This window comes from Erigeron canadensis, chromosome 8, assembly GCF_010389155.1.
Source record: "Erigeron canadensis isolate Cc75 chromosome 8, C_canadensis_v1, whole genome shotgun sequence".
Classification (NCBI taxonomy): domain Eukaryota; kingdom Viridiplantae; phylum Streptophyta; class Magnoliopsida; order Asterales; family Asteraceae; genus Erigeron; species Erigeron canadensis.
Window position 1 is genome coordinate 11,835,247 of NC_057768.1, and position 72,089 is coordinate 11,907,335.

The 72,089-nt window shown below is 35.1% G+C and overlaps 5 protein-coding genes across 7 annotated transcripts; 2 read left to right on the forward strand and 3 right to left on the reverse strand.

Moving 5' to 3' along the window:
* Positions 1–6,465: 6,465 nt before the first annotated feature.
* LOC122578591 lies at positions 6,466–7,265 on the reverse strand. Its single transcript, XM_043750576.1, has one exon. The coding sequence runs from the start codon at positions 7,190–7,192 to the stop codon at positions 6,656–6,658; it is 537 nt and encodes a 178-aa protein (XP_043606511.1). The 5' UTR covers positions 7,193–7,265; the 3' UTR covers positions 6,466–6,655.
* A 17,889-nt stretch (positions 7,266–25,154) lies between these two features.
* LOC122579791 (probable metal-nicotianamine transporter YSL7) lies at positions 25,155–31,464 on the forward strand. Its single transcript, XM_043752027.1, has 6 exons — positions 25,155–25,640; positions 28,825–28,988; positions 29,109–29,206; positions 29,282–29,416; positions 29,532–29,721; positions 30,243–31,464. Exons 1-6 carry the CDS (start codon positions 25,244–25,246, stop codon positions 31,347–31,349), a joined length of 2,091 nt encoding a protein of 696 aa, XP_043607962.1. The 5' UTR covers positions 25,155–25,243; the 3' UTR covers positions 31,350–31,464.
* An 18,570-nt stretch (positions 31,465–50,034) lies between these two features.
* Positions 50,035–51,105, forward strand: LOC122610263. Its single transcript, XM_043783257.1, has 4 exons — positions 50,035–50,119; positions 50,225–50,475; positions 50,567–50,908; positions 50,980–51,105. The coding sequence occupies exons 1-4, from the start codon at positions 50,035–50,037 to the stop codon at positions 51,103–51,105; spliced, it is 804 nt and encodes a 267-aa protein (XP_043639192.1).
* Positions 51,106–54,860: 3,755 nt separating this feature from the next.
* LOC122610264 lies at positions 54,861–57,178 on the reverse strand. The gene is made up of 3 exons (XM_043783258.1): positions 57,019–57,178; positions 54,943–55,234; positions 54,861–54,886 (listed from the first exon to the last, which is right to left on the reverse strand). Exons 1-3 carry the CDS (start codon positions 57,166–57,168, stop codon positions 54,861–54,863), a joined length of 468 nt encoding a protein of 155 aa, XP_043639193.1. The 5' UTR covers positions 57,169–57,178.
* Positions 57,179–59,410: 2,232 nt separating this feature from the next.
* LOC122579021 (general transcription and DNA repair factor IIH subunit TFB4) lies at positions 59,411–64,148 on the reverse strand. 3 transcript variants are annotated; one of them, XR_006320585.1, is made up of 13 exons: positions 64,011–64,148; positions 61,686–61,791; positions 61,500–61,594; positions 61,145–61,391; positions 61,010–61,056; positions 60,893–60,930; positions 60,773–60,818; positions 60,642–60,695; positions 60,494–60,562; positions 60,315–60,391; positions 60,135–60,230; positions 59,894–60,055; positions 59,411–59,755 (listed from the first exon to the last, which is right to left on the reverse strand). XR_006320585.1 is itself a non-coding variant. In XM_043751102.1 (12 exons), the coding sequence occupies exons 2-12, from the start codon at positions 61,714–61,716 to the stop codon at positions 59,986–59,988; spliced, it is 870 nt and encodes a 289-aa protein (XP_043607037.1). In that variant the 5' UTR covers positions 61,717–61,748; positions 64,011–64,148; the 3' UTR covers positions 59,762–59,985. The 3 variants fall into 3 exon arrangements, 2 of the variants coding, with proteins under 2 accessions (XP_043607037.1, XP_043607036.1); XM_043751102.1 differs by lacking the exon at positions 59,411–59,755 and having other exon boundaries at positions 59,762–60,055; positions 61,686–61,748; XM_043751101.1 differs by lacking the exon at positions 59,411–59,755 and having other exon boundaries at positions 59,762–60,055.
* Between the last annotated feature and the right edge of the window lie 7,941 nt (positions 64,149–72,089).

Sequence of the window (72,089 nt, forward strand, 5' to 3'; positions counted from 1 at the left end):
GCTCTCTTTGGCAAAAATTGACACTACACTTTACAAATTGTCATGATTTGACAAGAGTAGGCAAGTTTTTGGCTTGACAAGTGGCGGACTTCTATTGACAAAAAATAACAAGTCAAAACTTACCAATTTGCATGGTTGCAAATATCGGCCATATTGGTCGATATATCGGATATCGACCTTCAAATGATACGAAATATGGGTTATCGGCTAAACTTATTGTTTTGGTCAAATGTCGGTCAATATCGGTCAAAAAAAGTTTGAATTTCTTTTTAAAAAAAATAAATAAATAACAGATTAAAATAAAAAAAATAGGGTTTCTGACTTTAAGATTAAAAGGTATAAAATTTGTTTCGTAACATAGCAATTAAGATTGAAAGGTATGTAAACTTATGTAAAATTGTATATATTGTTAGTATATATATATAGGGTAGAGATCCTGGAAGAGGGTGTCTTAAGGAAAGAAGGGAAATAAGGTCCTATAGGCCAATTAGAACGCGACATGTGTCAACATGAAAAAAATGCGCGGTGGCATTTTGGTAAATAAATCAAACTTTTTTGAAGCTTGGTTAACCTGGGTTCTAGGTCAGCTTGGGTTCTGATCAGCTTGATAGGTCAGCTTGGTTTGGTCAGCTTGGGTTCTGGGTTAGCTTGGGTTCTAGGTTAGCTTGGTTGGTTAGCTTGGTCTGGGTCAGCTTGGGATCTGATCAGCTTAGTTGGTCAGCATGATCAGATTGGGGTCAGGTTCAGATTGGGTCAGGTTGGGGTTAGATTGGGTTAGCTTGGGGTTGGGTCAGCTTGGGGTCAGGTTGGGTCAGCTTGGGTTGGGTCAGCTTGACACAATTTACACAAATGTAGATTATGGGTTTTGGGTCAGCTTGGGGTTGGGTTGGGTCAGCTTGGGGTCTGGTTCACGTTGGGTCTGTTTGGGTCAGCTTGGTTAGCTTGGGTTGGGTCAGCTTGACACAATCTACACAAATGTAGATTAATCTACACTAATGTAGATTATGAGTTTTGGGTCAGCTTGGGGTTGGATTGGGTCAGCTTGGGGTCTGGGTCAGCTTGGTAATCTTGGATTGGGTCACCTTGACACAATCTACACAAAATGTAGATTATAGGTTTGGGTCAGCTTGGGGTTGGGTTGGGTCAGCTTGGGGTTTGCGTCAGGTTGGGTCATGTTGGTTAGCTTGACACAAAACTACACATAATCTACACAAATGTAGATCCCAAGCTGACCCAGATTCCAGGCTGACCAAGCTGACCCATAACCCAGGCTGACCAATCTGACCCAACCAAGCTGATCAGAACCCAAGTTGATCCAGAACATAAGCTGACCAACCAAGCTGACCTAGAACCCAGGCGGACAAACCAAGCTGACCTAGAATCCAGGTTGACCAAGCTGACCCAACCAAGTTGATCATAACCCAAGCTGACTCAGACCCAAGCTGACCCAGAACCAGGCTGACAAAAGTTTGATTTATTTATAAAAATACCACCACGTTTTTTTTTAAAAAAAATCCACATGTCAGCAACGATATACAAGACTTTTTTGTAAAAACGCTAAGACTTTCCAGCAACGAGCCCACAGAAAAATCATGTGTAAGTTAACTTACACATGATTTTCTGGTGGGCCCGTCGCCGGAAAGTCTTAGTGTTTTTATAAAAAAGTTTTGTATATCGTAGTAGATGATGATGGTGTATAAAAATCTATGGTCCTAGTTGGTCCTAAAATAAGAGGTGGTCTCAAAATATCTCACTCATATATATATATATTAGATAAATTCTATTTTACAAATTAGGGTATCCGATATATCTGATATATCGCATATTGAAACCTCACAATAGAGATGCAAAGTCATTTGGATATTTAAAATATAATGATAATCGAAATTAGAAATGTTCCCAGCATTGAACTAGAAATCCACGAGCAAAATTGACTTAGTGACTGTCTGACAAGAGGATTTTAGATGTTTTTTGGAGGCTAGAAGATTGGGCTTAAAAAAAACTCCTATAATATAAACTCGTTCTTTGAGTACCAATAACCATTACTGGAACTACAACGGAAGGGAGGTCCAGATATATGTACGAGTGATCGTCGTAAACCTAACAATAATAAATAAATAATAATAAACCTAATAATAAACATAGATATAGATATACTCTTTGTTGGTGGAACTAACTTGAATTTTTTGAAATGTACTTTTAACTTTGTTAGCAATGAATTAATGAAACTTTGAATTCGTCAAAATCGCCAAAAGCGATTAAAATTGCCTAAAGCTCTTGAAAAGGTTAATAGTTATCTAATATTAGTCATTTGTTGTAATTTTGCACCGACGCAAGGCTGGTTATGGTACCCTCATTGCCAATAACGATATCTTAAGACCAACCTATATCATTCTTTTAGCACACTAGCACAGATATCATCATCAAATACAAACCCGGCCAGATTTTCCCCTCTTTTACAGTTTTGCCTCTCTTTCACGTTATAAAGTGAGAGCCACTTTAATGAAAAATATATCTTCGCACAAACTGTTCCAGGGTATAAGGTATTGTCTATCCGTTTCGAAGCCCTGTCATATATAATAGTTTAGCAGTCTTTACCTCTTCAGATTTAAGATTCAGAATTACCAACAATAATGTAACACCACATTTTTTGAGACCCAATCACAATTTGACATGCCATTCTTTCTTCCACGATGCAAACACATCACCCTATCTCTCCAACCCCCTACACTACCACTACCAATCACCTTCACCGTTATAAGCTCCAGCATTGGACACCACTTCCAACCATCAGCTATCACCAAACTAAAGGACTTGTGACAACAACTCACTTGTCATTCAATTTAAAATAGAGACTTGGAGAGTTGGAGATAACTATGAAACTATTAATTAAATTAAATATATGATTTTGTTGTATTGCTTATGTGAGTTACGAAAATTGTTTACAGAAGTCCATGATGGTCTACTACCTTCAGATACCGAATGCCTATTTTAGCCAAAGCCTCCAATACAAGATTCTTTAGGTATTTGATTCGAAGTCATCCCCACACAATGGCAATATAAAACGAAACTAATCAACTGACAAGAAAAAGCACGAACTCTGTTGTTGACTATAAAAAAGAAAGTAAAAACATTGCTCTTCCAAGATATAAAGTTCTAGAAGATCAATCACCTTATGAAACAAGGAACTAGTTGGGTACCGAAGAAACAAAAAATAACCACAGTAGAAGATGTATGTTTGGTAAAAATATAATACCATACCAGACAATAGCTTTTCTTTCAGATATGAATCATAATTATCAACACATTATTTTGCATGCAAGTCCTATTCTCTTTTTGGTGTACTGTACCGTAGATTGTACCAAATAGTAAATTTTGCATCTAAGTTTCACAAACAATGGTACACAAACAACACACTGGCTTTGTTTCACATTAATTAATCAAATAATGGGTTGGTTTGACACATGTTTGTAGGACACATCCCTCAAACTGACCCCCTGCTTCAATCTATAGAAGTACTTGATAAATTCAAGGATTAACACTGCCAAGGTTTCTCTTGTTATATGATAATGGTCTTTAGCAAATTAAGACTTTTATAAACTGTTACTACTTAGAAGTATGTAGAGTTATGTTTTTTGATAAATGAGAAAAGGAATTTGATGCACCGAAAAATGAATGAAAAAACACTTCTAGACCTGAGAATGTAGAACAATGGAAGGCATTGACCATAATCACATAAAGAACAGATCACATGAACAGAGAAAAGAGAGGAGAAAGAAATAGAAGAAACATACTCCATTATGTAGGATATGCCTGAAGGACCTTCAGTGTTCAGTGAGAGCCAAGGCTCATATAACCAACCTAGTATTTACATGATATACTTATATGTAATATTGTACGATAGAAATATCCTTTTCTCCTACAAAAGATCATATGCGATGAGCATACTTCAAATTACGCAAGTATATAATAACTGAATATTTGATACTTTATGGAGTAATGAAAAGATGTTCCCATCATCAGATTAGGAACCTACAGTCATAAGTAACATAACGATGCTTTCGATACCAACAACATCTCTCCTTCTAACTCAAATCTAACAGCATCACATGCGATCTTTTTTTTTTTTGAACAGCCATCACATGCGATCTAATCTTAAATCCATTGAGCTCTTTCACACAATAACGTTAATAATGTTAACACTTAACAGCTGTTAAATATTCAGAAATAGATCTTTTCCCAAAACCTGCACAACGTCATCAGCAGTCCAAATCCATTTCTAAATCCTACGTGTTGGAAAATATAGCCAGTCTCTAATAACCCATAGAGAACTGTATGCATAACATATATGAGTACCATAGTTGCCAAAGGCGAAGGTGCACTCAAAGCGCAATGACCTTAGATGTGGCCTAAGAGAGAGGCGCAATAAAAGCACGGGCCCGAGAGAAAAAAACGCACTTGAGTAAGAAAACCAAATGTCATTCAAATTACTAAATACCAATCAAAAACCAATAAATCATTCAACCAAATATCTCAAAAAAACTGTTCATAAGTTGAAAAGAAAAACTTCAAACCAAATTATTCATAATCGAAAAAAATTCAGTTAATGAAGGTAGTTTATGTTGAAGAAAATAATAAAATAGAAGAATAGAAAACTTGCATACACTACTAAGAAAACGATTAGAAACCCCCATAGAGAAACCTTCTTCACATAGAGGATAGAAACAGGTTTCTATAGCCTTAAAAAGATTAGAAATCCCTTATGGAACAGGTTTTAACATAGAAACCTCCCTCATACAAAACCGGATCAAAAACAGGTTTCTATATCCCTTAAAACAGGTTTCCTTTCTTTTATAGGATCCTATATTCCTTAAAACCAGTTACCTGATGAGTACACTTGATCCCCAAAACACTAATCACAGAAACTCAGCACATTTAAGTTTACACCAAAAACTTAAAAGAGCTACAAATGCAAACAGTACTATATGACATGACCCAATCAAATATAAATGATCTTAGCCGTTCTAAAACAAATATTAAAAAAAGAATAAATAAATAAATAAAAATAAATAAATAAATATAAACAATCTTAAAATATAGTTTTGGTGAAATCACCTCCTCTTTTCATATAGTTTGACCCAACATTCAACAGAAATCTTAGATTTACATGCATACCACTCAGTGATACTAAATGCCTACATTAGTCAAGCGAAAACAAGTTGCTGTTAGTATTGCTTAAAGTAAACTAGTACCATCATGATAAGCCAGATGAAAGAACATTCAAACTCTTATTGGCCAAAAGACATAGAAATATTCCTCTTCATACCAAGAGATAAGGTTCTAAAGACATCACTACACAAAAGAAAACTAGTGCCGTCCTAATACGCTGGATGAAACAGTATATAAAATTAACTGTTATTGACCGAAAGACGTAAGGACATTCCTCTTCTGCCTAAGAGATAAGGTTCTAAAAGAGCTATAGCTAGAAAGATGAGATTCAACACACAACTACGGTACCTAACCTATGTAATGACAAAATACAAGAAAAATTTTTAACTTAAGAAAAAGGATCATTAATATCAAGTAATTATTTCATATGCATGCCCTGCTTCTCGTTTTGGTGTGCTGCAATCTGTAATAAATAGTATGACTAGCATCTAGATTCCCAAACAACTGCACACAAATAACATATTGGCACAGGAACTAACCAAGTCAATGAGATCATTCGACCCAGGTGATGTATTCCCTACCCTATGATAATGTTAAGATGAAACAGATAGTCCGAAGCTAGCTAAGATGGTAGAAAAATTGATAAAAAAATTTTCATTATAAAAGAGAGGAACAGTGGATGGAAAACGAGCCTAGCAAGAGCATCAGGTATGCATAAACCTACAAGAACTATTTTATTGAAATAAAAAAATAAGAGAGGGGAACACAGAAGAAAACAACGAGCATCAAAAGTGTGTCAGGTATGCACACCCTAGATGACACACTAACAACACATCCCTTTTCCCATTCGACCACAAACAAACCACTTCTACTGTTGTTATCCAGCATCCCCACCCCGAAAGACACAGGATACTCTCATTTCATTTCATTATGAATGTGAGGAAGGAGGAAAAAGAAAACAGAAATGACTCGTCTCCCACCCTGATCGAATTTAGGATGAAACTCAACCCTAAACATGGTGACAACAAACATGAACCTTTGGGATGAAGTTTAAAGAGTGACATCAGCCCGAGCAAACATCTGGTGCTCTAACTCCATTTAATAAACCTAAACATATCATTATACATTTATAAAGGAACCCCACGATATGCATATTGACACAAACGGGAAATCAATTCAATATGGCTAACTTCATATTCAAATTGCATCATAATCAATCAAACAACCCCCAAAGAAATACAAATCAGTTATACTAATCAAAAGGAAGAGATAATAACATACTATACGACGCTTCCATATAAAAACTTCCTCTTATATAGAGCAATTCTTAAAATCCAAACACAACAATCAGTAAATGTAGAAACAGATTATAAAGTTCCTTCAGTACATACATAGATACACATATATTATAGATAAACCTATAGAGTAGTAACCAGAAATCAGAAATGGACAGACATACATTTGTTGTTTAAACCCGACAAGAGAGTTATTTCATGGCATCAACTTCATCAGCAGTAGGTGGAACTTCCTTAACAGGAACAGCAACATAAGCCTCCCCACCATCATACGTCACCTTCTTGTTGCTGACGTCATCTTCATCATCATCAGAACAATCAGAGACATAATCATCGTCATCAGCTCTGTTGGAGATCAAAGACCAGATCAAGTACATAGTAGCGGCGGTAAGCGCACCGCAGCCGACGCCGAACAACAAGGCGCCGACGATGCTCATGATATCCATGGTACGGTCACGAATTGAAGACGATGGAACGACATCGTTTTGGAAAGATGGGTGGTTGTGGTGGTGGATTGGGACGGAGGTGGTACGGTGGATTTCGGTGATGAAGAAAGTCAAACGGTGTGGGGAATTGGAATTAGGGTTTTGGAGATTAGGGATGTTGTTCGAAGAAAAAGAGGTGATGAAGAAAATGGTTTTACAAGGTCTGGCGGTGGCGGAGATGGCAAAGATTGAGAAAACAACAAGGAGGAAGAGGGCGGTGACGGAGGAAGAAGAAGATGCCATTTGGGTGGCGTTTGTTTGTGATTATTGGAATGAATGAATGAAGGAAAAAAAAAGGGGGGGATTTGGTATTTGGAGAAAATAACGGGGTTTACTTTTAGGAAATTTGTTTTGTATCATTCTGATCGGGCGGGCAGTGTGACTCTTACCCGGTCAAGTCAATGTTTTTAGTTTTTACTCATAAAATGTTTTTTTTTTTTTTTTTTCAAGGCATTTTTTCATAGTTCTTTTTCATGTTAATAATTAAAAATTAAGAAATACTATATCTAAATAGCAAGCTTATCTTTACTATTTAAGTTACGCTTGGTCCAAACTAAAAAAATCATAAAACTAGTAGAAAAAAGTTACCAAGGAATACTTTCATTGCATTCGTGTTCTTTAGTAGTTTAATGAATACACTACTCTTATATGGTTTTGTTATAATTATTTTTTTTAATCAAAACTCAACGTAGATAATCCAATCTAATTAAAACCAAAACCAAAGTAATTGCAAAATATGATATTCCTAAAGTCGAACGTTAACCATTAACCGTACTTGAGTACTTTCTTTAATTTTTTTCTATTGATTTTTTAACTAATATATATATATATATATACTAGCAAAAGAATCAATAGAAAAAAAATTAGTGTCATTGACACTACAGTAAGGACTGGATCGATCAGTTATCTTAAAGATTATTGTCATTTCAATAATTTAATGAGGTAAATTAATGATAAAACTAATATTAAAATACTTCACAAATACAAGATGTAATTATTATCTTGGGATTTTAATTATTAAATGGGAAATAGTATCCATAAATAGAAATCTAAACGATTGCGTTGGGGAAATAGTATCCATAAATAGAAATATAAACCATTGCCTAATGTTTAGAAAATCGCATAAAATAATAAGACATACCTTGAGTGAGTTGTATTAGTTTTCTAGTTTGCTTCAATCGATATATCTACTTTTGTTTTATAAACATTATATATTTGTGATGATAGAACACTCATAATTTTTTGATGGGGAAAAAAGATGAAAGATAAATTAAAAAGACAAACCTTAAATGATTTGAATTTTTTTTATTTTGCTTTCTATTGATAATCTACTTTTGTTTTATAAACATTAATATCACTGCATTCTTGAGTTTTTATTAAAAGAAAAGAAAAGGGAAGCTTAGATAGGGGAGGAAAGGATAGAAGATTACATTCAAAAAAGTCATTCTCGAGTTTCAAAGGAAACTAAAAGAAACCTGTCTGCAACCACCCCTTCCACATGCAACCGCCACCTGCACCCCCCCTTCCCTGCAACAACCACCTGCAACCGCCACCTGCAACCGTCACTTCCACCTGCAATCATCCTTCCACTTTTTTTCCCATCCAAATCAGACTAAAATGGCTAGAAAACTTTTGGAGAAAAAAACCTTGATTTTTCCTTCCTTCCACTTTCTTTTGGAAAAAAAGCTCAAAAATGCGAAAAGGTAAAAATTTATATTTTTCCCTTTCTTTTCCTTTAAAAAAAAAAAATCTAAGAATGAAGCCTATATATTTGTGATAATAGTGCACTATTAAAATTTTTTGACGGAAGGGAAGAAATAGTATAAAAGATAAAACAAAAAAAAAAAAAAAAAAAAAAAAAAAAGAACGTGGATGATTAATTATAGGGAAAAAAAAAAGGGCATTGATAATCATTCTCTCAAAATTAATCTAGATTAAATTTTTTTTAATCAACCATAGGTTTTTATTTTCATATCCATTAACCTCTAAATACATCCAATCAAGTATGTCCTTATAAAGATTATAAGATTCTGTTAAAAAAAGAGATACGATATTACATTTTTACCCTTAGTAAATTACTCAAACCTCTATGAGTTGTATCTTAAAATCCGCTTTGAAAATATAAACGCGCTCTTTCAATTTGGATATGAAAGTTGAAAATTATTGTTTTATCCAAGACACTCCTAACACTTCTTTTAATTCTATTTTACCCCTAGACACTCTTCACGCTCCTTTCCTTTAAACTTCAAATCTGCTATCATTAATCTAAGATTTCAAATTGCATCTCCACGAGTCGCCGCTTTATTATAGATTTTTTATTTTTCTAATATGTAGTTTTTAACGATTTAGGGTATGATTATGTGAATAGTTAAACACATAGTTATTGTTTTTATTAAGGGATTAATCACGGGAAGACCAACGTACTTTCCCATTTATACACGGTTGCCCATTATACTTTTTTTATTGATGAGGTTTACCTACATACTTTTCTTTTTTGTACACGGTTGACCAATATTACCGACTATCACAGGTAAACCGGTCAACTTTGGGTCAACCGTGTACAAAAAAAAGAGTATGTGGGTAAACCTCATCAATAAAAAGTATGATGGGCAACCGTATGCAAATGGAAAAGTACGTTGGTCTTTTCATGATTAATCAAAAAAAATAAGTAGTGATGTATGGCTAAAAAAAAATATCTCATGGATGATCCCGCATACTTAATACATGCGAATCTTTCTTACTAAAAAAGGGATAACAACAAAATATTTCATACGAAACCCAAAATACAAAAATTTTGAACATTTTGACGTTGTAGATGTTGCATATCATTGCAACCCAATAATAATGAATGTCTGCTATCATTAATCTAAGATTTCAAATTGCATCTCCACGAGTCGCCGCTTTATTATAGATTTTTTATTTTTCTAATATGTAGTTTTTAACGATTTAGGGTATGATTATGTGAATAGTTAAACACATAGTTATTGTTTTTATTAAGGGATTAATCACGAGAAGACCAACGTACTTTCCCATTTATACACGGTTGCCCATTATACTTTTTTTATTGATGAGGTTTACCTACATACTTTTCTTTTTTGTACACGGTTGACCAATATTACCGACTATCACAGGTAAACCGGTCAACTTTGGGTCAACCGTGTACAAAAAAAAGAGTATGTGGGTAAACCTCATCAATAAAAAGTATGATGGGCAACCGTGTGCAAATGGAAAAGTACGTTGGTCTTTTCATGATTAATCAAAAAAAATAAGTAGTGATGTATGGCTAAAAAAAATATCTCATGGATGATCCCGCATACTTAATACATGCGAATCTTTCTTACTAAAAAAGGGATAACAACAAAATATTTCATACGAAACCCAAAATACAAAAATTTTGAACATTTTGACGTTGTAGATGTTGCATATCATTGCAACCCAATAATAATGAATGTTGGTGCCCGACCTCAAAACTTGTTTTTTCTTTGTAACGAGGTCTTAAGACTCGTGCGTTGTACATCCGAGATGAATTATATTATTTTCATTTTTAACGTGTGGTTTAAAAATGATCTATATTAGAACGATGTTGAGTTGTGTGTAAGAGTATAGTTATAATATGGACATAATTATGAAAATAGAAAGTAAGGAAACAATTGACAATATAATATATAGCTGTGTTGATTAAAAAGTACATGTTTGCGAACGTTGATTAAAATTGGATTAATTACGAAAAGACCAACGTACTTTTCCATTTGTACACGGTTGTCCATCATACTTTTTATTGATGAGGTTTACCCACATACTTTTTTTTTGTACACGGTTGACCCAAAGTTGACCGGTTTACCTGTGATAGTCGGTAATATTGGTCAACCGTGTACAAAAAAGAAAAGTATGTGGGTAAACCTCATCAATAAAAAAGTATAATGGGCAACCGTGTACAAATGGGAAAATACGTTGATCTTCCCGTGATTAATCCCTTTTACTAATTATTTTCTACTTATATTCAGATTTAGAATTTCTTATGGAAATTTATAGTTTCGTTGGATGATTCATTGGAATAGTTGGCTTCATGGAAAAAGTTCAAACGAGGTGGTTTTTGTTTGTAATTGAAAATATTATTCTTCTTCTTCCAATGGTAACAAGTTGCGATTATTAAAATGGTGCATAAGGAGTTCTTAAGCGAGGTGGTTTTTGCTGTTGCAGGTTATTCTAATTTGTGGGATATCTCTCACACGGAGGAATTTTATTTGTTTAATGAAATACCTACAAATGATGAATAAAAGAAGGTACTTTCCAATAATTAGATGACTTTAAGTAGTATGTCTAATAGCAACGTTTTTGACCAATGAATTAAGAAAGGTTTTGAAATCTACAATATACGTGTGTAGAATGATTAGAACACAAGATTGAGAAATGAGAAAGTAGAGTTGGTCAGTGGGTACATTCCATAAACCTTAAGACTCTTTGATGCATACAAGGTATGTTAGTGACTTTAGTGATTGCTTTAAGTTAATTTGCATATTATAATATAATTTGCTGAATAGCATATATAACAATACAGATGAAAAAAACAAAAGCAGTTATGCACTTGATGATACTGGCAACCTGGTTACTCTATGATCCCAATGGCAAGTAACTTTCCACAAGTCCTATTACCATAAGCGTAATTGAAAGCTTTCGATCAGGTTTGTGCGTCTTACTTGTCTAAGTTAAAGTTGCTTAATTGAAAGTTTATTTCTTCGAACTAAATATTATTAATCAAAATCGCATGCATAACAAGGTTAATAATATCAACCATGAGCCCTCCTGTAAGTCCTCATAACGTAACAAGTGTAGGAAAGGGTTTAACCATCTTTAACTATGAAAACTAGGTTCTTGTTATTTCCCTCGTTGATAAGTGACTTATTTATGACTTTTCCCCTATATCTTTTGGCCATTTTTAATGTTAAAATGAGTTTATATGCAATAACTTTTGGTACTTATGAGATGTAATATTAACGTAGGTTCACGGAAGATGCAAATCAGGGTAATTGTCATCTACCAACTCAACTAGGACGACGAAAACTTTACAAGACAAAAGACGGTGAAACAGAAGCTTAACGACGAAAATCTAGAGCATCAGAAGTATGAGCGTCGCTCTCTTGCAACGAAAGGGTACGAGTGCCACTTGTTAGTGCATGATTCTCTGTGACATGAGTATTCTAGATATGTGAAATATATTTATTTATAAGTTCAAGTCTTGTAATTATCTTGTAATTACCGTTTGTCCATAATATTACCTTGGCATATTTTGTTGAGTCAATTGGGATCCATTTATGTTTATGTGTTTGTTTATTATTTCTATTTTGCAGGTTTTAGACATAACCTGTAAAGAGTCATTAAGTTAATATTGTTTCTGCGTTTAATAGCAGTTGAGATATTAACTTAATGTATTTCCAAAAGGAAGTTAAGATAATTGTGTTTGTACGTGTTTACAGCAGTATAAATATTATCTTAAATACACACTTCCAATAGATAATATAAACGACGTTGTCTCTGCTTATTCACAGGAGTTGAAATGTTGTCGAAGGCTAATGCTAGTTCTCCGTATATTTACAGCAGTTTAAGCATTAGTTGAGTTAATGTCGGTTCTGCGTCATGACAACAGTAAAGTCATTAACTCTGAGTACAATGTCGGTTCTGCGTCTTGACAACAGTAAAAACATTTACTCAACATATCCTAAGTGTTATTTGAGGGTTCTTAGGAACCAGCAAAAGTTTTGCTTGTTCAAGTAAGAACACTCAAATGGTCATTTGAGAGTTTCTAAGAAACAAGCAAAAGTATGCTTGTTCTCAAGAACTCTCAAATGGTTTGAGAGTTTCCATGGAAACAAGCAAAAGTAAACTTGACCACAAGAACTCTCTAATGTTTTGTGTGTTCAGGGAAACACGCAAAACATGCCAAAACCCTAATGGGCCTTGTCCAGATAAACACGCAAGCCCATAGGCATATGGGTGTTTCAGAAACACGCAAATGGGCATTTGCGTGTTCCTGGCTGCGCCTATATATATGGGTGTATGTTCATGCGTGTTCCAACAAGAGTGTAGAGAGAGAAATGAGCAAATGTTAGAGAGAGAAAACCAAGAACACGTACGGTTTGTTTTGTGGGTGATATTTGTCTCGTGCACGAACCGCAAACACACACCCGGCCCCCCGAACGGCTCATAGATTTAGATTACCACGTGTTTGGTAAAGTGAATCCGGAGAGCCGTTCCCCCGAGTGTTTATATTCACGCAAAAAGATATATATATATATATATATATATATATATATATATAGTGTTATATATATATCATCCAAAGGTTGATATAAAAATCGTGGGTTATCTCGAGGAATTTCCGCACCTCGACATATCCTTAAGTCAATCTCGGTTCGATAAGAGTACAAAACCCGAGGGACTTACAACTGGTATCCAGAGCCACAGGTTTTTTATAAGCTTGGTTAGAGATTGATAACGGTTTTGGGTATCCCTTTGTTTGCGTGATTTAGGTGAAGATTATTCTTTGGGCACGTTTTTGAAATAAAGGTTCAAACTTGTTGCCAAAAATTGATTAATCTATATCCTAGTAACACTTTCTCAGCAAAAGCTTAAGTGTGGGGGTTTATGATGAGCATCCATTTTGTGATAAAAACCCCTAAAGAAAGGCTTCATTTCTATGCTTATATGAGTTAATATTCCGGAACTATCGATACTTAATGAATGATATGTTTGTGCAGGTTTTCGGAAGATGCGAGAGAGGGTAAATGACATCAACTGACTCAAGAAAGAAGCCTATGAAGTTACAAGACACAAGGAAGTGGTTCGGGAGCCAAACGAAGACTCAAGTGCAAGATAACAGCCACCAGCGCCGCTGGACACATACCCTGCGCCGTTGGTGCTCACCAGCGAACGCTCTCCAGACCACAAGCGCCGCTCGAAGCTTCACCAGCGGCCGCTCGAAGCTTCACCAGCGGCCGCTCGAAGTATCACCAGCGCTGCTAGCCCATTAGCCAGCGTCGCTGGTAGGCCCAGATCAGTAACCGACTTAAAAACCTATTTAAGCCGAACTAACCCTCAAAACCCTAAGAGAGAGCCGATTCAGCAGCCCTAGCCGCCCAGGAATAACCCTAGATCGAAACTGCAGATTCCAAGAAGGTTTTGGAGCATCTAAACACCTTCCGATCTTCACTCTTGGTCTAAATCTTTCATCTTTATTTACTCTTTGTCTTTGAACTATGTCTTTTATATTCTCAGACTTTGTTATTCCTTTAATAATGCTAGGCTAGTAGGCTGAATACTTGTTTAGATCAATGTGATCATGTAGACGCTTATTGTTTTACTGTGTTTGTTTAGATTCTGTTGGAGTGTGCTTTACTGTTTATCGTAGATCCATGTTTATTAGTAATTCATGTTGCTATTGGTTTTATATCTGAACATATTAGTTTAATCATTAACTGAAACCCTAGACCTATAAAACATATATATAACAGATTACATAACACATGGGTTGGACTTGGGCTAGGACGTACACTACAATGTCACGTACACTAATTATCATCTCATAGAGATTAGTGTAGTATAGATATCATCTCATAGAGATTAATGTAGTATAGATATCATCTCATAGATAATGTCTCATACACAAATAGACAATATAGTACAGGTGAAACTCCTATAGCCCATCTCCTGAATTGCATTGCAGCGGACAATAATAGGTGCGCAGAAACTGCACCAACATGGAATCTTGACAGGAAATTGTCGACTATTATCGTTGATAATTGCACCACAAATGATGCAATCATTGACGAAGTGTTGGATAAGAAGCTTACTGTGAGTTCTCTAATAATGAATGGCGAGTTGTTTCATATGCGTTGTTGTGCACACATTCTAAATCTGATTGTTCAGGATGGCTTAGCTGTTATTGGGGATGGGATTGAGAAAATTAGAGACAGTGTTGCATATTGGACAGGATCACCAAAAAGGGAGCAAAGATTTTATGAAGCAACCCATCAATTAGAGATCGTTTCCACCAAAAAGTTAGCTCTAGATTGTAAGACACGGTGGAATTCTACATATTTGATGTTGAGTGTAGCTATTGTTTATAAGGGAGTTTTTGATCGTTTAAAGACAAGAGAGCCTAGGTATAAATGCTTACCAACTGATAAAAATTGGAAGTTAGCTAAAGACATATGTGATAGATTGCAATTGTTTTACGAGGTTACTCTAATGTTTTCTGGTTCAAAGTATCCCACCGCAAATATGTTTTTTCCATCAGTATGTGAAATTGCATATTCCTTGCGAAACTGGGCAGTTTCTCCTGTTGATGCAATTAAGCAATGCAATTAAGCAGATGGCTATTAAGATGATCGTGAAGTTTGAGAAGTATTAGTCGGTAATTCATGAAGTCGTGGCAATGGCAGCAGTTTTAGATCCACGATACAAGTTGAAATTTTTGGAGTTACTCTTACCCCTGCTTTATGGAGAAGATAAGGCGAAGATTGAAGCTCATAACCTTACTGAATTTGTCAAAAGGATATATAAAGAGTATAAAGCTAGTGCCCCTTCTGAGAAAAATGAAAATAAAGGTATGTCTTACTTATTATCTGATTAATTGAGTTTTTAGTTAGTGTATTAAATATTGAACCATCATGTAGGTGCTTGTTTGTTTTCTTTGGATACGGGGTCTACGTTTGGACATCGTGCTGGATTCAAGAAATTGTTTTCAGAAATTGCTACAAAGGCTAATGAGCATGATGAGTCGGATAGCATGACCGAGTTGTGTAGATGCAGATTCGGTGTGACAATCGCAACATAGATTTGATTATTGTTTACGTTTTTAGGAACTTGTTTGTAATCATTTAAATAAGAACTTGTGTTGATATTTAATGATTACGTTTGAACTTCAATATTATATTTGTTTGTGTTTTGTATTGTGTTTGTGTGTTATATATTGTTTTGCAGGTACAAGAACATAGAATCAAGGTTTATAAGTGTCGTAGAACACTTAAACGGTGATTGGATGTTATATACGAGTCAACAAAGTCAAACAAAGAACAAAGGGTCGTCCCTCGTGCTGACGTCATCAGCATGTAGGAACAACCTCGTGCTGACGTCAGCACGAGGTAGAACGATTTTTTATTGTTTCGGGCCTAATACGTAATTAAGGCCTAAGCCCACACGATCCAATACTTAACTAGTATAAATACAAGACCTAATCTACGAAATTAGGTTAATGATTTACGAATTCTTGAGAGTTATTCACGAATTTATGAGCTAAGGTTATTTGTTCCTTCGTGTGATCTTCTACACGAACCACAAGCCTTGTGCATCTCCTTGGGTTGGTTAGTTGCTTATTAATCAACAAAAGGCAATAGTAATCTAGTTATCTCAAGAGGATTCCGCACTCTTGATATAACGAATCACGTCTTATTACGATCCACGCAACAATAGGGCACCTTACAAGTGGTATCAGAGCCAGGTTGATTACCAGAAGGTTTAAGATCGTTTTATTGGCTATTGATTGCAAATTCGTTTGAAATTCATGTTATTTACCATTTTCGTGATCTTCTTCGTGTCACTTTGTGCTTACGTCAGCACGAGGTGTACTTCGTGTTCGTTCTTACGTCATCCAGTAACTTCGTGTTCTCTTCGTGCCACGTCTGCACGAACTGCTCTTCGTGCCACGTCAACACGAACTACCCTTCGTGACTTAGGTCGTGACGCGTGTACTTTGTGTTTCACTTCGTGTGACGTGTCCTTTGTGGTATACGAACTTCGTGCCACGTGTCCTTCGTGCTGTATGAACTTCGTGTCACGTGTTCTTCGTGCTACACGAACTAAGTAGTATTTCGTTTTATTTGAATTCAAAAGATTCGAAATGACGACATTACCAGCTGCCGCAAACTCACCCAATGCCTTACTTATCAGCCAGATGATCATGCATGATCATGAGGTTGGTCGGGGTAATACACCTCCAAAGTTTTTCCGTATGGAAAATTATTGGATGTGGAAGAGACGTTTTGAAGACTACATTCGTCTCACTGACATGGAAATGTGGCTAGTGATAACTCAAGGTTTTGATTGGCCTTCATATGAGAAGAACGGAGTAATCAGTAGGTATACTTATGCTGATATGCCTATTGAAGAACGTAAAAGATACGTTGTTGAGGGAAAAGCATTGTCTACTCTAACTACGGCCTTTCCTCAAGATAGTGTACATCTGTTTAAAAAGTACACTACTTCAAAGGATTTATGGGATGCTCTCGAAAGATATTGTGAGGGCGATGTAACTTTGAAGATAAACCGTATCAAGCTTTTCAAGCGTCAGTATGAAGCCTTTAATGGACTGAAAGGGGAATCTCTTGACGAGATTATTATTCGATTCAGTCATCTAACCACTGAATTGTCATACTTTGAAGTTGTTTATCCTCAAACTGAGCTAGTTGATAAGTTTCTGGATTCACTGCCTAAAACTTGGACTGATTATGTTCATCAACTTCAACATGATCAGGAATACAGTACATGGGATTTTGAGAAGGTAGTCTCCAAGCTGAAGAACAAAGACATGAAGAGAAGGATTAAAGACACTCACTCGGATTTTACACAAGATCCATCCTTATATCATGCTAAGTCTGTTCATTTAGCAAGTTCCAGCTCAGGAAATAATGCATTTCTAAGTGGTGCAGAAGCTACACCAAAAGTAGATGCTGATGGTATTGCCGGATATGTTGCGTATGACAATACAAATTCAAATGTTAAAAGCAATGCACAATCTTTCCACTCTATGCCAATGAGTATGAGTTCTGCAGAAGGAAGAATGAGTATTTACTCAACCTTTTGTAATGCTCATGAAGCATTTATTGGGGGAAAGGTTACTGATCCTGCTGTAATTGATGAGGATTATAATCAAATAGATCCTGATGATTTGGAAGAAATGGATCTACAATGGCAGCTTGCTATGCTTACTATTAAGGTCAGAAGATTCACTCAGAGAACTGGTAGACCTATAGGTAATGGCACTAAAGGCTTTGACAAATCCAAGGTGAAATGTCAAGCGATGATTACATATCCTGTTACTCCACAGCAGCCAGTTTCGTCACCATTTTCGGAGTCAAAGGCTGTTGTTGTTCAAAATCCAGATGGTACTTATCAATGGGATACACAATCCGATGATACCTCGAATCATGCCTACATGGTAGAATTATATGATGAGGTAGCTGCAACGATTGATTATGTTGTATACTCAAGTGAAGAAAGTGCATCTGAGATAGTACAGAAGAATATGTGTAATGTTGCTGAGACAGTAAGATCTGAGAGTGAACAAATGACTGCAGTAAAAGCATCTGAAGAAAAGGAAGAGTCATCAAATCCTGTTGATGACATTTCTATGAAGAGCATTGAAGAATAGATGAAGAACTTTGAGATACCTGAAGGTATGACAACTGAAGACTTTGTTGCATACATGGCAGATTGCAAGGCTGCAGATCAGAAGGGAGAACCAAGGAAGCCTATTAGTTGTGGAACAAGGTAGGCCTAAGAAAAAACCTAAACACACCATCGATTTGACCGAATTAGAGGTAGATATGAGAAAAGCAATTGCCAATCTCGCTAAAAGTAAACATATGGGGCCTACAATTAACGAATGTCATGATAAGTTAAAGAGCCTTGGTTTGGAAGCTACTGATCCAATCTTTTTGGCAGCATTTGGTATTCTTGGTCAACCTTCAAGTAACTACTGGGAGGCATGGATGGCACTACCATCGAACCCATAGGTCTTAAAAACTTAGATTACTATGATGGTAAAGACTTTGGGAATTATGAAGTAGCGTTATTTCGATAGTAGTTTACTTGGTAGTATTTTGGTGGTAGTACTATTCTGTAGTAGTTTGGTGTTCATGTTGCTTCCATTCATGCCATTTTGTGCCCATTTTGTTGTTGTGTTGCTGCTGTTCCTACTATTGCTATTAGGTAGTAGTTGTAATTGGTCTATTTGATGGTAGATAGCTTATTAGTAGTCTAGTTGTGGTGGTAGTTTATTAGTAGTATTCTTGTTAACTACCTGCACCATGTTTTGTAATTGGTAATTGGTCACGATCAAAGTCTTGTATGGATGAAACATAGGTTCCAACATTCAAAAGATACAATTCATACGTATTTTCATGAAGTATTAGAAAATGATGATATTTGCTCAAGAGGTTATACGACCAACATCATTTAATCCTAATCCCAATATTCCAGGAAATAATAGGAAAGAGCGATGGATTTTTAAGGTCAGTAATGAACTTTTAAGTACAACTATTATCTTTCGTGTTAATTAATAAACTTTTATCTTCTATTAGGGAGCAGTTGGTGCCCTTGACGGAACTTTGATAAATGCTATTGTCCCTCCTGGTCAACAACATTTGTATAGAGCAAGAGGTAGAGGTGAATGTTGTCAAAATGTTTTAGCGATTTGTGACTTCAACATGATCTTTACTTTCGTTGTGGCCAAATGGGAAGGTACTGCACATGATGCTAGAATAATGAATGAGGCTTTAGTAGATCCTGACTTTGAATTTCCCCTCCCACCTCTAGATATAGTTAAGAGTTGTATATATGTTTGTGTATATATATGTAAACATGTAATCACAAATATTAATTGCACTCATTTTTCAGACAAATATTATTTATGTGATGCTGCATATAAACACACACGGGGATTTATGGCACCGTATAGCAATGTTAGGTATTGGCTTGGTGATTTTCGTCGAAGACGAACAATGAATAGCAAAGAAAAGTTTAATCATGCCCATGCAAAACTTAAAAACGTCATTGAGCGTGCTTTTGGTGTTTTAAAAGTACGGTTCCCGATCTTGAAGAAAATGCCTCGATATTCATTGGTTAAACAACGAGATATTACAATCGCATGCTTTGTTATTCATAACTATATACGTAAAGAAGGCTTAAGTGATGAATTTTTCTCTAGATATGATCAAGCTCAAATGCCTCTTAGTGGGAATCCAGAAAATGATGGTGCCGAGGATGATGGTAATAGTGGTGATGATAATGATGATGAAGTTCAACCACACGGGAATATAGTGGGTCAACAATATATGATTAATTTGAGAGATCAAATTGTAGCACAATTAATGGGAAACCGAGTTTGAATGATTATTAGATGAACTAGAAATATGTTTGTAGTTGCTTTTCGATTTTATTTTGAATGTTTTTATGTAAGCTTGTCAAGACAACTTTATTTTTAACATTGGTGACATGTTTTGATATTAAAAATCGCAAATTACACAATTACAAGTATTCAGATGTTTTTACAAAAACAAACAGCAAAAATGATTCAGAGTTCAGACATATGGACCATCTCTTAACATTCAAAAGTGGTATTCAGATTTAGACGATAACCTCTAACAAAAAACAAACATGCCCTAACACAGATCACCAATACTTAACCAAAGTATTCAACTTCACGTGTTTGCCAAGATGATATTTTTGCAAACTGAACAAGTTGTTCCAACACTTAACCAAGAAATCAAAGAGGTATAAACTCAACACTTCTGCTCCTCAAAATTCACCATTTTAAGACCATAATGATGCAATGAAATCATTGATTAATACTTTCTTGATTTGCATCACATAATTAAATGTTTTAGGTCAATGAATCAACGTTTAAGACATGAATTGATCATCTAATGACCTAAATCTGTTATGGATCTGATTATATGATTTAAGTGATACAAAATCAATGTTATTATACCTTGAATACCTGGAGATCACAAAGAGGATGCAAAAACTTGATCAAAACACTCTCAAATCAACCAAACGATGATGAAATCGAACAAGGAATTGATTATGGCAATGGGGAATGGTTAGGGATCAAAGTGAAAAGGATAATATGAGTAATTAGAAACTAATGACCTGCTCCAAGACCCCAATCTCGTTTTTTAGTTTTCACCCATATCAAAAATAATCCCTAGACTTCCTTATGGCTCATACTTAGCTCAAAACACCTATAGGGAATACATACAACACATTAAACACTTCAAGCACATAAAATAGCACATAAAACATATCTTAAACACTTTAGCACATCAATCATTAAAGCACTAAAGCCTTGCATATATAACACATTAAACACATATAGTCATTAAATCATTTACAGGCTTAACAGACACGTATTGTTGACTTAACGACACAAGTCAACCGTTAAATAAAAAGTTTGGGATGTTACACGTAATTGACAACATGTAATGCGCACATGGATACAAATGCGTTGTTTCACTTAAATAAAAATAATTTTGATATGACAACGTATCTATGACATAATGGCCTTATTAGGGGGCTATAGATCCGCAAATTATAAGGGGTAAGGAGTGGTGCAACTGGTTGAACATTTTATTGTCCATACCGGCGGTAACACCGCCACCGGTCTCCATTTTATGGTTGGGCGGGTAAGTTCGAGGTGTGGGAAGTCGTTGACGATAAAATGGAAAATGGAGGGGACCACATTCATATTCAATGTTGGTTTGTGTGTTGTTGACCAAAAACTAGTCGTTGGCTAGGTTTTAATAAAAAAATATTTCTTTTTCTTTGTTTTTTATATATACATATACATACACATACCATCTTCTTCTTCCATTTCAAAATACAATACCACTAAATCTTTTACCACCCAAAAAACCCCTATTATCATGGATCCTAAAGAGCAAAAAAAAGTTGCACCCGAGTTCAATAGAGGGCGGGGATTTGCCAAGGCCAATCGAGGGTGCGGCTATGCGGGTCGAGACGAGGGCGCAGTTTGGTGCCTCAGCAAAGGATGTCTCAACCATCTTTCTATCATCCACAACAATCGACTCCTCCACCTTACTACCCTCAACCTACTAGTTCACAACCATTGTACGGGTAGTTATACACAAGCTCCACAAATGCATCCCCGGGATTAGGAATTCATTCAAACGGCAGATTTCGAGCCTTTCCTTAATAACTATCGTGATAATTTGTCGAACGAAGATAATGAAGACATTGTTCCCGGGACACAAGAAGTTCCAACCGGTATTCCTTTTTCATTTTAATCCACTAAATATCATTTTTTTCAATTTGTAGTTATTTCTTATTTGCATAAAAATCAGCCACTGTTTGGTCCAACCCCCTGTTCGATTTGTGTGTTTGAATTGTAGATGATTTGTGTGTTTAAAATCGGTCTATTTGTATGTTTAATCGAATTGTAGATGATTCGGTCATTGGCCCGCATTGTCTTTTTTTTTTGTTCATTGCCATGTTGTAGATGATGTTCAAGAAGTTCAAGTGGAAACTGTAGACTCAAGAAGTGGAAGTGGCGTTGGCCAAGGCATGGATTCACATCTCAACTTCTAAAGTAATTGGGAATGATCAAGGTAGAGATAAGTTTTGGGTATGGATGAGCAAAAAATACCAAATCCCGATCCCGTCTCGGTACCGTCCCGATCCCAGTACCGGGAAGTGGTACCGAATCTCGAATGGGACTGGTACCGATACCCAATTTTATTAGTTTGTGGGATTGGTACCGGGAAAATCCCGAAATCCCGAAAAAGTCCCAAGTAGTCCCGAACGTATGCTTATGGGCTTATGGCACTGACTCTCTGTTCAAACCCCACTTCATTCTTTTATTAATTTTTCTTTTCTCTTAGGCGCAAACACAAATATCTTAAACTATTTACTACTCAGTTATAATTTCTTGTTATTTTTAAAAAACTCTTCAAACTCCTTAGTCCCTATATAGCCAACATGCGTACATGTACGTCCAAACCCTTCTCTTTGTTATGAGGTGAGGTAGTTGCTATATGATCAGATATATAATTATGGTATGAGATCAGTACCTCAATATAGCTTTTATAACAAATGATCGTTATTTGTTATATGATCAGGTTGTCAAATATTGTATATTAAGTATTTATTATCTCATGTTTCTATATTAGTTAGTTCGTTAGTGGTTTTAATGGGACTAGTCAGGATTTGGTACAGCTCTCCCAGTCCCGTCCCGGTTTGGTACCGGTACCGGCTCAGATGGGACCAGAACCAGTACCAAGATTTCATGAAATTCGGGATCGGTACCATCGGGACTGGGACCGGTACCGGTCCCATGCCCATCCCTAGTTTTAGGAGCACATTTTGGAGCATTTCTCATCACTTTTGGGAGAAACTACTTGAATCCATCATAGATTAAACATAAATTGGTCTACAATAATTGGAGCCATGAACTTGTTTAATGGGCTCTACCACCAATCGGTAATAGTTTTTTAATTTCGATTATGCTTATGCTTTAGCTTTTTAGTACATGTTTGTAGTTTATGTTTGTAAGCTAGAAGTAATCATGCAATTAGTTTTGGCCTATCTCAATTAGTTATATGATTAGTTAATGCCCATATCAATTAGTTTTTGTTTTAGTACATATTTGTAGTTAAGAGAATTCACAAGTTTTTGTTACGGCTAATATCAATTTTGTAGTAATAAGTTTGTTTTGTGAATTTCTTGAACTTGTAGTTTCGTATGTGGCAAAGTGGGTGTACGAAACTTGACGTGTTGCAAAGCGCCTTGGCCGATTATGACAATAAAGTAGGCAAAGCTTTTACTCACCAACTGGCTTGGAATGTTGTAAAAGATGAAGCTAAATAGAAACCACAAAAGACTACTCAACAACTAGCTACTCAACAACATGTCGCTGGTACTTTATCCACTAGTTCCGACAAGCGAAGAAAGTCATTCGATGTGGGAAACTATGCATCGAGTAGCAATGATCCGACTACAATCATTCCGGATTTGAATGAAGACAACACCCCCACTCGTCCAAGGAAAGGCAAGAAACCGGTTAGTGAGACGTCGTCGAGTGCGACTACTATTGTTGACTCCGTTCAATCGTATGCAGAGAAGAAGAAGAAAATGATGGCGGAAATCAATGAGAAGACAAAAGCTATTTTGGACCTCCAATATATACAACAAAAAGAGATGACCGAGCGGGATGAATACAAGTTCTTCAAGGAGTCGCATAGTGATATTGATGATCCGGTTTTGTTGGAATGGGCGATTAAGACAAAACGCAACATCGCAGAAACATATGGGTGGCCGTTCAATCCTTAATTTATCATCTTTTATTTGTAGTTTTATTGTATAATGGACGTTTAATTGTGTTTTTATTTGAATTTTTATGTAATGGATGTTATTGTATTTTTATTTGATTTGTTATGTTATGGACTTTTTATTTATATGTTTTTTTGGTTGTTTAAATAATTGGTTTCTTTTAAATAAAAAAAATTGAAAAATAAATGAATTTAGGATGGTTGAAGATTTTAATGAATGTCAATGAATAAGGTTTAGAAAGTTGAAAAGTTGGAATGATAGGGATGAATTGTATTGGTCAATTTTTAAAGGGTGATAAAATGAAGTTTACCACTCCTAGCTAGTCTCCTAATATCATAACAAAACCGTAATAACACGATAATTCATACCCGTAAAGTGCTTTGTGACGTATTATAGATAGGGTTGTAAACGAACCGAACAAACACGAACGGGGCCTTGTTCATGTTCGTTCGTCTAACTTAATTAACGGTTCACGAACAGATAAACGAACAAAATGACTTGTTCATGTTCGTTCGTTTGTGTTCATGTTCATGAACACAAATGAACACAAATGAACATGAACATGAACACAAACGAACGAACACTAATGAACGAACACAAACGAACGAAATATTTATAAATTAAGTGTTTTGATTTAAATTTTTCCTTAAATAGTTAGATATTAATAATATATATATATAAAGCGAGTATTTATATTTGTAAATGAACATAACGAACAAATGTTCATGAACGTAAACAAACTATTGTTCACGAATGACGGTTCATCATGAACCTAAACGAACGAACGTTCACGAACAGATTATCGAGTGTTCACGAACGTAAATGAACAAACAAGATTTTTGTTCATGTTCGTTCATTTAACTAAACGAATGAACTTCCCACCGAACGATTCATGAACGGTTCGTGAACTGTTCAGTTCGTTTACAGCCCTAATTATAGATTGATAAAAATGTACATATAAAGATGCATTAGATACTATTTAACAATGCAAAGATCTCATACTCCGTATATACTTGATTCTGTTAAAAACACTCCCTAGAACCATTTCAACTCTCACACTCTCTCTCACTCATATGTCCAACACACTTCCGAATTTCACACACACACACACATAATCACAAACATTCTTACTATACATTCTCTCTCAATTGTCATCATCATATATAAACACCAATGGAACGATCATCATCAAGAAGAGAATCCATCTCAGCCGGTGACGAAAGCGATCAAAGCGAACGGAAAGGAAACAAAGACGTGTCAGAAATGGAAACAATCGAACGAATATTCGAATGCAAAGAGGTACCACCATGGCAAAAACAGCTAACCTTCCGAGCATTCGTTGTTAGTTTCATTTTAGGAATCATGTTTACATTCATCGTGATGAAACTTAACCTAACGACCGGGATCATTCCGTCGCTAAATGTTTCTGCGGGATTGTTGGGGTTCTTTTTTGTGAAAACGTGGACAAAGTTTTTGAATAAATCTGGGTTGTTGAAACAACCTTTTACAAGACAGGAAAATACTGTCATTCAGACTTGTGTCGTTGCTACTTCTGGGATCGCATTTTCTGGTATGTTTTTTTACCAATTATGTTTAATTTGTTAGGAGTTAGAACATGCATAAGATAAAAATACAATCGAGTAGTATTTGTTTTTTCTTATAAAATATATGTAAATTTAGCTTTGATATAAAACAATCTTATACGTATCGTAACAAAAGTAAATTAACTTGATTCGGGGCTATTTTCATCGATTTTTTGTATTCTATTATATTCTTTCACATGGTTCATAAACACAGAATTTTTTGGTCATGTTGATTTTGTTTCTTTTTTAACAACTAATCAATAATATCGCTTAGTTTTCGCAAATTAAATCACGAGAAACAATTAATATTTTGTACTATTTTAAGTAATCACTAGAAACAAGGAAATGATTTACAATATACAGCTTGCATCCAAAGATAGTTATTTACTAAAATCTTCACAAATATTTTCACCTAATTATTTTTCGATTTTAAATAATCTTTCGAATTAATTGAATTCAACAAAAAAAGAAAATACTAAATATTAAATATCATGATAATTATCCTGTAGTTAATATGCCCAATGACGTGATAGTAGAAAACAGATATATATGTGAATACAGCCAGTACCTTTATATTTGGTCTTGTCTATTTTGCTATATTTGTAATATGCATGAGACGTATGATCAACACATATTTGTGATATTATTTGTCATATTAATTTCAATAAAGGTTATTGTGGTAATTATGTGAATGTAATATATATTGTTTGAATTAGATTTACGTTTGAATTAATAATACAATAAATTGTTATTTATCATTTCTTATTTAAATTAGATTTACGTTTGAGAAAGTCTGACTTGTAATTATCTATATGTCATTATGGTAATTAAGTGACACTTAGAATAGAGAGACAAACTCATTAAGTGACTATGTTAAAAAGAAAAGAGTCATTAAGTAACTACTTAATATATTCAACTTATTTTTTACTAGGATTGTTATAGAAACCGTTTTGAGCTGGTGCGAGACAATTTTGGTTTTACTTGACATTTACAAGTTCGATAAGGATGATAAATTTTGAGATTTTGTTTTTGTAAGTTGTAACGACTCATGACTAATATCTCGTATCATTCTATGATAAGGTTTCACTTGAATGTTCCGAAAATAAAAAGGAAACCATTAATTTTTTTAAGAAAAATTTCGTTATTTGCCCATAAAAGAAGAGAAGTGATATTCGTATCACTTCTTTTGATATATGTACCACAAATGTGTAGTATTAACTTATACAGAGCCGGCTCAACTTTTTTTGTGGCTGTAAGCGGAACTTATTTTAGGGCCTTTTATAAAGTCTAACAAAATCACTTTCTCAATATCTCTCTGTTACTATGTGGATTTATTTTATTTTATTTTGAACGGCCGTGAATTTTTTTGAAGTGGTTAGTTACGGATAGAGTAGAGAATGATGAATTTTTTATTATTTCAGTCGTAAAATAAGATTAGGCTAATAAAATTTATGAAGCCGATAATTATGTAAAAACAAAGCTAACTTAATAAAAAAGAAATTCATCTCAAATTGGGGGCTTAAATTTATGGGTTAGGGCCACGCCTAACTCCAATATACTATCTAGCTGATAGTGAATTTGTTCGCTCGGTTATATAGTTTGTACATTGTGATACATCTATAAAAGTTTATGGTACGAATATCACTTCCTATAAAAGAACCACTTTCATCCCTAACCATGGGATTGGATACTCAGTTTGTATAGGTAACATAAAAAAACTCAACACGCCCAACAAGCCAACATTGCCTGCTTTACAATAGTTAAAGGTTAGGCATGGGCCTAAGGCCTCAAAGTTCAAAGGCCTTCAATTTTTATGTTTTAGACTTAACATTTTATTTAAGCTTTAAACTTGTAAGCTAGATATTAATGTTTTATAGACTACAATCCACAACAAACTACGTAGTAGCTGAGAGGCGCCACCACGTCAGCATGTCTACCACCACCAGGTTCACTAATGACGTATGTGCCACTAGGTTCACCGCTCGCCTTTTGTGATTCCTTTTTTATTTTTATTGTTATTAATGCTAATTAATTTGTAAATCTGATTTTAATAATTAAAAAAAAATTGTATGCTAGCGAGCTAGGCCCCCAAAATTGATCTTGTTTAAAGCCTCGAAAAAGCTTAAGCCGGCACTGCAAGCCAATGTAGCGGCAACAAACATATTGATACAACACGCGTGTTCGCACTGGTGCCCGTAATACGTGTTGCTTGAAAACGTCAGTAACTGCATCGTTGTTAGACCAATATAGGCCAATATAGGAGATAGTGACAGTGATCGTATAACATGTATCTAATTTGGTCTCGAAGCCAAACCACGGTTTCTAGTCGCTTTCCAAAGTCGGGCCACCATATATATCTGGATATACGATGTTTTCGTGTCGTGGTTGGCTGTGTTTTTTTTTTCTTGAATATTTTGTCCTTTTCTTAATTTAGAATGCAAGGGATGATTTTGCATTGTCATTTAAACATCAAGAAGTTTATAAAAAAGACAACTATACCATTCATATTAGGATGAGTGAACATACTTGAAATTGAATTCAATATTGGTTTTTCCTAGTAATTTTGGCCATGATATTCCCGAAATTACAACCGAGAATAAAAATAATCGAATTTAAGGGGCACGTTCTAATCCGGTCCATAGGGAATGGCCCAAAGTTGAACAAAATGTAACTCGCTCATGGGCTCTTCTGCTGGTTTTGTCTGTGCATTTCAATTAATTAGGATTGTTTCTAATAAAACTTCACATGAAAAATATGGAACTTTATTAAAGGATCCTTTGGTTAAATAAAAAAAATCATGAAACAACAAAAGACAAGCAAAGAGAGTGCCTATTTTGCTATTTTGGATACATGTATATGACAGGAGAGGTTTTTTTTTTTTCTTATTTTTGTTGCTAGTTGTCACTAAAAACAAAAGATTGTTCTTTTATAAGTATTCATAAATGGGATTCAGAACAGATGTTTTATTTTTATGAATGATTAAAAATATTCTGGAAGAGCTCGACATACATATATGAATTTTTATTCACTTATTGTTCTATTGAGCATCTTTATTTTGAAGTTAACTACTCACATTACTTTGAGATGTATAATTGATCAGTTGCTCCAGACCTCCATACAATTAAGTATATATGAAGTCTCTAATTTTGTAAGTATCGCATGGTTCTACAGGAGGGTTTGGTAGCTACCTGTTTGGCATGAGTGAAGTCGTAGCCAAACAATCAAATGAAGACAACGCTGCTGAAAATATAAAGAATCCTACACTCGGTTGGTTGATTGGCTTTCTTTTCGTCGTTAGCTTCCTTGGGCTGTTCTCGGTTGTACCTCTTCGCAAGGTAAATACACGTATACTGCCACTTAACCAACAACCTACACTTATACATATACATTTAGGCAGTTAGCACAAACTTGTGTTAAAACACTTAATCAGCTTTCTGTATATGTACATCTTGCAGATAATGATTGTCGACTTCAAACTGATTTATCCCAGTGGCACTGCTACCGCTCACCTTATCAACAGTTTTCATACTCCCCAAGGAGCCAAGCTAGCAAAGTAAGGCTTATTGTTGTTATTAGTGATTCATTAGTTGATCCATAGTTTAACTTTATTTTTTTTAATGAATGATAGGAGACAAGTGAGAACTCTAGGGAAATTCTTCACCTTCAGCTTTCTATGGGGAGTATTTCAGTGGTTCTTTACTGCAGGGGATGGCTGTGGATTCTCAAGCTTCCCTTCACTTGGTCTCAAGGCATATGAACACAAGTCAGCCCATACCATATCTAACTTCCTATAGGGCATTATTAGTCTCAGAAATCTATATTATATTTGTTGATCCTCATCCGTGCTTATCTACTACTTTTTTTCTCCATCAAACCAGGTTTTACTTTGATTTCTCGGCTACTTATGTGGGTGTCGGCATGATCTGCCCATATCTCATCAATCTATCATTGCTGGTTGGAGCGATTGTTTCGTGGGGTTTAATGTGGCCACTGATTGAAAAAAGAAAGGGAGATTGGTACCCTGCTGATCTTGGAGAAGGCAGCCTCCATGGTATTCAAGGATACCGGGTAAACTTCTCATTATTTCCTTTTTTATCTAACAAAATTAATGTATCATTCTCTTATCATATACTATTATGTAAGCTATATATAAATAAGTTGTTGCAACCTCTAAAATATATGAACTGATTAAGGATATTTTAAAGAATTAAAGATAAGTTGCTAGAGCTATCGTTTTGCTCCCCTTATTTTTAAAACAAAACTTGTGTACCTGTGCATATATATCTCAAGTCTATTGTTAAAAGAACTTTTTTATTCTTTTGTGACAAAGTAGTAAGCAAACTCTTTAAAAAAAGATGTTTCAAGTTTTAATACATAAAATATAATCAGTATTGTACTATGGTCGGAGTTCAAAAGTTTGTTTTAGGTCCTTAATGTCGTTGAGACTCCTCCAGAATTGATGAAATTAACCAACATCAAAATTTTGAGAATCCTCGAGAATTGATGAAACTAATAACATCCAATATATATGCTGTGTACTTGTCCAAATTTCTTTCGAAATAGTTATACCTTACCTTTTCTGGTTGCAGGTGTTTATAGGGATAGCGATGATCTTAGGAGATGGCCTCTACAACTTCTTCAAAGTCCTTGGTCACACATTCTATGGTTTATACCGCCAAATGAAAGACAAAAAATCAGAAGCCGATATACCAGTTAGTCGCAACTCATTCCCTCAACTAACCACCCTATCATACGATGACCAACGCCGCACCCAATTGTTCCTCAAAGACCAAATCCCCATTTGGATCGCCCTCGTTGGTTATCTTGTCATTGCTGGAATCTCCATCATCACACTCCCACACATCTTCCACCAACTCAAACGCTACCACATCACAGTTATATATCTCCTAGCCCCAACACTCGCCTTTTGTAATGCATACGGATGTGGCCTAACTGACTGGTCCCTAGCCTCTACCTACGGAAAGTTAGCTATCTTCATAGTCGGTGCATGGGCTGGCGGAGAACATGGTGGTGTTCTTGCAGGACTAGCCGCATGTGGTGTCATGATGAACATAGTCTCAACTGCTTCTGATTTGATGCAAGACTTCAAAACTGGATACATGACATTGGCTTCGCCACGTTCAATGTTCGTTAGCCAAATGATTGGGACCGCAATGGGGTGTGTCATCTCACCATGTGTGTTTTGGCTCTTTTACAACGCATTTAACAACCTTGGTACGCCTGATTCGACATATCCTGCACCATACGCTCTCATTTATCGCAACATGGCTATTTTAGGAGTTGAAGGGTTTGCGGCATTTCCTAAACATTGTCTTGCTCTATGCTACGGGTTCTTTGGGGCAGCTATTGTTATAAATGGGCTCCGGGATTTGGTTGGAAAGGAGAAAGCTAAGTATATTCCTATTCCCATGGCAATGGCTATTCCATTTTATATTGGGGGTTACTTTGCGATTGATATGTGTGTTGGGAGTTTGATTCTATTTGTCTGGTCCAAGGTGGATAAAGCGAAGGCTGCAGCGTTTGGACCAGCAGTTGCTTCGGGTTTGATTTGTGGAGATGGGATATGGACTTTGCCGAGTTCAATACTTGCTTTGCTTGGTGTTAGGCCTCCGATTTGCATGAAGTTTCTTTCAAGAGCAGCTAATGTCAAAGTTGATGAGTTCTTAAGTTCTTAAAATATGGTTTAATTAGTTTGTGTTTTTGGTTTGGCAAGTTTTTAGTGTTTTTTATTTGCATCCAGTTAGGAAATATGTAAAGAAAGATCGCTGCTAAATTAGTTGGTATTATCAGCTTGCAATAAGTATTGTCTATTTATCTTTACGGCACAATAACTTAACTTTAGATGCAGAGTTAGGTTCTGTTCTTTTTTTTTAAAAATTGTACTCGTAAATGGCTGCACAAGAATTACGGATGTCCATGATTAGACAGTTACTAAGCGAGCATTCATGCTGAAAACTCGAGCTTGGTTTTGTTGAGTAAGTTCAAGCAAGGTGTTTGAGAGCTTGAATATTAACTTTAGAAATCATCATACTAAATACGCTTTATAAGCTACGGCTTGAATTAGCTGAAGTCAAATTCAAACTCAAATAACTTACTGCAATGAATTTTGACAAATTTGCAATCATAAAAATAGATACATTAAGGTAACAATTCAACAACTGTAGCAACCGTACCCTACCGACCTCTGGCCATTTTGTAGGGAGAGAGCATCGAGCCATCGAACCTTTGGCATGTGTTTCCAAAGTCAAGAGTTTAAGATTACTTAGGGTGTCTTTGGAAGGGAGAACTTACGGGAAACAAAATGGAACAAAAAAATGAAATGGATAAATTTTATAATTTTCATTGTTTGTCAAAATCAAAGAATTATACTAAAAAATTCAAAAATCAAAACGGATTTTTCTTTTTTGGTAGCAAAATCAAATAAATAAAAGTGTTATTTACCAACAATTATTTTATCAATTCATTACTTCATGTATCTATCTATATTTAATATCCGTCTTGGTATATACAGATCTCAGTATCTATTATCGATTACTAGGAAACGGTTTGACAAATAATCTGTTCATAGGTTGCTCTAACAGTTTTATGACACTAGTTAATCGATTTAGGCCCCAAAAAATTTAAGACCTCAATATTTTGTAAATAAACTTAATATTTGGAGTTTGGACTAAATACCATTATATAATTTGCATTGCGGTAACATCCTTATTCGTTTTCGCATCAACATTTTCATTTATTTCTAGCTAGTAGTTCAATAATGTAAGTCGATATACTATTTTTTTTTATACCTTAATTTATATGTTGATAAACTAAGCCCCAAAATTGATCTCGCTTAAGGCCTCCAAAATATTTAAGTCGACACTAATATGATTTCCAAAGGAAGTTGATTTCTCTGTGTATTTATTTCTTAGTCCAGCCAAACATGTGAAATCATTTCATTTCTCTTTTTATAATTCTTCTTCTTTTTAATTAGACTATTCGGAGTGAAATGGATGTGAAGCCAAACCGCCCCAAGACGGCCCGAAATGCTCTCAAACATGGCCCCCGATGGGCATTTTGAACCAGAAAATAAGAATTCGTGAAGAGGAATAGACGCATATGCATGGGCTTAGAGTAGAACATGAACTATATAAATAAAAGGGATTCGGTGAATCCAACATTAACAAACAAGTACATAACGCATAATGCAAAATAAGGGCAAATGCATCCTGGATCCATATAAGTCCAAGCCCAAATTCTAGCACAAGCATCAATCAACCATCACATCTTGGATTCACTTGTTACCTGAAAAGTGTACTAAACAAAGTCAACACTAGGTTGGTGAGTTCGTAGTAATGTTTCACAAGGAACCATCGACGATAATCACTTAGTCAAGTCACAAGAATATCAACGAGGAGTGTAATAACGTATAAGTAATGAGTAAAAGTGTTATCAATGTTGTATCAAGTATCAAAAGTAAGCAAGTGTCATAATCATAAGTCAAATGTGTATCGACCACGTCATCAACACAATAGTTTAAATATGTTTGCGTGTGTACCGCATAGTTAGGGTATACATGCGTGTATATCCGTACAATTTAAGTATGCTTGTGTGTATCTCCGCACAAATAAAGTATGCGTGCGTGTATCTCCGCACAAATAAAGTATGCTTGCGTGTATCTCGCACAATAAAGTGTTTTTGCGTGTATCTCCGCTCAAATAAAGTATGTTTGTTTGTATCTCCGCACAAATAAAGTATGTTTGCGTGTATCTCCGCACAAATAAAGTATAACAATTCGTATAAGTTTACTACCACAGAATCCTAACAATCACCAATCACACCAAACCGATACGTACATACACTTAGGAGGATTCTACTTTCAACGAGTTCTCGATGATTATATATAGGGTCACCCGCAGCCTTCCCACCACATCTCAAACCCTTTGAAGGCATAACCGACCTTTATGTATGTACAACTATTCTAAATATAACCATACATGTCACAATCATGTCCATAATCAACCAAACATGTCGATCAATCCATCATTCAATAAATTAAGACCATCCATTGATTAAACAATCAATCAAGACTATCCATCAATTAAACAATCAATCAATCAAAAATAAATCAGTCAATCAATAAGTCGTCAATCAAATTGACCAACCAAACAAACAAGCACGTATGTGCACACTTTACAGCCCGAATCTCAATTGAGTAGGGAGCTACGAAACTCACCTTTTCCAAGCAATAACAAGTTAAGATCATGCTATGAGTATCCAACGATCGTCAAATGTCCACAACCAAAACTTCAACAACGATCACAACCTACTTTACAACATCAAATTATCACAAGATATTCTGTAACACCCCACCGTTGGCGGAAACATGAGGTGTCATGAAAAGTACAGCACGACATGGAATTACATAGATACTGCTAAATGAAATAGAATATAATAAATATATTCCCAAAAACATGAGTTCAAGTCATATAAGTGTTAATATAGCTTATTACAATCAAGTCCACAAAGAAATAATCCAAGGCATGTAGCCTTAAAGTCTGACAATAAATAAAGGAGCATTAATCTCCGAAGTCCAAGCCTAGCATAGCAGTCTTTATCCCTGATTAGCCTGAGTACCTAAAAAGTATACTAAAATGTGTCAACACAAAGGTTGGTTAGTCAAAAAGTCTAGTCAAAGAAATAAGTCTTTTGTCGATTCTTTTAAGTCTAAACAAGTAATAGTTCAATATATAACGAGCATAATTACGCCATAATAAATCCAAACGTCTCAATGTCTCAAAGTCCGGCCTTACGGTACCTGCCTTAGTCCAAAGTCTCAAAGTCTCAAGTCTCCAATACACACAAAAAGCACGACAATTAAACACATCATTAAGCACAACAACAAACACATGATTGCATACATACAATAAGACAGAAGCACGTCAAATGGCATAAGTAACTCTATACGCTCAAGCTCAATATTGAACATAAACAGAAATCGATAAAACTGTTTAAAAAGAACAAGTATACTTTTCACCCCAAAACATGTAAAAAGAGGGGCTACGAAACTCACCTAAAAGCAGCACAAGTAAAAGTATCCTAATTCAACGTATAAGAACAGGAACAGTCAGTACACCTGAAACACGCTCAATATCTGTCCAACAGTCCTACATTGTCCACAAATCATCCAGTAAGTACTTACCTAATTGCACAAGTCCATGTCCTATACTAGTGTCATAGGAGATGTCATTATGTCTTATCAATTGTCATAATATATATATATAATAGTCATTTTGTCCTTATAAATTGTCCATGTGACATGCTTCTTTTAATAATGTCATATTCTTAATGTTTATATCGTGTCATATATTTATATGGAATGTCATTATAAAATCTGGTCCGTTAAGTCATTGACTATTATTATACAAATGTACAATTTATATAGTCCATATCAATTTAATACTTATATATATATATATATATAACTAATTAATTTTGTCTTTATATATATATTTCCATATTATTTCATTATTTATAAAAATTAGGATTTAACTTTAAACATGAATCACTTTAATTAAAATATATAATTTAACTTTATTTAAAAACTTTAACTTTTGACTAAATTACCAAAATTTTATCCAAACCCTAATCCTTATCAATAAGCCGTCGTTGACCAAGTTTGACCGAATCAAAAACTAGATCTAACACCAAAATACAACCCAAATCCAATTTTTGAACCAAAAGCATTTTTCCGGCCGGTTTGACCGGCGTTGACCGCAGTTTGACCTACTTTGACCGAACAAAAATCAAGATTCCGGTTGAATCTATGAACCATAATCGATTTCCAAGACCTAAAATTACTAGGATAACTCGGATCTATAATAGATCTAGCCAAGAACAACCAAACAACTCGAAAATGATTTACTATTCACAGATTTAAGATGTTTTCGGTTTATATACATATGAACAAGGGTCGAAAATCAATTTACAACATCAAATCTACCCAACAACAATGATTTCGGATCCAAAAATTTCGGATTCAAGAGGATTTCGGACTATACATCACGGATTTAGAGATTTCGGACATAAGTATATGGATATACACTAATATAAACCGAAAACATAAATCAAAACTTAAAAGATTTCTTATTTCCAACAGTTTTCGGATCAATAAATCTTGGATCTATAAATTTCGAGTATGCTCATATGCGAAAAACACTATACGACCGAAAACATATGTAATTTTGTCAAGAAAGTCAGATTTAGAGAATATGTACACCTATATAGCCGAAAATCATATGTATTTTGTCAAGAAATTTGGATTTATAGATATATATACTAAAACATAGCCGATTTACACGAATCTAATAAAAGATTTTCAATTTCGTATGTATATATTTACATATATTCCGAAATATCTATATATACAAGAAAAATTTGATAAAGATTTTCGGTTAAACAACCATAACTTACCAAGATCTAAAAGAAAAGTAAGAAATGATAAAGATTAGTGGCGGTTGTGGTGGTTTGATGGTGGCAGCCGACGGTGGTTGGCCGGAAATGGAAGGGGGGCAGTCTGATTGGAGGAAGAGAGGGAGAGGGAGAATGAGAGTGTGTTTTGAGAGAAAGAGATGGGGAAATGGGATCGGGGCTAGGGTTAGAATTTTAGGGTTTTGTTTATTCTTTTTTTTTCCCCTAAGTTTGACCGAAATTGACCCAGCTTTGACCTTACTAAAAACTCGTTTGACTCGACCATTCATGAATACTCGAGACCCGTTAATTCATATCATCGACATAGTTAAGTGTAACTTTTCAATAGCTTTCTAATGGATATAAACATGACTATATTTGTTTATTAAATTTTTAATTGATTAAATTTTAAGTATTTTACTTAATTTGGCATTTTCACAAGACAACTAGTATTTCTCTTATTCTCGAGTCTACGTGTAATTTTTCTAAAGTCTAAATGCTCATAAAGGCCGAATAAAATACAAATCGATTTATTCCATGATGAAGTCTTAAAGTGTAACGACGTACACAAACAAAGCAAACTAAAAATGACCGGAAAAGTGTTTCGGACAATACGCTCAGATTAAGTTGTCACATATTCTAACGGTAAGGTCTAGCTAGTTTAAGTCATGTCATAATGCTACAAATACTTTAAACGCTTCCCCGCCCAAGAAAAATGACACTTTAGCACAACATTTTAAGAAATAAATTTAGATTTATCCTAAATGGATGAACCCCCGATAATGTAGACTCTCACACGATTCTATCGATATCTCATACGTCAAAAACGGACTAACGGTTCAAAAGTTATCAATGCTAACCGAAAATAAAGTCAATGCTGAAGGACGAAAAGTTGCGGCGCAACTTTTGATCAGTAGTGGAAGCCAACAAAAAGTTGCGTCACACCTGTCCAATGTTGCGGCGCAACTTCTCCAGTTACGGGAGAAAAACCCATTTTCGACAAAAGTTAACCCTCCAAACGTAAAAATCAAAGCTTCAAACTTTAACACAACTTAATACAAGTATAAACAAGTATAATAATCAACTCATTTCATAAACCCACATCCTAAATCAAGACCCCTTTTTGAAAACCTAATGTAACACCCGTCATTTAAAAACCTGGATTTTCAAAAAACTTTCGCCTAACGGCGTTTAATAATAGCGGAAAAGAATCACATATAAATCTGCCCATCCGTAACCGGATGAAACTTTTGAAAACATTTGGTGTTACTAAATGAATCATCGAAATAATAAAAGAAAATCCAAGTGTTGGCACCAACATATATGCCAAACATTATTACATAGTCTTTAATCATAATATCGTAAATAAAGTAGCCAAACAAAAGGCTAAGGGTAGCTTAAGCATCAAGAACATAAATGCTATTGTCTTTAATGTCTCTACCCATGCTCATCAAACTATCCTTTCTTTAGCTCCAAACTCATCTAATCTGATGGCACAACATTTTCAAAGAGCAAGTGTTAGCTAATAAATTCGCTAAGTAAGAATAACATATTTGAAAACATTTGCCGATTAGATATATTAACAAAATCATATCATCATTATATGTTAATATCACATGAGCATCATAAACATCATAAACATAAGAAACATCATAAACATCGTAAGCGCCATATAGCATAACACATTAGGAACATCATAATCCTAAGTGTGCCTATCATCATAAAGCTTTACTTTTCATCTTTCTTTACTTTCTTTATATCTTTACTTTTCTTTTGCCTAGGCATAGGCTATGTGACATAAGCCACACATACTTAGAGATGTGGGGTTGTGTGTAGGCGGTCATAGACCATACATGGAGTCCTCACACCCGACATGATGGGTAAACCATAAGGTGGTCCATTGGCGTCGTTAAGGAAAGACAAAGTCGTTTCCAACTGAATAAACCGTTTATGCCTTTACGCATTGGTGGTTAGTTACTCCACCCGGAATAAACAAACATAACTATGCCACAAGGAGCAACTCAAGTGACCACGTACGCACTAGCTTTACAACTAGCACGGGTTAAGCTTAACACAGCTTTACATATGCTCGAGACTTCTTTATTACATTAGTTTAGGCTACACTTTCACCTAAACCAATCACTTTTATCTTTACTTTATATTAACGTAGGCTACACTTTCAACTAAGTTAATCACATATCATCTTTACTTTAGGGCCCTTAACGTGCACGTGAACATGGCAATCCTAATCAAAGGACTAGTGACTAGGTGATCAAGCCACACGTTAAATCTTATCATAAACATATCATCACTTCATGATCATATAACATAATCATAACATCATTTCATAATCACCTATCATAATCATGTCATCATTACATGTTCACTTTACATAAGCATATCATTACATTATGATCATTTAGCTTAAGCATAACATCGTATCATGATCACATAACATAAACATGGCATCATATCTTATTCACATTTCATAAGCATATCATCATTCCATGATATGAGAACTTACCTTATGCCTTTGCAACCTGCATATACATGTCATTCATCATAGAAAGGTAAGCGTCATATCCCATATCAACCTCCCATAATCCCCTTTACTTTACTTTCAATCATACATAAATGTTTGGAAGGTTTTACTTATGAAAACGTATTTTGTTGTACCACCAGGTGACAAAAGATGTTATCTTACCTCGGTACAGCTTACCAACCAGTTAAGAGTATCTTAGATTGCTTGCTAAGTGCTCCCGACTACCTATAATCATTGAATGACATAATGAGCTATCAATTACCTGCTACTTATGGTCATGACTCAAGACTAGATGCCTATAAACATGACCCATGACAAGACTTGATGCATCAAAGGTTCGTTTAATACTTTAGAGCTTACATAACCCGAAGGAACTCGACATTCCCTCACTAAATGAACCATTCAGGAAACTTGACATCATAATCATATTTTGAAAGCATTACTATTAGAAATTAGACTCTCTCATGATTCCGTGGATAGCTTATTTGTCAAAAACGGAGTTACGGTTCAAAAGTTATGTCCATTTAAAAATGTTAACAAAATCAGTCCCTAACGGGAGTTACAAGCCTAACGGGGGTTAGGAAAATTTGTAACGGGAGTTACAGTGGAGGTGTTATCACAGTTACCCAGCTAACGGGAGTTACGACGACCAGACGTGAAAAACAACTCCAAAACCTAACCAAACACATTCCAAACGACTTTAACAAATCTCCAGGTCTTATGAACATCAAATACACTTAAAATAAAACCCATTTGACACCTCCAAAACACCAGTTGATCCATGAATCATACACCAACCATATACAATCGATTTAAAACCCGTATTGACCTAAAATCGATTATAAACGCAATTGAATCCAACCCAAACCCTAAAACCAGAAATCAATGGGTTGAAAGGACTTATTATGCATAAAATCAATGAGGCTAATCATCAATTACCTGGAGATACTAAAAGGGAATGCAAAACTTGATCAAACGCCCTCGTATCACCCAAACGACGATGAAATCGAATAGGGAATTGATTATGGCAATGGGGAATGGTTAGGGCTTAAAGAGAAAAGGATAATATGAGTAATTAGAGTCTAATGACCTGCTCCAAGACCCTAATCCCTTTTTTAGTTTCCAGCTATATCAAAACTAGTCCCCAGACTTCCTTATGGCTCATATTTAGCTCAAAACACTTATGGGGAATACTTACAACACATTAAACACTTCAAACACATCAAAAGGCATATAAAACATATCTAAAACACTTTAGCACATTAATCATTAAGGCACTAAAGCCTTACACATTAAGCACATTAAATACATATAAGCATCAAATCATCAAAAGACTTAACGGACACGTAATGTTGACTTAATGACTCAAGTCAACCGTTAATTAAAAGTTCGGGATGTTACACCTAATTTTGACCAAAATTCTCAAGAACACCAATTTTGTCCAAAACTTTATAACTAGCTAGTAATCCAAGACCTGTAGCAACTTAAACAAGTAACATGAAAATGAAAAATACTTACCAAAGTTCCTTGAGGCACTAAATTCGGATTTGAGACTTGGAAGGTGTGAAGAACACACTTTTATATAATAAAAAACTTGAATCTTTTGATCCAATAACTAATATTATACAAGTTACTAGTAAATTTACTTATTATAATGATGATGAATCCGAAAATAATGAAAGAAATAAGAAGAAGAGGAGGATGAAAATGTTGTTCTTGAGTTTTTGAGAGAAGGCGAGAGAGAGAGAGAGAGAGAGAGAGAGAGTGTGTGTTTTGTGGGTGAAGAGATAAGAGAGATAAGAGAAATGAGAGGTGGGGAAGGGGGTTTTGGGAATTTTGTTCCACCCAATGCACTCTCACAATAGTTTCGTCTTCTCTTGAGAAATGATTCGTTTAGCTAAGACTTTTAACACGAGACTTGTCCAAATTCTTCGTTGACATATTATTATCTACTTCGAAATTACATTTCTAATGACTATTCATATTCCTATTTTTAATTGCAAAAGTTTATGTACTTTAAATTGACAATAAAATGTTTTACGAGTTCGCTAGAGTTGACTTGTCAAAATGACGGGTATTACATCATTCCCCAGTTAAAAGAATTTCGTCCTCGAAATTACAACGATTCACACTCTTAACAAGTTCAAAGCTCCTTAATGTTATACATTCTCATCATTTGTAGCACGTGGTCCCGTCTAGTATCATAGGATAGCCGAGGGTTCCTTTCATATGTCGTTCATATCCTAATTGTTTGCCATATGCATACCATGATTGATTTCCTAGTTAGAGGAGAACCTTCTCAGACCGAGATCTTACTTTGATTCCTTGGGGGATTCCCCAGTTAAAATAATTCTCATTTACTTCCGAATTTTACTTTCTTAATCCGATTTGTATGACTCAAATGATTACGTTTCCTCTTGCTTGTATTCATTAGTTTTTAGGTTTTTGTTCATTCTTAGTGGTCATCACATTGTTTTATTCAAACGGGGATTGTTTAATGCTTCTATCTTGTCACTCTTAACTTAACATTTGTACACTCTATAAGTTAAAACCGATTCTCATATAAAAGTCGAGAATCCTCAAGCTTTTGGAATAGAATGTAATTAATAAAAATATTTTCATAAGTTACAATTCTTTATACATTGATTTTGAAAATCACTAAAGACATTTACCAAGAATTCATTGGTCTTTTTCATTTAAAATTCCTCACATATGTCTCAAAAACATCTTACTAGTATATTAGCAAAATTTATATGATTATAAGAGCCGTATTATGTAATAAGTTGTTAGTTTATAACTCGTTAGATTATTTAAAACCGGGTGACGTCGTACGCATCCTCCATACCAAGTGTTAAAATCTTTGGTCATGATTCATCAATCTCTGGGTTATAATTACTCGTGACGTGTTTCACCCATTGGTCAGCGACTCATTCATTGAAATCATGTGTTTGCTTCCACTTCTGGCCATCTGTCTGACAATGAGAGGGTTCATGTCCATGACATCTAATCCTGACGGCACCTCATTCGTGTGATAAACAACGATTTAGCGATCGTTTGTAGTCGAGAAGATTTAAGAAACGCACACTATAAGCACTCGAGCTTCTTACGTCTTACGCACGAGTCGCACTATGGCACTCAACTGGCTCATCGTTCCTAAGCTTATGAACTCTCGATTCCACGTTAAGCTAGGCATTCAATTAGATCAACTTTTACCAATTGTGTACGTGTATATATACCACCCAAGACCGTTTACACCTCAACTCCATTCTTGCAACGTTCATGTTTGTGCATCTTTTACATGTTGGGTAGACTTTTAAGTTTATAATTTATTTGTTCAAATATGTGGTTAGCCTAACCAAGGTCGTTCCTTCTCACGCATAGTAAAGTTTATAGTTGCATAGATGCTCAAAATAAATCATTAAGTCTCGATGTCGCCCTCGTTATTTACACAATGGTTTTTTTTATTGTCGCTCGATTATTGTCATGTCACCTTAGTTAATTCAAGCACTGTCCTAAGGTTTAATATTCCAGGAGTATAATACCACAAGGTCCTCAAGATCATAATACAACTACACTTATAATTTACATGTTACCGACTAAGTCATGTAATCTATATAGTAGGCAACTATAAATCTAACCATCATGTCAAATATTACACATAATTTCTCATGGGGCGAATTTCATCTACCCATGCAACTTCAACTCCTGATCATTTACTCAACAAATAAGTTAAGCAACAAGACATGGGTATATACGAGTAATTAAGCCAGGGAACCAACCCATACATACAGTTGTTCACGACATCATATATGACCATACATGTCCTACTAATTTATACATACAATTGTTCACGAAACCATTTACATCTATGCATGCATCTTGAATTCCTAACTATGTATCCAATAAGCAAGTTAAGCAACAAAATTCGATATATTCAAATAATTAGGCTAGCATGGCAACCTATACACACAATTGCCCAAGGTTCCAATTACCTTTATTCATGTATTACCAAGTCCTAACGATTTATTTCACCAAATTAGTTAGGCAACTAAATTTATGCATATTCAACAATGAGAATATCATGACAACCATATTTGTTCTATCACATATTCTAACAATTCATCCACACAATCGAGTTAAGAGGTAAGATCCTTGTATGTTCTATCAACTAATCCCGCATACCGAGTCATACATATGGTTTCTCGTACGTTACATACAACTATGCATGAATTATCAATCATTACCGATTCGTTCTTATAAGCAAGTTAAGCAATAAAGTTTGGGCATACTCAAATTATTAAACATGTCTACCGTTCTTATTCATCTAGTTGTCCATTGATTACATATCTATACATGCATTGCCGAATTCGCTTATCTCATGTATACAATTTAGCCTAACAACATAATTTATACATACCAAGCTATCAAACTAGTACGCCAATCCTTTCATGAAAATGCTCTCCGATTAACACACATACACATGCATTATCTGTTTCCGTTACATCATGCATAAAATTGCGTTTAACAACATAGTTTCTCATACTCATGCAATACAACTGGTATGTTAAATCCACTCATATAATTCTTCATCGATTAATACATTTTACGCATACATCACTAAATATCTTATATCCTGCATATAACTTAGTTTAACAAGGTCTCATGTATGTTCAAGTTCACACACTATTAAACAAAACATCCTCATTGTTTAATATAATGTCAACCCTAGTCCAAATCATTGATGTCTAGACAAATCAAACTAAATTCCCTAGCAACTAAACGATTCAAATTGCATCTAAAACATTTAAAACCTCAACATGACCACTACGGGCCGTACATACATACACATCATATATGCATAACATATATGTTATTCAATCATACGAAACAATATGTCATTTCATCATCAAATCTCCAACCATAGTAACAGCCCTAGAGTTTATGACCCGGGAAGTAGTTTCACAATTGCTCTTGTGTTAGTCGCACTAATAGTTAGTGCTTTCATGTCGACACATTACACACATTCAATGTCTTTACAATAAGACCAACATATAAATTTTCTCAAGTAACTATCATATATCATGCTATCATACCAACATATCATGCGTGTTTCATACCACTATGCTAAGGACAATATACCAAAGTTCTCAAGTAATCGTTATCTATCATGTTCTCGTGCCAAGTTCACAACAATTGTCCACCATCAAAACCAAGTACTCATATTCAACACATCACATCACAAACAACTAAAACAAGTCAACTAAAACAAGTGGCTTAAAAAATAATCCGAAATCCAATAAGCTTTCTAGTTATTGACCGGGTATGTACACAGGGTGTACCAGCGACTAACCCTCCACCCAATCAACTCCCATTAAGAATATTGTTTCCTTAATATATTTTAAGCCAACATGTGTAATCCGTGATGTCATTAACTTTTTATAATACCGGGTGACCATAAAATAGTTGATCAGGCTCTTTTAGGGTTGCCACAATATTATACTAAGTTAATGCCATTACTTCATTGCTCTAAATCATCAAACTATCACCAATCAATAACAACAATCCATCTCAACCACAATCAAGCTCAAATCAATATACACATTAGTCACATCGTACCTATCATACATTTATCACATTGTACTTGTCACAACATAACACATTGTTTATCTAGTACGCATCAGAAAACAACATGTTGTCCAATCGTACTCATATTGTCACATAAATGGTCTCGTCTACGAACTCACAATGCATACTTTTCAGGGTTCATACAATTTCACATTGCACTTAAAATTTCTAACCATGCATGTTATATGAAGATTTTTAACTTAAGTCGTAGTCTAGGTCAAACCCCCTAATTCTATACGACCAAGCATGGGCAACCATTCTGTAACACCCCGAGCTAGGCTCAATATGCTACCGAAAAGATATGGCTTATGCATGGGATTATCATCGAACATGAAGTATATGAATAAAAGGAATTCGGTGAATCCAACATTAACAAACAAGTACATAACGCATAATGCAAAATAAGGGGCAAATGAATCTTGGATCCATGTAAGTCCAAGCCCAAATTCTAGCACAAGCATCAATCAACCATCACATCTTAGATTCACTTGGTTACATTAAAAGTGTACTAAACAAAGTCAACACTAAGTTGGTGAGTTCGTAGTAATGGTTTAAGAGGAACCATCATCGATAATCACTTAGTCAAGTCACAACAATATCAATGAGGAGTGTAATAACGTATAAGTAATGAGTACACGTGTTATCAATGTCGTATCAAGTATCAAAAGTAAGCAAGTGTCATAATCGTAAATCAAATGTGTATCGACCACATCATCAATACAATAGTTTAAATATGTTTGTGTGTGTACCGCATAGTTAGGGTATACTTGCGTGTATATCCACACAATTTAAGTATGCTTGCGTGTATCTCCGTACAATTTAAGTATGCTTGCGTGTATCTCCGCACAAATAAAGTATGCTTGCGTGTATCTCCGCACAATAAAGTGTGTTTGCGCGTATATCCGCTCAAATAAAGTATGTTTGTGTGTATCTCCGCACTAATAAAGTATGTTTGAGTGGATCTCTGCAAAATAAAGTATAACAATTCGTATAAGTTCACTACCACACAATCCCAACAATCACCAATCACACCAAACCGATATGTATATACACTTAGGAAGATTCTACTTTCAACGAGTTCTCGATCCTTATATATAGGGTCCCCCGCAGCCTTACCATCACATCTCAAACCCTTTGAAGGCATAACTAACGTTTATGTATGTAAAACTATCCTAAATATAACCATACCTGTCACAATCATGTCCATAATCAACCAAAAGTGTCAATCAATCCATCATTCATAAATTAAGACCATCCATCGATCAAACAATCAATCAAGACTATCCATCAATCGAACAATCAATCAATCAAAAATAAATCAGTCAATCAATAAGTCGTCAATCAAATTAACCATACAATCAAACAAGCACATATGTGTACACTTTTCAGCCTGAATCTCAATTGAGTAGGGAGCTACGAAACTCACCTTTGCCAAGCAATAACAAGTTAAGATCATGCTATGAGTGTCCAACGATCGTCAAATGTCCACAACCGAAACTTCAACGACGATCACAACCTACTTTACAACATAAAATTATCACAAGATATTATAACGGTAAGTTGTAGCTAGTTTAAGTCATGTCATAATGCTACAAACACTTTAAACGCTTCCCCGCCCAAAAACAATGACACTTAGGACAACATTTTAAGAAATAAATTTAGGTTTATCCCAATGGATGAACCCCCGATAAAGTAGACTCTCACAGGATTTTATCGATATCTCATACGTCAAAAACAGAATAACGGTTCAAAAGTTATCAATGCTAACCGAAAATGAAGTCAATGCTGAAGGACGAAAAGTTGCGTCACACCCAGCTAAAGTTGCGGCGCAACTTTTGAACAGTAGTGGGGGCCAACAAAAAGTTGCGTCACACCTGTCCAATGTTGCGGCGCAACTTCTCCAGTTACGGGAGAAAAACCTATTTTCGGGAGGAAAACCCATTTTCGACACAAATTGACCCTCCAAATGTAAAGATCAAAGCTTCAAACTTTAACACAACTTAATACAAGTATAAACAAGTGTAAAAATCAACCCATTTCATAAACCCACTTCCTAAATCAAAACCCTCTTTGAAAACCTAATTTGACCTAAATTCTTAAGAACACCAATTTTGTCCAAAACTTTATAACTAGCTACTAATCCAAGACTTGTAGCAACTTAAACAAGTAATTTGAAGATGAAAATACTTACCAAAGATCCTTGAGGCACTAAATTTGGATTTGAGACTTGGAAGGTGAAGAACACACTTTTATATAATAAAAATCTTGAATCTTTTAAGCCAATAACTATTATTATACAAGTTACTAGTAAATTTACTTATTTTAATGATGATGAATCCAAAAATAATGAAAGAAATAAGAAGAAGACGAGTATGAAAATGTTGTTCTTGATTTTGAGAGAAAGTGTGTGTAAGTGTGCGTGTTTTGTATCTGAAGAGATAAGAGAAATGAGAGGTGTGGAGGGGGGTTTGGGGGGTTTTGTTCCACCCAATGCACTCTCGTAAGTAGTTCCGTCTTCTCCTGACAAATGATTCGTTTAGCTAAGACTTTTAACACGAGACTCGTCCAAATTCTTCGTTGACATATTATAATCTACTTCGAAATTACGTTTATAATGACTATTCATATGCCTATTTTTCATTGCAAAAGTTTATTTACTTCAAATTGACAATAAAATGTTTTACGAGTTCGCTAGAGTTGACTGGTCAAAATAACGGGTGTTACAGATATTACACCACATGATGGAAGGCAACCCATGAGAGAAAGTCTCATTCTCATTAGTCATAGGCCGCTCCTGATAGTCGCGTCTACCCAACATCCGACGCCAAACCACACGAAGACTATTAGCACGAGTTGTTGCTAGGTCAGCGTCTAGATGTTTGTTCCAATTCTAGACACGCTTCTGAAGTAAATTTGGTCCATTTTTTGTTGCATAGCGGATTATAAGGAGCGAGTGTTTTTATAGTGTTCTAGAAGAGAAAAAAAAAACTGATGTGACGTTATGGCGGAAAAAATAACGAAAAATAGGGGTGTTATAAAGAGCGCCTTAGAGGTCAAGCTAAGTATGTGTTTTTCTTTGACTTTCCTTTTTCTCTCTCTATATGATGATTTTTGACATAATGAAGCTCTAGCTAATGCCAACTTGTCTTATCTATTTCATAAACTTTGATGTGGTTTACATCATCATATAGGTATAGAAAGTGGCATTTAAAACGACCTCGAACATCATACTAGAGCTACCTATTTCTTATTCCATCAAAAACATACCCTTTTTAGTTTGTTATCCATTATCCACACCCAAACAACTTCATACAAGAAACACCACTTAAAAGAAATCAAATTTTTGAAATGCTAAGGCTATCACGTGGGGAAAAGCTGTTGTGGAAACCTTTTTATTTATAAAAGATGCAAATCACTTTATAACAATGTATTAAATGACATGTGAAATTTTAAATTCACATGTGAAAACATAAGAAAATGTTCGTATGAGAACCAAAACAATTGTTAACATTATTATGTAAAATTACGTATTACTTGATATGTTCATATGAGAACGACTTTGTAAATGTATATCATTCACATATCAACATGTCAATTTAAAATTTAAAAGTTCTAATGGCTCTTTTAATTTAAAAGTTCTTATTGTCTATATATGCAGCATAATGCAAAGGGTGAATGGCTAGCCGAAAAGCGAGAAAACCCCAATAAAAGAGAAGACATGAAAACCTTCAAAAACGATGATCGTGAATACCCCAAACGTAGAAGACATGGCTTGCTGAAAAACGACGGCGGTCTCCGATCTCGCCTGAAAAGGGTGAATGCGTTGGGAGCTTAGGCTAACGGCTTCAATTATGGCAATATAAAGTCAAGTAAATCACACACAGGCAGTTGAAACCCCCAATGTAAAGTTAGGTTTTTGGATAAATAAACAATGAAACACACACCAAAAAACGGTCAGAAAGCATATTCCAACGATCTTATTAATCGGCTCCATGGGGTTCACATGCCGTGTTTCGCTAATAGCGATGTGTAGGAGTGATGAAACAGCTAACCAATGTCAAGAACCGAAAAAAAAAAACTAAAACAAGACAAAAACCTTCTTTGTAAATAATCAAGTAATTAAGCCCATAGGTGCAGGAAGTGGTCCGTAAAAAAACAGGCCACATACCCCGACCACGGAATATTCTGTAACCCGACCACCCCTCTTTAGGAGCGACAGTCGCTCCTAAAGGGTAGACCCATTAATTGCTCGCGGATACCTATGCATATACCCGCTGACCCGCTGACCCGTCAACCCCCTCTTTAGGAGCGACGGTCGCTCCTAAAGGGGTGCATTAAACCCCCTCTTTAGGAGCGACGGTCGCTCCTAAAGGGTGCCTCGAATAAATAAAAACCGATCGATCCCCCCTTCTTCTTCATCAGTTTCTCCATACTCCTACTCCCTATTTTCCGACCCCCGCTTTTCTCTTCTCCTTTCCAACCGATCCAACCCCTCTCTCCCCCATATTTTCCGGCCAAGATATTCCGGTGAGGCTTTAGGAGCGACCCGTCGTTACCTCTTTCGTAAACCCCAACCGATCCAACCCCCTCTCCCCCATATTTTCCGGCCAAGGTATTCCGGTGAGGCTTTAGGAGCGACCCACTTTTTCAGTGAGGCTTTAGGAGCGACCCGTCGTTATCCCTTTCCGAACGTCGAAGTAAGTTTTAATTTTTTTTTTTATTTTGTATCTATTAATTTGCTATATAGTATATGTATTAGTTTGATGTTATTCTTGTTATGCATAAATGTATTAGGATCGATCTTATATGCCCATAGATTTAACGTATTGTTGTTGTTGTGTTGTTGTTGTTGTTCTTGTTGTTGTTCTTGTTGTTGTTGTTGTTGTTTTTGTTATGTAAAAATGTTTGTAAAAAAGTGTAAATAATATAAAATGTAAAAAAAGTGTATTACATAGTATATAAAAAATATATTTAAAAAAAAGTTTATAAAAGTTTGTACTAGAAAATGTTTGTATTAGAAAATATAAAAATGTATAAATAAAAAAGGTATTAAAACATAAGTATAAAAAGATATTAAAACATATATTGAAAAAGTAGTAGTACAAAAGACATATAAAAATTAAGTTAAAAAAAAGTTGTTAAAAAAGTTGATATAAAAAGTATTATAATACGTGTATTATTTATGTAGATATAAGAAAAATGCTAGGAAAATGTATAAGTAAAAAAGGTATTAAAACATAAGTATAAAAAGATATTAAAACATATATTGAAAAAGTAGTAGTACAAAAGTCATATAAAAAATTAAGTTAAAAAAAGTTGTTAAAAAAGTTGATATAAAAAGTACTATAATACGTGTATTATTTATGTAGATATAAGAAAAATGCTAGGAAAATGTATAAGTAAAAATGGTATTAAAACATAAGTATAAAAAGATATTATAACATATATTGAAAAAATAGTAGTACAAAAGTCATATAAAAAATTAAGTTAAAAAAAAGTTGTTAAAAAAGTTGATATAAAAAGTATTATAATACGTGTATTATTTATGTAGATATAAGAAAAATGCTAGGAAAATGTATAAGTAAAAAAAGTATTAAAACATAAGTATAAAAAGATATTATAACATATATTGAAAAAGTAGTAGTACAAAAGTCATATAAAAAATTAAGTTAAAAAAAAGTTGTTAAAAAAGTTGATATAAAAAGTATTATAATACGTGTATTATTTATGTAGATATAAGAAAAATGCTAGGAGCTCACGGCGGCGACGGCGATGGGAGGGATCCGCACCGATCGTGGTGGAAGAAAATATCAGGCTGCAAAAACAGCGGTAAGAAAATTGACTTTACATTAAATTTAGTTATGCATTGAAATAATTTTATTCTTATCGTTTAAAGTAACTTATTTATGTTATTGTTACTTATTGGTTTTGTAGGCTCGAAGAAAACAACACCACCACCAAGAGGGGCAGCCAAAAATCTAAAACTTGAGGCTGCCTTGAAGAAAAATGGAGGCCCGTTACCCATGTACTTCGACTACAAATCAAAGACCTTTCAGTCGATCGGGGACTACGGGGCTATGTACAAATCTTTGTTAGGCTCGTTGATCGGAGATGTCCCCCAGTACTACGAGTCATGGGACGATGTGCCTGAGTCTATGAGGGACCATATCTTGGAGGAAGTACAGGTTATAATATGTTTCTTTTTATATTTTTTTACTTAATATGTTTTTCAATGATAACCTTGAAAATGCTAACTTGTATTTGTAAACAACGTAGCGCTATTTTGCGATGGACCAGTACTTAGAGCTTGATGAGGACGACCCCACCCGGAAGGCAGCAAAACTGGCTTTCCGTGCTGATGCAGCTAGCATATATAGGCAGAGAAAGTCAAAATTCAAATCTCAGCATTTTACAGCACGGGGGGGTGTAGGCTCAGCAGATACCCTGCAGACAGCACCGCCAACTGGTATGGACCCGGAAGAGTGGGGAAAACTATTGAGTTTCTATACGAGGGATGACCGGGTGAAGCGGGCCGAGACAAACAAGACAAACCGGTCCAAACAGGCGGTGGGGACTCAGGGTCGGCGATCTATTTCTCTTGCCCACGATCGGGCGTTGGTACGTTTGGTTTTAACAAAAGTATACAATTGTTGTGTTTTTTAAATGCTAATTATTTGACTTGTTTGCAGGCCAAGCACCATAACGAAAAGAAGGAGGGGCCACCCCCACGTGGGAGTCGACTTGGGCGGCAACCCACAGACTACAACCTCCGGAAGTTGCGGTATATACATAACTTTAAGTTAAATTACTTTTAATTACTGCTCCATTTATTAAACTTACCTTACTATTTATATGCAGTCCCGTCTGGAAGCTGTGCAGCAGAGATATTCACAGGATCCTGCACCGACACCTCCAACGCAGTTGTTCCCGGAAGCGTTTGGATCGCGATCCGGACATCAGCGCGGACTAGGGAGGATTCTCAGGGGTTTCGGATCCCATGATTTCCCTGGTGAGTTGCCGCAACCACATTATGGACCTCCGGAAGGATCCTCCTCCGGCCCGCATGCATCCTATTCTGGCCCCTCTGCATCCCAACCTTCCGGCTACCATGTTGACTTGAACCACCCTGGTGATGACTATTTCGACCCCCGCCAGTTATGGGGTGGGAGATCGGCGCATTTTGGACCTCCATCAGGGGATTTTGGTAGCTTCTCGGATATGAGTGGATTTTTTAGTGGGACAGGCTCTGTATCTGGACCAGGTGTGGGTGATGATAATGCCGGTGAGGACGACGACGAAATAGGGACATTTTTATAAATACAGTTTGTTATGTACATTTTTATTATTTGTGTTTGATATGGACTTTTTTATTATTTGTGTACTTTTTGTTTATAATGATGCTGGACTATCCGGTTTGCAAAAATTTAACACCCCAAATTTCGTAGTATTAATATATTATTATAAGAAATATACCAAGTAAAAACATGATAAAGTTATGAAGTAACACCCCAAGTTTCCTTTAATAAAAAAAAAGGAGAAAAAAACGGGTAAAACAAAAAACAAATAACTTTATTACAATCCTAATCAGATGAGTCCACTGTTCCCATATAGATGAGAGGAGGTTTAGTTGCATCTATATATCTATTGTAGGCTAACTGGCGGTGTCCGTACAAATCTTTCCATTTGCTCACGGGAGGCCTTACACGATCCTGTACCCAATATGCGATCTCCGGGGCCATCGGGTAGTCACCTTCCAACTGCACCATGATATAGTGACCGTGACCCTGTACTAATGCTATTGATATGGGCTCTGTCCTAGGCATCTCATCAGGACCATAGGTAAATGGGAACGAAGTCCAACTGGCGGCAGTAGATAAACAGTTAATTACTATACCCATCCTGTTGGACAACAACATAGTTCCCATAGTCATGTGCATCCAGTAGGCAGTTGGTCTAAACACCCCTACATAAGACCGCGATAACCCCTCAAAAAAGCTCGCTTCAACCTGTCCCCATCTTGTTAGTTCATCGTAGAATTGTTTGTTATTTTCATACTCGGCCATCATATGTAGTCGGATCCACTCGTAACCTTCGTTTTCATCGTATCCCAATGCAACAGCAAGTGCCCTGAATCCACAGTTGCCATCACCCCTGACATTAATAATCCCCTTGACGTATGGTCTAAATACATTCGGTATGTCGTCAAGGTAACCCTTTATACCCGTCGTCTGTAGTGGGCTAGTGTTAGGTGGTGGTACTGGTAGAGCAGCCAATTGCTGCTCAGCTGATATGGGAGATATTGGTGATGGTGCTGGTGCTGCTGGCATCGGAGGTGATGGTGCTGGTGGCATCGAAGGTTGTGTGGGCGTATTGAAAAAATCAAAGTACGATGATGGTGCAGCTGGCATCGTAGTGCTAGGACCTGCAGGAAAATAAGTATCGGCACTGAAGAACTGATCCATTAAGCCTGTTGGTGCTGTTGGTGGCACAGGATAGTACGCGGGTTCGGCTGCGCCGAACAACTGATCTAAGAATGGGGTTTCGGTTGTAGGCTCATTACTCGGCCCTGCTGTTGAACATTGTGACGATCGGATCAAGTCATCAATATATCCACGGGTGTCCTCCCGTAATTCGGTGTCAGGCTCCGCGAAACGTGACTGCGTGGGCACATGCTCACTGTGTCTCGCCGGATGAAAGTCTTTGTAGCATGAGCCTGAGTCTGGTGCGGTATCCGGATATTTAGGTGTGGTCACGTGCACGGACCTTGACTTTTTCAACTTTGGTGGTGGTGGCATCGGAGGTGATACATTCAAGTCTGGCATCTGCAATGAATGAATGAATAATTAAGTTAGATGATAGTATTTAACAAGTAATAATTTGCTAGACTATAATAATTTACCTTTTTCTTTGACCCAACAGGTCTACCACGTGTTTTCTTTTGGACCTCTGGATCCTTGATTTTGGACCGACCCGGATAGATGAGGTCTTTTATTTTGGACATCAAGCTTTTCCTTTGTTTTATGGGTTGTCGTTCCAAGACAGCAGTAACCTCGCCACAAAAGGCCTCAACAGGCTCGTCATCATCCGAGTCTTTCTTCACATTTCCAGGCAGGCAGGTGGACTGGGTTATATCGAGCCTGCACCAAAATGCATCTATCTCATATTCTTGTACACGCCTTCCTGCAGGAATAAAAATATTACATTAAGTATTTTTAAGTAAAATGGACCATTTGTATCTGAATGAACTGTACTTACGTTCCTGCATGTATGTTAGAAGTCGACAACTACATGGCAAGCCACAACTAGCCCATACCGTACACCCGCACTTTGACACGTCCCCTTTTACTGTATTTTTCAATCGATCAATTTCGTCAACCATAATTTGCAAGGCTACATGGGAGGCTTTACCGAGCAAATCCTTTAAATAAGGATAGTTGTGTTTATTTTGATTGTACTGCCTGCAATGTTCCAGTGACCCCTTTATTTCGGTGTATTGCCCGCTGACAACAGAGTTAACACATTCAACGATTCTGTGGAACGTAAGCCGCTTTTTATGCATAACTGACTTCAGCAAAGAATGCTCGCTTTCAACCCTGTTGGTAGTGTAGTTACGATAGTTGCGGTGTTGGTCGACCCAACATGACACAAATAACTCCTTGTACGAGGCAAGCCACTGTATTTGTAGGTACTTATAAAGATCTGCAGGAAAATAAAAAGTGATTTAGCTACATGGTTACATCGTAAGCGTTATCATAAAAACAGTATGGGGACGGGATGTATATACTTGGTTTATCTGCCAAGAATACTTTTAGCCGCTGCTCATTCTCTGCGTATTCTTTAACCGTGATTGAGTTTACGAGTTGATCCCACCGGTGTCTAAACAAACCATAATCTTTTTTTGACCTAAACGATGGGTTGGCATGTAACTCAATATTCCTCCAAATGTGTATTCTACACAGTATCAGCTTCGTTTCCGGCATCACATCCTTAACCGCTTTCATGAGGGCCAGATCCCGATCAGTGAGTGCCAGACGCACGACGAGGCCTTCTTCGAGCGTCGACCTCAAGCACTGTAACACCCATTTGTATGTCGCATGTTGCTCATTTTCAATAAGTGCGTGCGCAATGCTGAATGTCTTGCCAGTTGGAGTGACACCCACAATCTCAACAAGCGGCATGTTGTAAACGTTGGTTTTATACGTGGCGTCTATTTCAATGATCCAAGGAAATGCACGCCATATGTCAAGTGATGTAGGATGTACGAAAAAGAGATTGGTCAAACATCCGGTTTTGCTATCCGTCGTGTACTGATACGTGTACTGATGGTCAGATAGTAATTGGAGCACGATCTGCAACGGGTAAACAACCAAAGTATAAGGAATTCGTATTTTTTTTAAAAAATAAACATATAGTTATATGATCCACATGCAGGTATGTTTCTTATTTCACCTGCATTCGAGTTTCCCCTCGTTGTTGGGCGTGCTTTAGCCGGTGTTGCCGCAGGTAGTTAGAAATGTCTTGTGAACGGGTCAAGATACCGGGAAATGCATCCTTCAATTGGTCCCTTATGCTATTTGGCCCTAAACCTAGCAACGCCTTTTCGTCAACAAATTCTTTTTGAACATCGGTTAGTCGTCTTGCGTACGCAATACCTTCCAAATTACAAGCTGATGGATGGTTATGTCGGTGATCTATAACTTCAACCCACCAACTATGGTCCTTTGTCAGACGGCCTACCAATTTGAATGGACAGTCAATTTTGGTACTCCCTTTGGGTGCCCCGGTTGACCGCTTATCTTTTTTTCCACCACGGTTGCAAATAAGGACCACCTTTTTAACTTCTCCGCCTTTTGTGACATTTGATCTTCGTGTTACTAACACATAACCAAGCTCCTTTGCCGTTCTTTGAGCCCAGTCTACCAAATCTATGTGTGTGTCAAACACCTGAAATATTTTATACACTTTTTTTTAATACACTTTTTATGCACTTTTTTATAATACATTTTTTTTAATACACTATTTTATATACTTTTTTGTAATCCACTTTCTTATACACTTTTTATACACTTTTTTATAATACACTTTTTTGTACACCTTTTTTTTAACAATCTTTTAATAGCTTTTGTTAATCTACATTTTTACGTACATTTTTTAATATGTTTTTATAAACAATTTTTATCCGTAGTTTTAATAATTAGTTTTCTTACATACTTTTATAGCAATATTTTATACACTTTTTTTAATACACTTTTATGCACTTTTTTATAATACATTTTTTTAATACACTATTTTATATACTTTTTATAATCCACTTTCTTATACACTTTTTTATAATACACTTTTTATACACTTTTTATAATACACTTTTTGTACACCTTTTTTTAACAATCTTTTAATAGCTTTTGTTAATCTACATTTTTACGTACATTTTTAATATGTTTTTATAAACAATTTTTTATCCGTAGTTTTAATAATTAGTTTTCTTACATACTTTTATAGCAATATTTTATACACTTTTTCTTAATACACTTTTTATGCACTTTTTTATAATACATTTTTTTTAATACACTATTTTATATACTTTTTTATAATCCACTTTCTTATACACTTTTTTATAATACACTTTTTATACACTTTTTTATAATACACTTTTTTGTACACCTTTTTTTAACAATCTTTTAATAGCTTTTGTTAATCTACATTTTTACGTACATTTTTAATATGTTTTTATAAACAATTTTTATCCGTAGTTTTAATAATTAGTTTTCTTACATACTTTTATAGCAATATTTTATACACTTTTTTTTAATACACTTTTTATGCACTTTTTTATAATACATTTTTTTTAATACACTATTTTATATACTTTTTTATAATCCACTTTCTTATACACTTTTTTATAATACACTTTTTATACACTTTTTATAATACACTTTTTTGTACACTTTTTTTTAACAATCTTTTAATAGCTTTTGTTAATCTACATTTTTACGTACATTTTTTAATATGTTTTATAAACAATTTTTTATCCGTAGTTTTAATAATTAGTTTTCTTACATACTTTTATAGCAATATTTTATACACTTTTTCTTAATACACTTTTTATGCACTTTTTTATAATACATTTTTTTTAATACACTATTTTATATATTTTTTTATAATCCACTTTCTTATACACTTTTTTATAATACACTTTTTATACACTTTTTTATAATACACTTTTTTGTACACCTTTTTTTTAACAATCTTTTAATAGCTTTTGTTAATCTACATTTTTACGTACATTTTTTAATATGTTTTTATAAACAATTTTTTATCCGTAGTTTTAATAATTAGTTTTCTTACATACTTTTATAGCAATATTTTATACACTTTTTCTTAATACACTTTTTATGCACTTTTTTATAATACATTTTTTTTTAATACACTATTTTATATACTTTTTTATAATCCACTTTCTTATACACTTTTTTATAATACACTTTTTATACACTTTTTTATAATACACTTTTTGTACACTTTTTTTTAACAATCTTTTAATAGCTTTTGTTAATCTACATTTTCACGTACATTTTTTAATATGTTTTTATAAACAATTTTTTATCCGTAGTTTTAATAATTAGTTTTCTTACATACTTTTATAGCAACAAATCTAATGAATAATAACAAAATACAATTACTCACAAAATAACAACACAAAAAATGAAAAGGTTGGATTATATACATACCTCCTTGGTATAAAAAACATCGTGATCGTAATCAAATTCATCACGGACATCTGGGGATTCAAATTCGTCATCGGGCTCTTCGTACACAAACTCTTCATTTACACCTTCCGGCGCATTTGGATTTAAGAAAATTTCCTCCAAGCAATCCATCTAAAATAATAAAAACACTTAACAGTAATAAATGAAAACGAATAAATCAAAATGAATGAATATAAAACCAATCGAATATCAAAACGATTGAACATCAAAATGGAAATGTTGCTCCAAGAATGAATATGAAACGAGATGTTATAAAGGATGAATCGTCACGGGGAAACAGTAATAAATGAAAACGAATAAATCAAAATGAATGAATATAAAACCAATCGAATATCAAAACGATTGAATATCAAAATGGAAATGTTGCTCCAAGAATGAATATGAAACGAGATGTTATAAAGGATGAATCGTCACGGGGAAACAGAAACATTACTGTATGATTCGTACCCACCCACCCTTTTGGAGCGACTGTCGCTCCTAAAAGGTGGGTGGGTACGAATCGTACAGTAATGTTGTCGTATGCTGTCGCCCGTTGTCGTATCCTACTACCCCTTTAGGAGCGACTGTCGCTCCAAAAGGGGTGGTTGGGTTACATGAGGGGTGGTCGGCCTACACGTCCCCTAAAAAAATTATATATCAGAAAAAACAAAAAGGAAGGGAAACAAATATCGGGATACATAACCAAAATAAAAGTAGCTTTTTCGTACTACAACGGGCTCCTAAAAAACCGTGTCCACCATTACCATTAATTAATAATAAATATTGAATAAATATTAATTCAAACTCACATATACAACAAATAAAACAAACGGAACGTAACAAGAAGGAAGATGAAAGAGTTGGCTATGCAAGAACTGAAGATTCTAGAAGTTGAACACCCTACTAAATTCCAATATCTAAAGCTACAACTTAAGAAACTCATATGTGTTCTCGATGAACAGGACCAACAACAACAAATACTAAAACAAGACCACTGTCATAATAATTCATCTATCCTCACTCGAGGTTAGTTTAAACTTTCTAATTACTTTACATATATATATATATATATTTGGGGTAGGATGTAGATCTGTATATAAGGCATATATATACTACAAGAAAAATCACGACATTTGTCGTTGCAATATAGTAGCGTATGTGTTGTTGCAATAAGCTTGTTGTAATATAGCTATTGCAATGACAATTTGAGACGACATTTGTTGGGACCCACATGGATTAAAAGAAAATGTAAAAAATGCTATTGCTACGTCAATTTTTCGTATTTGAGGTATTCCCACAACCAAAAGGTTGTTGGATTTGAGTTTCATCGGAGACAAATATTTGAATATTTGTGTAGCAGGTGAGTAAATGAATTTGAATAAAAGACTTTGGACACACCAAAAAAAAATAAAAAAATCATTATGAATTATAAGTGTATAATTGATAGTTCACATCAATAAGAAAAGAAAGTTGTGAAGGTTGGATTTTTATGGAAAACATATGTGTAAGTTTACATGCAGGGGTGATTTACTTAATATTATTGCTAATAAATTTGGTAATAGAATCATCAAACAGGAAAAGGGTGAGGGAAGGGAGTAACGATGAAAGCGGATACAGCAAAAGAAGAACAAGTGCTCAGGGGATACGTGATGATAGCGATGCAATTCAGAAGGCTAAAGCTTGTCTGCAAAAGATTCAAACATTGAAGTCCTTTTTTAGCTCTGTGAATCACTAATAGCTAATCGTACACGTCCATGTGGATTTCGGTCTACTCATAGGTCTAGATTTCGAAATGTTGTCTTTTGATATATGGGTATGCCTTTTTTGATGTTTGAAAAAGGAATCCCTCAGGAAGAAGTCGTATATAGGCAGTTAGTTATGGTATGATCGATGACTATAGTCGTATAACTGATTAGTGGCCAATTTTGCACCTAGATGGCTACTTAATATCGTATAACTTATGAGTCGTCTAATGTTTCTCTTCTGTTCGATCATGGATTATCAAATGATTACAACCATGTTTACTAGAAGAAATTTTTTAAAAAAAAAAAAAAGATAAACTTACTATATTGTTGTTTAAAAAAAAAAAATTCAATTTCCCTTTAAAAAGTTGATTATATGTATGAAATCCCTCATTTAAAATAGTAGTGAAGGGAGACGCATCCAACTTAAATACTACTACTAGAAGCATTTAAGTTATAAGAAGTAAAATTTGTATCATAACGGAAATGCTAAATATAGCCCGTATTTAATGTCCATAAAAAAACTTGTACCTTCCATATTAAAAGTCCGCCTCTTGATTTTCATGGTAAATGTACAAACAATTTATGTATCTTAAACACAACCCTTAGGGTTGTATTTAGCAAACCTCATAACTTTTTATTTATTTACCACAAAATGTGTGATAAGTATATCAAATACAATATTTGTGATATGCATATCACTTGTGTTATTCCCAAAAAAGTGGTCATGGTTTCAGATGTAAGGTTTAATATTCAACCAGATGTTTGCTTAGCCCATTTCCAGATTAAGAAGCTGGAAAAGAAACACATTTTTGCATCCCTGCCTGATTCCATTTTCAAACAGATGGACTGATTCCGGTTCTTCTCTATACCAAAATCCAAAGTGGATCAAACTTCTCAACCTTTACCAATGAGGGATAAAAGGTGTTTATGACAAAATATGTAGATTGCTCACATGTTTTTCCTATGGCAAGAAACTGCGATGAAAACAAACATAAAATTCATAAATTTTACTGCCTTGCCAGCATAAGTCAAGTAAATTATAAAAACAAAAGCGGTATTAAGCCCAAAATTTGTTATGTTTACAGCTCTCTTTTGCAACATCCTGCTATTACCTAACTAAACCTCAGACCCCATGCAAATCACAACCCAAATGGCTGGTGATTAACGCCACAAGAACAATAAACTGAAACCATAAACATCAGTGTCAACTGTCAGGAGCCTTTCTTTTCTGATTTGATGTCGAGACACTTGTTTGGGGTTGACCAAAATCTGACCTGTATTCCAATGTACAAGCCATGCATTAGATAATACAGTAACCACAGATGAACCACCAGCCAAACTGCAGATACTCACCCACAAGTTGAACATTTCTTGTGATGCTTGCAGAAAATAGACAGACAAACAGAGCAAATGTACCCCATGTCTATAGTGTTTTTGTGACAAAAACACCTGCATGATTTCAAAATTCGGAAGACAAGTTAAGATAAATGTGAAACTAAAACTCCGTCCAACAAATAACATAAAGCAACTTACGAAGCACGGAAATCCACACCAACAGGCTTAGGGAGTTGCAAGAAGCTACGTGAATGCAAATCTGTTGCAAATACCGTCTGCATTCAAATAACACAAGTAGCGCTGATACTTGAAATTTAACAAAACAAAAAGAAGAAAACAGCAGCAGAGTGTATAAACATTTATGGAAGGTTACTTACTGTTAGATACTGAAACAGTCCATCCAGGTGTTGTGGCTTCAGATACACACCTCCGGTTATATAAGAAGCCTGGAAAAAAGATAGATTATAAAATTTTAGATTTACTCATATAAGTCACACTTGAAGTTAATATTGGTGCATCTGGTACCTGTTGCAGGAATGCAGAATGCTGTGACCCAATAACACAAGAATCTATTGGCACCTATAAATAATGAATCTTTAAACATTACATATTGCAAACATATTGAATAGTATTGCTAAAGCATGCATTCAACGTACCATTAATCTCTGAGCAGAAAAAATTGAATTCATGATGGCAACATATCTGCAAAATATATAGATTATTTGTAACTGACAGAATAATAGGAAAAGGTGACAGAAGAATGTTAGGAGACATACTGTCCAGGTCCATCTTGCGATCCATGCAAACACATAATCTGCCATAATTTATCGGTAAGTACACGAGATAAGAGGTTTCTAGTGTAACAAATATAACAGCATAATTACAAGATTTACCCGGGGTTGTGGATGAAGTGAGCCAGAACGAAATACCCGTTGTATGTCTAATCACCACTGTCATTTTAAACAATCCCTTTACATATTAAACATGAATATGAATAAAGTATATATAGAATATATAGAAAAGGATACAACAGAGTGCCATTGAAAGAGATCCTGAGAGCAATGACGACCCGATCCCATCCGCTGAATCATCCTTATTAAGCTTTTCATCTTTAAACAAAAACTCGTCCAATTTCTTCAGCAATGTCTCAGCTCTCTGATTTGTGTGTCCCAGTGAAGAATCATAAATGTAATCACAAGAGTTGAGGCCAGTAGCTATCACCACCACTTGATTCAGTTGACTTAGTAGAAGAATTGAGTTCAGGAACGGAAGGAACTACAGTGAAATGACAAAAAAAACAAAAATAATATATGAGCACATGTTCGATACTTAGCATGGAGTGTGAGGATGGTATAAAAAATGAAATATTTTATTGAAGTTCACTTGAGATAGGAACTTGGAGATTGAGAAAGGTGCAGCAGTTGAACTCCAGAATAATGGATTTGTATCGATCAACACCATTAGTAGGCTTACATCATCTACAATTAAGTTGAAAAATTAAAGAAATTTACTATCATATAATAATAATTGAGTTACAGAATGAAGATTACTATAATCAGGCAAATTTACCTGCATACTGCTTAGATGCAACAGGGGTCATACTTGGTTTGATTGTTTTTTTGGGCTCAACAACTGCAAGATAGCAGGTTATATACATAAAAGATGAAACTTATACCTACATTGAAATTTATTACTCCGTAAAACACATCAAAATTATCATTAAAGAACATGGATATGATAAATATAAAATATAAAAAATTGAGCCCCCCTTGCAGGCACTATCGGTATTTTTTTTTATGTGAACCTGCATTCTTGCTTAATTTTCTACCGTCTTCTTAATTTTCAGTTTAGATGAATTTATATTATGACAAGGTTCAAAATATACAATACCTTGAAACTGTATACAGCTAAAATTGTTTTTCTATTTATGTATTTTCATGGTTATGAGATATGATTACCCTGTCTAACAGATCTGATCTGTATTAATACATTATGTACAAAACTTGGTGGCTAGAGTCCTAAGGTGACACATAATGAATAGTTAACAACTACATTGACCTTTTGATAGTTTTCAAAGTTATTTAATCAAACTCTTTTAAAGTATGTGTCCATTACATTTTTAACATTGTAAACCAATTGACCAACTAAATGTCCGCTGTATTTGACTAAAGTATTCAGATTATCTGCAACACATGATTAGTACTTTTTATAGCCTTCAAAGCAAATCAAACTTTATTAAAAGAGATATTCCTCAATTTCCAATAACTATTACATTATAAAGCTTTTTTGTTTCAATGCTGCAATAAAAGTATCAACCCCATGGAAAAAGAACTCAATTGGTTTAGAAATAAAAAAACACAATATCAACGTTGGACCAACTCACTAATAACCAAAATTATAGACCATAGTACTCAAATCTAAAGAAAATTTGAAACCTTTGTTCCTATATACAAATATTTGCACTTTTCATGTTTAACTCCTAAATAACTGTATTATAGGTGAGTAACTGAACACGTCTTTATAATATGTGTAAGCATGTTTGAATAAAACCTGATTCAAACACGCATGATCATTATAGGCCTCTTAGCAGCAATAGTGTACTTCAAGTTTGACCAAAAAACCAAAATACTTGGTTGATTGGCATAACTATCACCCAATTTAACCTCAACAATGTCAATGATAACTCGTTATCAGCTCAATTCAATGTCAACATTACAGCCCGAAACACAAATATCGGTATATACTATGGAGGTGGATCCAAATTGACCGTAATCTACATGGGAACAGTTCTGTGTGAAGGAGCATGGCCTAAATTTTATCAAGATCAAAAGAACACAACCATACTAACCATCCCTCTAACAAGTCAAACTACAGTTGCTACTGAATGGGTCTTTATTAAATTTGTGTAAGCAATTTTTTTATTAGAAAAAAAGATAGTTGAGTGACTGTATATCCTTTAAAGAAAGATCACATCTGGAAATCTGGTGACAGAGAACGTCTGGAGTGGCCGGTGAATGAGGTCGTCGTCAACTGAAACTATGAGAGGGATGAGGACCATGACGGCTTCACCCGTTCAAATTAGGTTTAGGGGACAGGAGGAGGAAACCGAGTATATATGTGTTTTTAAATAGTAGAAACCCTAAACACATAAAATTCATGGGTTTCACATTCAGCTTAGGATCTTGTTGAACGGACCCACTTGACGTTAGTGCATTATCCTCATGTTGACTTTTTCCTAACCTAATACTTTTGCAAGAACCTGTTTTAATGCTAGTAAGCAGAAACAGAAAGGTAAATCAGCAGACCGTAATATCCTTTTAGTCCTTTTTCCAAGCCTCACTAACCAGATAAATTTGATACAAAAGTACTGATCAGAAAGAACTCGACGTATCAAAAAAGTAATATCTAATTCTACTCTATATGAACAAGATCATTATAATTAGAACTCTTACAACACGAATTCACAATATAGTAGACGCCCACATACAAAATTGGATCAACAGTCGTCAAAATGCATCATTTCATCACACATTCGTAGACATAATTACAAGTCTACTAGTAAATTATCAGCACTATGCTAGTAATTACTTGCCAGCATGATTTTGAAGCTCGCACGGAGCTTAAACGGTAAACTTTGGGCATAAGGAATTTATTACAGCGAAGGTGCATCCAAATTTGATACATTTTAACATTTATCAAATACGATCAACTCAACAACAAAAGAAGTTTAAGGTGGGTATATTTTCAAGATTATCATTGCTTCATTGGGGACTTTCATCAAACAGGTGGCACGCGATATAAATAAAGGGGTTTTGATTATTTATAAAAAGAAAAAAAACAGTCTAATAAATGAATAATGATTAATACATAATTGAACAAATAAATTGTACGTACCTCTGTTAGATTAATAAATTATTTAGGATGTTTATGATTAAGTTGTTGCCTCGCTCGGCTATACTTCAGTGGTTCTCTTGAGGAAGGAGGCACTCCTTTATAATTATAATCGCAAATGAAAAGATTCAAAGAATATATGCTACAAGATTACCTTGACCTTTTAGGCTTTTACTATCGGAGCACAAATTAATAAACTTTTATCAGTTATAACGGAATATTATTTTTAGCGATATACCATCGAATTGTTTTGAAATTTTGTACTATACAAGGTATACGGTTAAAATTTAATACTATACACATAGACAGAGTTACACCAAGGGCCGTGTGAGTAATTTCCGCCACTCCAAATTTAGTACAATTTAAAATATTTTTAAAACTAATTTTGATCTTAAAAATTATAAATAAATAGGAAATACATACAAATGTTATTTTCATTGTTATAAGCATCTTCTTTAGAAGTATATCGTTGGTGTTGGAAACATTAGTGTTTTGGAAATGATATAACCTCCTAACTAATCCTCTAGAAAATCATCCTAAGTACATAATCGTGATATACGTTAAAATCAAGAGATGGGGTTTGGAAAGAAAATTGTTGGCTTTCACATGTCATATTTTGGTGATTTTAAAAAGATTTTTAGGAGGATATTTAGAATGATCTTTTTAAGATTAATTATTTTTCTTTTAAGATAAATTTTTCTATTGGTAAAGTAAAAAACTTGAGTTGTTTTGATTTTTAATAGAGTAGAAAAAAGGTTATTTTTGTTTGAGTAAATATATATTATATTGATAGTATATGTGAAAATGTTATTTTATTTTCAAATGGATAATGATAAATCAACCTAATTGGTATGCCTAAAAATCAACCTAATAATAGGATGATGACATGTGGAAAAATCAGGCGGCAAGATTAGGAAAGAAATTAGTGAAATCCGCATGTCAAATTCTTAATGTTTTAGGTTGATTTTTAGGTATATGAGTTATGTTTATTATTGATTATGATAAACTTGTTTTATTTTGTTTAATTGAACACAACTTATCTGTCACCACATGCTCCAAAATTGCAAACCGATGTTGACGATTGACGTTCCCAAAGCCGACACTCACCTAAGCTAAATTCGACCTTATCAACACTGATCATTGATAACTTGACTAAATCCAGCATTAACCAAATTGTTTTAGTGGCCCGTTTTTTCTATTCTCGAGCTAGTGTCCATATTTTTTTAAAAAATATATATTTTCAAAAATGTCTTTGATCAATATAATAAACGAATGTTAAGTTTGCCCTCACACAAGAAATATTCTGGCTCCGTCTCTGGTTGTACGAATCACCACCCATAATTAACCCTTTAATTATTAGAGGTTTTCACGTGACGAGACTACAATGGAAAAGTCTATGATGTCGTGGTGATAGTGTGATATACATAAAGGATAATGATCAATCCTCCTAAGTTATTAGCTTACAAATCCTCCTAATTAATAGGATTGTGACATGTGGAAAATCAGGGAGTGAGATTAAGAAAGAGAATTAGTGGATTACATGTGTTAACAAGTGGATATATTAGGAGGCTTTTTAGGAGGATTGGTTATGAGGATTTATCATTTTCCATACACAAAGGTAAAAAGATTGACACCATATATATACACATGTTTTGTCTATTACTTTCTTTAATGGAAGTTAGGGTTGTTGAGATAGAATAAGTGCACCGAAATGTATGTAACTAAGACCGAAAAGTTATTGTGTGCACGAACTATATGCACGAACTTAGTAAAAATGTTCAAAGTATGTAATATGGTATATGTCACACCCCGACTAAGGCGGAAAACTCGGGATGCGAAGCATAGTACACGCGTCATGGATATTAGATAGGAAGACTAGATGAATCCACAAATATAGGAAGTCTTAGCATAAATAAACTTAAGCATTCAACATGAATCCATACACAAATAAAACATAATTCAACTCCCATGCAGGGGATCCAAGGTTAGGCATAATGCCATACTAACACAAATGAAAACATAAGATAGCAAAGCAGCAACAATGAATCCTAGAGTCCAAAGTCTGCTATAAAGGGTCCATGCTACTCTCCTCATCCACCTCTAACCTGTGTACCTGAAAGGATACTTAAAAGCATTAACACAATAGTTGGTGAGTTCGTAGGGTTTAGTCTGCTTTATCAGGTTAACATGATGCATTTCATGTATAGTCAAAGTGGCCACGAACCACCATCAATTATCATAATCTTCTTCCTCCTCCTCTAGATCATCCAGCCACTTTCAGCCACCACGAACCACCATCAATTATCATAATCTTCTTCACTTTCATCATTTTCTTTTAGATTTTGAGTAGCCTATGTTGGATCCATGTTTGTTCTTCATCAAATCACGAATTTTCTTACTTATTTATTTATTCTTTTTCGGCCATGTTATATAAATACATGATAGATTCGGAATTTGTATGTATATATATATGTAAACCGTTATATGTAATTATATATATGTATATAGATCCGAAATCCTTGCAAACATCTACTGAAAATCGATTTTTATGTATATATATATATTTCGGTTTTGAGTATGTATATGTGTGTTTACGGACTGAAAACTTTCAAATCCGAGTTGTTAAACACGAAAACTCCTTAGATCCGTGATGTTTATGTCCACAATTTCATTAGATTCGAAAAGTATATCCAAAAACTCTCTTGAATCCGAAATCTTTATACCTTTTAATATACTTTTCGGATGTATATGCTTATGTGTAACTATAAATCCGAAAACTTGGCCGGATTCCCTTTGAAATCCGTGAATCATGATCCGAAAACCTTTAGATACGAGATATGTGGATCCGAAATCTTCATCTTGTGTGGATTGTTGCTTGTTCTTTGTATTTTTGGGTCACATAGAGGTATATACACCGAAATCTTGCTAAAACCATGGGTATATGTTTGATTTTATTGGTTTTCGGTTAGAGCTAGCTTAGATCCGGGTTGTAAAAGTGATTTGAAATTGTGATTTTTGGACTTGAAATTGTGTTTGGATCTACTATTGTTCTTGATTATTGACTCGGTCAAAGTTGGTCAAACTGTCGGTCAACGCCGGTCAAACTGGCCGATTAACACTTTTCCGACTACTAAGATCGGTATTGGACTTGAACATGTGTTTAAACCTAAAAGTTGATCTTGATTATTGGTTGGTCAAATCGTGGTCAAAGGGCAGATTCATATGTATTAATTTAGTAAATTTTGTGTCAAAATTTATTAATGTTTTTAATAAAGTCAAAATTTGTGTTTGACTATTATTTGATTTCTCTTGGTAAAAAAATTAAATTAGTGTTTGAATTATTTTGGTACTTTTAGTCAAAGTTAATTTTTTGGTCATAATTAATTAAAGATTAACTTTATATGGTTATATATATACAAGGATTAATTTAATACGGACATATACATATATATAATAATTAAGTCTAGCATGGCAATATGACTAGTATATATATATCTCTAAAAGGACTTTGTAAGGACTATATACATTATACCTTTGTATAACAATAATCAATGACTTATCGGACTTAACATATTTTATAAGGACATTCCATATAAATACTTAAAAGAATCAAAATGTGACATTATTAAAAGAATCATTTTATATGGACAATTTATAAGGACAAAAAGGACTACTATATATATTATAACATTTGACAAGACATAATGGCATTTCTTAAGACACTAGTATAAGACATGGATTTGTGTAATTATGTAAGTACTTACTGGGTGACTTGTGGACAATGTAGGACTTTTGGACAGATAGTGAACTTATTTCAGGTGTACTTGACTGTTCGTATTCTTGTTCGTTCATCTAGGGTGATTGTGCTTGTGTTGCTTTCAGGTGAGTTTCGTGACCCCTTTTTATTACAAACTTTGGGGTGGAAAGTATACTTATTTTTCAAACAGTTTTGTCGATTTCTGTTTATGTTCAATATTGAGCCTGTGCGTATAGAGTTGCTTGTGCCATTTGACGTGCTTTTGTCTTGTTGTATGTGTGTGATTATGTGTTTGTTGTTGTGCTTTATGATGTGTTTATTTGACGTGCTTTTGTGTGTAATGGAGACTTGAGACTTTGGACTAAGCAGGTACCGTAAGGCTGGACTTTGAGACATTGAGACTTGAGACTTTTGACTTATTATGGCGTAACTCTGCTCGTTATATGTTGAACTATTACTTGTTTAGGCTTAAAAGAATCGACAAAAGACTTATTTCCTTGACTAGACTTTTGACATAAAACCTACGAACTCACCAACCTTTGTATTGACACGTTTTAGTATACTTTTCAGGTACTCAGGCTAATCAGGGATAAAGACTGCTATACTAGGCTTGGACTTCGTAGTTTAGTGCTCCTTTATTTATTGTCAGACTTTAAGGCTACATGCCTTGGATTATTTCTTTATGGACTTGGTTGTAATAAACTATTTTAGCACTGTTATGACTTTGAACTCATGTTTTTGGGAATATATTTATTATATTCTATTTCATTTAGCAGTATCTATGTAATTCCATGTCGTGCTGTACTTTTCATGACACCTCATATTTCCGCCAACGGTGGGGTGTTACAGAATGGTATCAAAGCCGTGGTTGTAGAGAATTAGGTGGAAAATCCTAGACTATAACCTAAGATGCATTCTAGACGTGCTAACGTCGCTTATATTTTGAGTTCATATCCTATTGAGATTTATTATCCCTGTGTTTATTTTGACTTTGGCTATCATTTGGTGACTGTGTGCTTTTGGTGTTATTGTGATTATTTATGTGTATTAGAGCAAGATGAAGTGATGGCGCTAACTAGTATCGCATAGCGATAATCATAGAAAAGCCTGATCAACTGTTCTATGATTACCGCCATGCCTTGCGACAGTTATTGACATCAATGATTGCACTTGTAGTGAGAGTGTGGTAGCTACTCTGGGCTGCTTAATGGGTGTTAGTTAGGTAGAGGGTTAGCCGCTGGTACACCCTGTATACATACCGAGCCAATACCTAGAAAGCATACCAGTACCGTGATCCGACCTTGCATTAGATTTACTAGGGGTATGGAGGGTTAGACGCTGGTACACCCTGTATACATACACCACTAGTGCAACGGATGTAGGTGTTAGATTCGGACCACATTTTAACTGCGATTTAGGGTTATATATTATTAGTATATACATATGTATTGCATTGACATGAATTGCATGACTAGTTTAAGTTCTAGATAACACCCCTTAGACCATAAGACGAGAGAGCTTCCTGAGTGTAACATGTGACATAGACGTTGACATTTTCGAGCCTTTCATCGCGTCTAACGTTCTAGAGATATACTAACGTGTGTGGAATAACGGTAAGATGAGAGCTACTGCGAACGGAGGTTAAAATATGAGATTTTGACTATTTAGTTGGTGAAGTGTGTTGGACGACGAGGTTCAAGTGGAAGTTCATCTTAATCAGCTACAGATTGTTGGACCCATCAAAATAAGAAACGGTCAAGTTCGAGATGCTAGAGTTCGTACTTACGTACTAGATGCAACAGAGACTCGTAGCGATTCGAATGTCGCTACATGAACTTTTCTTCTGAATGATCCTAATGCTACTGTTCTTCGACTCGAGAGATGATTATAGTTTTTTCGAGACTAGTTTTGTTTCGTTTCCTTATTGAACATTAGACCGAGACTTATACATATATATTTTGACGTACAAATGGTTACAAAGAGCTAGTTAAACTAGACCGGGTCATTCGTTTGTACACATAGTTCTTATTGACTATGCTTTTGTTATTGACTTTGTACCTTTTGAAAAATGGAGTTTTGACATTATTGTGGGTATGGACTTGGATGTCTTTGGTCATTGCGACGACACTATGTAGTGCAAAAATTATAAGAATATTCTTATAATTTTTTATTCAAAAGACTAGGTTCCAAAAGGTCGTAACTATTACCAATCCTTTATCTTTTTCATGCTTTATGAGAAACCGATGCTAAGGTCTTTCTACATAACTCATTTTCTTATTCTTACCTAATGGCGAAATACTAGAAGTTTAGCGCAAAAGGTCTGAGTCTCTTGAGGGTTTTGTCATGAGTGCGTCTGTTAAAGAGGTTAACTTGACCAATGCCCCCGTCGTTCGTGACTATCAGGATGTTTTCCCTGATAATTTACCATGCTTACCTCGGTCTCGACAACTTGATTTTCGCATTAGCCTTGTTCTTAACGTAACTCCAGTAGCAGAATTTCCTTATAGACTAGCGACGACTGAATTACAAGAATTGGCCGTACAACTAGAAGAACTTCAAGACAAGGGATTTGTTAGACCTAGTCAGTCGCCGTGGAAAGAGCGTGTTTTATTCGTCAAAGGGAAGGATGATTCTTTTTTGTATGTGTATCGACTATCGTCGGCTGAATATGCTAACGTTGAAGGACCATTATCCCCTTCCTAGGACTGATGATCTATTCGATCAGCTCCAAGGTGCAAAGTGTTTCTCAAAGATTGACTTACGTCTAGGGTATCATCAATTACGTGTACATACGGACGACATACCAAAAACCGCTTTTAGGACAAGATATAGAAAATTCGAATTTCAGTGATGCCCTTTGGAGTAACTAACGCCCCGGGAATGTTCATGGACTTGATGAATAGTGTTTGAGCATGAAAGTGAGACTCAATCACAAAGAGGGTTTGACCACGAAAATCATCATGATCTCCTACTGAGTAGTACAAACCTAATAAGTTTTTGACGAACCTAAGGTGGATGATGATTTTCCCAAAGAGATATTTTCGATCTTTGGAGGATATTAAATATTGAAGATTCTGATGATTTTGATGATGATTGAATGATAAATTTAGAGAGAGAATGTGTGTGTAAAAGATGATGAATGAATGTTAATTGATGTTGAATGTAATATGGAATGAATTGACATCCAATGGTTACATGTATTTATAGGCGGCCAATTAGGTTACATCGTACATTGGGCATGTTAGATATGGGCCTGGCCTCTGAATATTAGATGAATGTACAAAGAATAGAACCTTCGAGAGTTGTCAATATATTCCCGTATTTGTCGGGTGATTGGATATTTTATATCCATAAACAATCCATGTAGACTTGATATAGTACCCGGAGAATGGACATAGCCATACCATCATATACCATCATATGTCTCTTTGGTATTCTTGACCATCTTCGTTGTGACATAGTCTTAGGAGGCCTGGGTTAGACCTTCCTTAGTTCCCGACAAGCTTTCAGCTTAACTGGGCTCTCGTTAACCTCTTCATGGGCTTTCGTAGGTTCTGGCCCATTTACTCTAGGTGAAGTTATTAGGTTATGACCGAATGATGGAGTGAAGGAAACATGTCTCCCTTAGCTTTTAGGTCCCTCCATCCAAACACATCACTCTCGACTTTCTCTCCTCAAGGAGCTCTCGGCCGGGGACCACCTTAACACTCCCGGGTTCTCACTCCTCTTCTTTACTCTCGCTACATATATGCATATATATATATATATAGCTCTCGGTCTCTCTCTCTCGCTCTTCCCTTCCTTCCACTCACTCCCGATTCTCTCTTTTGCTCCTCCCTTCCTTCCACTCACTCCCGATTCTCTCTCTTGCTCCTCCCTTTCTTCCATTCTCAAACCAAATATATAAACATATATATAGCTCTCGGTTAGGGATTTATCCCATACCCCTTCAAATAGAGTGTGTTGATCGTATTTGGACAAGTTTTGTTATTGTGTTTATCGACGACATTCGAATTACTCAAAGACAAAAGAGGAACATACTGAACACTTGAGAAAGGTACTAGAATTATTAAGGAAAGAAAAACTGTATGAAAAATTTTCTAAATGTGAATTCTGGCTGAATGAGGTACACTTTTTGAGACATGATGTGAACAAGGATGGAATACATGTAGATCCTAGAAAGGTGAATTCAGTTAAGAATTAGAGAACGTTAGAGATGCCGACTGAGGTTAGACAGTTCCTTGGTCTGACGGGTTATTATAAAAGGTTCATTGAAAAATTTTCTAAGATTATGCTGCCGCTAGCACAATTGACGTAGAAAGATA

Excerpts from the sequence above, each read along its gene's own strand:
- LOC122610263 (XM_043783257.1), top strand. The coding sequence starts at position 50,035 with ATGCTAGGAGCTCACGGCGGCGACGGCGATGGGAGGGATCCGCACCGA. Across the intron at positions 50,476-50,566 it reads ATATCTTGGAGGAAGTACAG|CGCTATTTTGCGATGGACCA; the intron begins GTTATAATATGT and ends TAAACAACGTAG. Across the intron at positions 50,909-50,979 it reads TTGCCCACGATCGGGCGTTG|GCCAAGCACCATAACGAAAA; the intron begins GTACGTTTGGTT and ends ACTTGTTTGCAG.
- LOC122610264 (XM_043783258.1), bottom strand. The coding sequence starts at position 57,168 with ATGGATTGCTTGGAGGAAATTTTCTTAAATCCAAATGCGCCGGAAGGT. Across the intron at positions 55,235-57,018 it reads ATGTTTTTTATACCAAGGAG|GTGTTTGACACACACATAGA; the intron begins GTATGTATATAA and ends AAAATATTTCAG. Across the intron at positions 54,887-54,942 it reads ATCAGCTTGTAATTTGGAAG|GCGTTGCTAGGTTTAGGGCC; the intron begins GTATTGCGTACG and ends GTTGACGAAAAG.
- LOC122578591 (XM_043750576.1), bottom strand. The coding sequence starts at position 7,192 with ATGGCATCTTCTTCTTCCTCCGTCACCGCCCTCTTCCTCCTTGTTGTT.
- LOC122579791 (XM_043752027.1), top strand. The coding sequence starts at position 25,244 with ATGGAACGATCATCATCAAGAAGAGAATCCATCTCAGCCGGTGACGAA. Across the intron at positions 29,207-29,281 it reads CAAGGAGCCAAGCTAGCAAA|GAGACAAGTGAGAACTCTAG; the intron begins GTAAGGCTTATT and ends AATGAATGATAG. Across the intron at positions 29,417-29,531 it reads CTCAAGGCATATGAACACAA|GTTTTACTTTGATTTCTCGG; the intron begins GTCAGCCCATAC and ends CCATCAAACCAG.
- LOC122579021 (XM_043751101.1), bottom strand. The coding sequence starts at position 61,773 with ATGTATATAACCTGCTATCTTGCAGTTGTTGAGCCCAAAAAAACAATC. Across the intron at positions 61,057-61,144 it reads TCTTTCAATGGCACTCTGTT|ACATACAACGGGTATTTCGT; the intron begins GTATCCTTTTCT and ends AGTGGTGATTAG. Across the intron at positions 60,819-60,892 it reads TCGCAAGATGGACCTGGACA|ATATGTTGCCATCATGAATT; the intron begins GTATGTCTCCTA and ends TATATTTTGCAG.